This window comes from Salmo salar, chromosome 14 (assembly GCF_965601325.2).
Source record: "Salmo salar chromosome 14, fSalSal1, whole genome shotgun sequence".
Taxonomy (NCBI): Eukaryota; Metazoa; Chordata; class Actinopteri; order Salmoniformes; family Salmonidae; genus Salmo; species Salmo salar.
The window spans coordinates 39,477,611-39,549,217 of record NC_138304.1 but is presented as its reverse complement, the minus strand read 5'-3'; the positions used below and the strand labels follow the sequence as shown (position 1 = coordinate 39,549,217).

Below are 71,607 nucleotides of genomic sequence, written 5' to 3'. Positions count from 1 at the left end.
TGTCTGTGATTTATTTAGAATTCAAGGCACACTTAAGAAGCATGGCTACCACAGCATTCTGGAGTGATACGCCATCACATCTGGTTTGCGCTTAGTGGGACTTTCAACAGGACAATGACCCAACACACCTCCAGGCTGTGTAACTGCTATTTGACCATGGAGAGTGATGTAGTGCTGCATCAGATGGTTTGGGATGAGTTGAACTGCAGAGTGAAGGAAAAACAGCCAACAAGTGCTCGGGATATGTGAGAACTCCTTGAAGACTGTTAGAAAAGCATTCCAGGTGAAGCTGGTTGAGAGAATGCCAAGAGTGTGCAAAGCTGTCATCAAGGCAAAGGCTTGTTACTTTCAAGAATCTCAAATAGAAAATATATTTTGATTTGCTTAAAATAGTAAAAATAAAGAAAAAGCCTTGAATGAGTGGTACTGTATATATACTAGTACTTTGACTGGTACTGTATATATACAGTGCCTTCGGAAAGTATTCAGAACCCTTGGTTGTTTTCAACATTTTGTTAGGTTACAGCCTAATTCTAAAATGTATTAAATAGCTTTTTCCCCCTCACCATTCTAAACACAATACCCCATAATGACAAAGCAAAAACAGGGCTTTGAAATGTTTGCTGATAATATTAAAAATAAAAAACTGATATCACATTTACATAAGTGTTCAGACACTTTACTCAGTACTTTGTTAAAGCACCTTTGGCAGCAATTACAGCCTCGAGTCTTCTTGGGTATGACGCTACAAACTTGGCATACCTGTATTTGGGGAGTTTTTCCCATTCTTCTCTCCAAATCCTCTCAATCTCTGCCACGTTGGATGGGGAGCATTGCTTCACAGCTATTTTCAGGTTTCTGATGTTAGATCGGGTTCAAGTCCGGACTCTGGCTGGTCCACTCAACGACATTGAGACTTGTCTCGAAGCCACACCTGGGTTGTCTTGGCTGTGTACTTAGGGTCGTTGTCCTGTTGGAAGGTGAACCTTCGACCCAGTCTGAGGTCCTGAGCGCTCTGGAGCAAGTTTGCTCCATTCATCTTTGCCTCAATCTTGACTAGTCTCCAAGTCCCTGCCGCTGAAAAACATTCCCACAGCATGATTCTGCCACCACCATGCTTCACCGTAGGGATGGTGCCAGGTTGCCAACAGATGTGACGCTTGGCATTCAGGCCATAGAGTTCAATCTTGGTTTCATCAGACCATATAATCTTGTTTCTCATGGTCTGAGAGTCTTTAGGTGTCTTTTGGCAAACTCCAAGTGGGCTGTCATGTGTCTTTTACTGAGGAGGGGCTTCCGTCTGGCTACTCTACCATAAAGGCTAGATTGGTGTAGTGCTGCAGAGGTGGATGTCCTTCTGGAAGGTTCTCCCATCTCCACAGAGGAACTGTGGAGCTCTGTCAGAGTGACCATTGGGTTCTTGGTCACCTCCCTGACCAAGGCCCTTCTCCACCGATTGCTCAATTTGGCCTGGCGGCCAGCTCTAGGAAGAGTCTTGGTGGTTTCAAACTTCTTCCATTTTAAGAATGATGGAGGCCACTGTGTTCTTTGGGACCTTCAATGCTGCAGAAATGTTTTTGTAGCCTTCCCCAGACCTGTACCTCGACACAATCCTGTCTCGGAGCTCTACGGACAATTCCTTCGACCTCATGGCTTGGTTTTTGCTTTGTGGACCTTATATAGACAGGTGTCTTTCCTAATCATGTCCAATCAATTACATTTACCACAGTTGGAATCAAGTTTTAGAAACATCTAAAGGATGATTAATGGAAACAGGATGCACCTGAGCTACATTTCGAGTCTCATAGCAAAGGGTCTGAATGAGGTATTTCTGTTTTCTATTTTTTCTATGTGCAGCAAAAAATAAAAAATAAACTGTTTTCGCTTTGTTGTTATTATGGGGTATTGCGTGTAGATTTCTGAGGATATTTTTTTTACGTAACAAAATGTGGAAAAAGTAAATGGTTCTAAATGGTTCTGTTTCGGGTAGCCTTCCACAAGTTTCCCACAATAAGTTGGGTGAATTTTGGCCCATTCCTCCTGACAGAGCTGTGGTAACTGAGTCAGGTTTGTAGGCCTCCTTGCTCGCACGTGCTTTTTCAGTTCTGCACACACATTTTCTATAGGGTTGAGGTCAGGGCTTTGTGATGGCCACTCCAATACCTTGACTTTGTTGTTCTTAACCTCTCTGGGATTTGTGGGACGCTAGCGTCAGTGAAATTGCAGGGCGGCAAATTCAAACAACAGAAATCTCATAATTAAAATATATATATATTACACTACCGTTCAACAGTTTGGGGTCACTTAGAAATGTCCTTGTTTTTGAAAGAAAAGCACTTTTTTTTTTGTCCATTTTAAAATGACATCAAATTGATCAGAAATCCAGTGTAGACATTGTTAATGTTGTAAATGACTATTGTAGCTGGAAACGGCTGATTTAAAATAAAAATGGAATATCTACATATGGGTCATTGAACAAGCATGGGAAACAGTGTTTAAACCCTTTACAATGAAGATCTGTAAAGTTATTTTGATTTTTATGAATTATCTTTGAAAGACAGGGTCCTGAAAAAGTTTCGTTTTTTGCTGAGTTTATATATGATCTTGGACAGGAAAGACTGTAGAATCACCAGGAAATGAGCTCAAAGTGATTTTTAATTGAGGAAATCTGTTCCCAATTATTCCCATGCATAAATAGAGAAGCATACCTGTATGTGATCATATCCCAATGTAATCAGTGTTTGAAATTATTCAGTTTTAGTCAAATACTACATATTTTTTGGATTCTTACGGTCAATTTTCAGTGTACAATTTATTTATAACTATGTTCCGGCCCCCCAATCATCCGCTCAAGGAACAATCAGCCCACGGCTGAATGGAATTAGGGACCGCTGGTCTAGCAGATCTAGCTGGCTTGTGTGCTTACAGACATTGATGAAATGTTCAGAGGATTTTCGGGTGTTGTTTTAATGTTTGTTTTGCTGTTACCATCTTGCTTGCAGGTGAAGAGGGAGCTGGCGGGTGTTCTCATCTTCGAGTCTCACGCCAAAGCAGGAACCGTGTGTAAGTCCCTATCTCACCATGCTGTACAGTGTGTGTGTTTTAGGGACACACATTAAGGTGTGCTCTCTCCTTCCAGTGTTTAACCAGGGAGAAGAGGGAACATCCTGGTACATCATCCAGAAGGGCTCTGTCAATGTGGTCATCTACGGCAAGGTATGACGTGTGTGTGTTTATACATGATGTGTATAATATGGGCCTACAGTGGATGTGAAAGTAGCACAAGATGCACAAGATGACGCTAACTAAAATTATTATGACCAGCATACAACAGCTGGCTTGTATTCCCTAGGGGAACTAGTGCTACAGTTTGGGAAACTCTGGCTTCGCTCATCACAGTGAATGCCTAGCTCAAGGGTCTCAGAATACACACAACACACACACACACACACACACAGTTTGATTAGTCACAATCTTCATTCATGCTAGCACTTCTCCAGCTGTCTAATCCATGTGTTTTGACGCATGCATGCGTGTGTGTGTGTGTGTGTGCTCCTCTTCAGGGTGTGGTGTGTACCCTGCACGAGGGGGATGACTTTGGGAAGCTGGCGTTGGTGACTGACTCTCCTCGAGCTGCCTCCATCGTCCTCAGAGAAGACAACTGTCACTTCCTCCGAGTGGACAAAGAAGACTTCAACAGGATACTCAGGGTAGAGTTGTATACTGTACTGTTCTGTTACTACATTGTGCAATACTGTACCATACTGTAATTGACTTTACTTAAATGAAATGTACTTTACCTTACCTTACTTCACTGTAATGTCCTGTCATTTACTTAACTTTAATGAAATTGACTTTACCTTACCTTGCTTTAATGTAATGTCCTGTAATTTACTTGACTTTAGGACGTGGAAGCAAATACAGTGCGTTTGAAGGAACATGAGCAGGCTGTTCTGGTCTTGGAGAAGAGTCCCAGAGCCTCCAGTCTGGGAAATATCAGGTACACTGTGTTGTCTGGAACCCCTGAGAAGATCCTTGACCACTTCCTGGAGACTATGAGGATGGATACACACCACTCTGACCCAGGTGCACACACACACACACACACACACACACACACACACACACACACACACACACACACACACACACACACACACACACACACACACACACACACACACACACACACACACCACACACACACACACACACACAACCTGGTAGAGATACACTGTTAGTCCCTAGGGTTGAGGGCCTGGGACCGGTTGCATAAAACATCTTAAGTCAATTTTCCCCTTATCTTTTCCCTTAAAGTTTCCTTAACTTTAAGTAAGTTGCACAAAACATTTTGGGGCAAATTTCCCCCTTAATTTAAGTGAAAAATGTAAGGGTGCCTATGAGGTCCCTTAAGTGCTTCATTCAGTATGGATGTCAATGAAAACATAATTTGTGGCTAAATGTTGCTTTCCTTTCCCCTGGTTTCAAAAGGAAAGCATCCACCAACAAGCTAGCTAGCTACTTAGCTAAACAATGAAAGGTGCACAATCCATGTCTACAAAGCCAGCTGGCTAGCAAGCTACCTACTCTGCAAGCTACCTACTCTGCAAGCTACCTACTCTGTAAGCTACCTACTCTGTAAGCTAGCTACTCTGTAAGCTAGCTACTCTGCAAGCTACCTACACTGTAAGCTACCTACACTGTAAGCTAGCTTGAAGTACTAGAAAGTAATAGAAACAAGGTGAGAAAAAAGTAACTCAAAGAAAAGTGTTTTATTATATTCTGAATCAATTTATTTCTCTAGTCTTGAATGTAGAAGTTCTATTTTGAGATCTCAAAATAAATGTGATCTCTTTGATGAGATATTCATTCAGTGAATCAGGTCTTCTCCATGGTAACCAGAGACTCTTTCTGCCGTACATGCCTTCAAACTACCGCAAAACGCTTAAAGTATGCCCTTGAGGGGCCCTAAAATAATTTCCTTAGATAAGGGGAAATTATTCCTTAATGTAAACCCTTAAGGGAAACACCTAACATGTTTTTTACAACCGGGCCCTGCTACTGTATGGGATTGGATGATGGGTCGGTCGATATGTATGAGTATCTGTTTTCTAATATTATTCTCTTTCTTCCACTCTTTTTCTCCCTCCTCTCAGACCCTGGGGTAGATGACTTTGTCCTCATGCACTGTGTCTTCATGCCTAACAGCCAGTTCTGCCAGCTACTCATGGCACAATATCCTTTTTCTCCTTCCCACTCTGCCCTCTTGTTTTCTCCCCATCCTTCTTTCTCTCCCTTCACTTTCTCTTCTTGAAGTTCAGTATGTTACATATAGGTGACAGTTATGTTATAGTTGTGTGTTATATCTTTAACCCCGTGTGTACCTACCATGCTGTGGCTCCCCCGGGCTCGGAGCAGGAGAGGTTGGAGTACGCTGTGACCTGTAAGAGACGAGTCCTCAATCTGGCCCTGCGCTGGGCTGCAGTACACACACACCACTTACAGGAGGAGCCAGCAGCACTCATATTCCTGGAGGTACACACACACACACACACACACACACACACACACACACACACACACACACACACACACACACACACACACACACACACACACACACACACACACACACACACACACACACACACACACACACACACACGCAACACACACACACTCGTACACACCTGAGGAGTTGTCTGAGTCTGTGTGTTTCCCTCTGTAGGAGCTGTATGGGAGTGTGTCCAGTGTGTCCAATGACTCACGGATCCTCAGAGCTCTGAAAGACTTTGTACCTGACTTGGAGAAGGTCGTCAAACTACAGTATGTAAAACTGACCTCTAACCTCCACGGTGACCTTAACCCCATAATCCTGATCCTCAAACCATTATAAAGACATGCATTATTAACATACACTTGTTCTCTTGTTTCTATTCTTCAGTTCAGAAGAGGCCAAAGTGAAAAAGGTGAGTGTGGCATGGTGAATGTGTCTGTTAAGGTGTGTGTTGTTAATCATCTCTGATGTTGTGTGTGTTGTTGATCATCTCTGATGTTGTGTGGTCTGCCAAGGTGTGTGTTGTTGATCATCTCTGATGTTGTGTGGTCTGTCAAGGTGTGTGTTGATCATCTCTGATGTTGTGTGGTCTGTCAAGGTGTGTGTTGTTGATAATCTCTGATGTTGTGTGGTCTGTCAAGGTGTGTATTGATCATCTCTGATGGTGTGTGTGTTGTTGATCACCTCTGATGTTGTGTGGTCTGTCAAGGTGTGTGTTCTTGATAATCTCTGATGTTGTGTGTGTTGTTGATCATCTCTGATGTTGTGTGTGTTGTTGATCATCTCTGATGCTGTGTGGTCTGTCAAGGTGTGTGTTGTTGATAATCTCTGATGTTGTGTGGTCTGTCTCAGCAGAAGGTCCTTACACAGTTCAGCAATGGAGACGAGAAACTAGTGAAGACACAACCCATCAGGAACTGTGACGACAGTCAGTGTGTTTATGTGACGTTAAAATAATGTCTTTTCCTACACTTTTTCTTTAATCACAAGCCTCTTAAAAACGTGTGTGTGTAGTCCTGTTGAAGGTGTACTGCAGTGACCACACCTACACCACCATCCGGGTTGCCGTAGCGGCCACAGGGAGTGAGGTGACCAGCGCTGTGGCCTACAAACTTGCCTCAAACGACGACCTGCTATTGGTCCACCTCAGCTCCGCAGGCGGTGAGGAGCCAATCATATCTCACTTCATTTGCGTAGCATTTATTGTTGTCATTTTATTTTCCTCTGTGTGTGTGTGTGTGTGTGTTCTCCTGTCACAGAGAAGCAGATGCTGAAGCCCAATGATGTGTCAGTATTCTCCTCTCTGAGCATCAATGGGCGTATGTTCGCCTGTCCCCGGGACCAGCTCAATGCTCTGGTGAGAGAGAATGAGGAATAGAAATGGGTCAATAGAGTGGCCTTTGAGACAGATCAGTGAGTATGTTTACATGCACACTAATAATTCCATATTAAACAGATTATTTCAGTAGGCCGAGTATGGCAATAGTCATGTAAACACTTTACTCAGTTTATCTTAATCTTGTAAGGTCTGTTAGGATCTACAGTTGAAGTCGGAAGTTTACATACACCTTAGCCAAATACATTTAAACTCAGTTTTTCACAATTCCTGACATTTAATCCTAGTAAAAATTCCCTGTCTTAGGTCAGTTAGGATCACCACTTTATTTTAAGAATGTGAAATGTCAGAATAATAGTAGAGAGAATTATTTATTTCAGCTTTTATTTCTTTCATCACATTCCCAGTGGGTCAGAAGTTTACATACACTCAATTAGTATTTGGTAGCATTGCTTTTAAATTGTTTAACTTGGGTCAAATGTTTCGGGTAGCCTTCCACAAGCTTCCCACAATAAGTTGGGTGAATTTTGGCCCATTCCTCCTGACAGAGCTGGTGTAACTGAGTCAGGTTTGTAGGCCTCCTTGCTCGCACGTGCTTTTTCAGTTCTGCACACACATTTTCTATAGGATTGAGGTCAGGGCTTTGTGATGGCCACTCCAATACCTTGACTTTGTTGTTCTTAACCTCTCTGGGATTTGTGGGATGCTAGCGTCAGTGAAATTGCAGGGCGGCAAATTCAAACAACAGAAATCTCATAATTAAAATTCCTCAAACATACAAGTATTATACACCATTTTAAAGATAAACGTCTTGTTAATCCAACCACAGTGTCCGATTTCAAAAAGGCTTTACGGCGAAAGGACACCATGCGATTATCTGAGGACAGCACCCCATCAAACAAACACAGACAATCATATTTCATCCTGCCAGGCACGACACAAAACTCAGAAATAACGATATAATTCATGCCTTACCTCTGAAGATCTTCTTTTGTTGGCACTCCAATATGTCCCATAAACATCACAAATGGTCCTTTTGTTCGATTAATTCCGTTGTTATATCTCCAAAATGTCAATTTATTTGGCGCGTTTGATCCAGAAAAACACCGGTTCCAACTTGCGCAGCATGACTACAAAATATCTCATAAGTTACCTGTAATCTTTCTCCAAACATTTCAAACAACTTTCCTAATACACCTTTAGGTATTTTTTTTACGTAAATAATCGATCAAATTTAAGACGGGATAAACTGCGTTCAATACTGGAGGAAAACAAAATGGAGCGTGCTTTCAGGTCACACGCCTCAACCACAACAGTACACTTCACTCGACCATTGTTCTGAACAGGGCTACTTCTTCATTACACAAAGGAAAAACATCAACCAATTTCTAAAGACTGTTGACATCCAGTGGAAGCGTTAAGAACTGCAAGCAAGTGCCTTAAAAATCTAGAAACACATAGAAAAACCATTGAAAAGAGAGTGACCTCACAAAAAAAATTCCTGGTTGGTTTGTCCTCGGGGTTTCGCCTGCCAAATAAGTTATGTTATACTCACAGACATCATTCAAACAGTTTTAGAAACTTCAGAGTTTCTACTAATAATATGCATATCATAGTAGCAGGCAGTTTACTCTGGGCATGCTTTTCATCTGGACGTGAAAATACCGCCCCCTATCCCAGAGAGGTTAAGCCATTTTTACACAACTTTGGAAGTATGCTTGGGGTCAATGTCCATTTGGAAGACCCATTTGCGACCAAGCTTTAACTTCCTGACTGATGTCTTGAGATGTTGCTTCAATATAGCCACATCATTTTACCTCCCTCATGATGTCATCTATTTTGTGAAGTGCACCAGTCCCTCCTGCAGCAAAGCACCCCCACAACATGATGCTGCCACCCCCGTGCTTCACGGTTGGGATGGTGTTCTTCGGCTTGCAAGCGTCCCCTTTTTCCTCCAAACATAACGATGGTCATTATGGCCAAACAGTTATGTTTTTGTTTCAACAGACCAGAGGACATTTCTCCAAAAGTACAATCTTTGTCCCCATGTGCAGTTACAAACCTTAGTCTGGCATTATTATGGCGGTTTTTGAGCAGTGGCTTCTTCCTTGCTGAGTGGCCTTTCAGATTATGTCGATATAGGACTCGTTATAGTGTGGATGTAGATACCTTTGTATGTGTTTCCTCCAGCATCTTCACAAGGTCCTTTGCTGTTGTTCTGGGATTGATTTGCACTTTTCGCACCAACGTACGTTCATCTCTAGGAAACAGAACGCGTCTCCTTCCTGAGCGGTATGACGGTTGCGTGGTCCCATGGTGTTTAAACTTGCGTACTATTGTTTGTACAGATGAACATGGTACCTTCAGGTGTTTGGAAATTGTTCCCAAGGATGAACCACACTTGTGGAGGTCTACAACTTTTGTCTGAGGTCTTGGCTGATTTCTTTTGGATTTTCCCATGATATCAAGCAAAGAGGCACTGAGTTTGAAGGTAGGCCTTGAAATACATCCACAGGTACACCCTCAATTGACTCAAATGATGTCATTAGCATATCAGAGGCTTCTAAAGCCATAACATAATTTTCTGGAATTTTCCAAGCTGTTTAAAGGCACAGTCAACTTAGTGTATGTAAACTTCTGACCCACTGGATTTGTGATACAGTGAATTATAAGTGAAATAATCTGTCTGTAAACAATTGTTGGAAAAATTACTTGTCATGCACAAAGTACATGTCCTAAACGACTTGCCAAAACTATAGTTGTGGAGTGGTTGAAAAACAAGTTTTAATGACTCCAACCTAAGTGTATGTAAACTTCCGACTTCAACTGTGTTATTCAGAGTAAACACTGTAAGGACACTATTAAAGGTAAAACCAAGTTTATTCTTCCCAGAGGGTCAATACAGCTGCATTGGACAACGACATATTCACACAAGCACTGATATTTAACCCTTTCTCCTATGCTGAATCTCCTCCTACACATCTGAACAAACATTGTATCTTTATTGCTATGCAGGAAACTTAGTGTTATGGGCCATACATTTTTCTTTCTCCCGTAACGTGACCTGACCTCCACCCCCTTCATCACTAATCCATGGCTCTCTCCATCAATACCTGCCACATGTGATCGCTTTCCCTACACTCAGTACATTCCAAGCTTAACCATTAAGTTCTGGTGTAGCCCCTCGGCTATGACACCCCTCAGGTCTCTATTACAACTAATGATTAATAACATTTAAAGTTCAGAAATCATACGCCGATTAAAACGCCTGGTTTTCTGACCTATCTTTTAAAATTATTAGGACATGTAAACGGGTGTGTCTGGTCTGCGCATGTGCTAGCACCGGTAGCGCGAGCCTCCCTCTATTTGAGCGGGTCAACTGAGCTCGTATGCATCTTAGAAATTGTTTTCCTATGCAAACTTTATATTTCCAAACTTAGAATCAAATAGGCAAAAATAGCGCTGTGGTAGAACAATTATTTTGATTGGTGATTTTCTGCATGTTTTCATGGTAACAGGATTATTAGGGAAATCGTTTTAAACAATCTATTATATTAATACAATTATTGTGGATAGTTAGATTATTGTGTGCAGGTAACCGTAATCATAGAGATGTGTAGACATTAACCCACTGTGAGTGTGTGTGTGTGTGTGTGTTAGACCCCTCTCCCAGACCAGGAGGGGCCCTCAGCTGGGTCCATGTCCAGCTTTGAGCTGATGAGTTCTAAAGACATGGCCTATCAGATGACTCTGTACGACTGGGAACTCTTCAGCTGTGTTCACGAGGTATACACACACATACACACACACCCTGGCTAATATGACAAACACGCTGTCTATTTCTCTCAGTACACCTGAATCCTATAGTACATAAATTATGTTCTGTCTTAATTTGACCAGTTTCTCACAGCAGGAAAATAATCCTGCAGCAACAGGAAATGTTAATTATTATGTGTGTGATAATTAATGGACATTTTTGTAGGGATTGATACATTTTTATTTAGGATAAATCAAGTCTGATATTTTAAAGTGGAAATTGCTAACTTTAGAAGCCTTTTTAAACCTTGAATACACAACCATTTGAATGTCCTACTGCGCAGGGACATTCTCTGCGACAACAGAGTGATCAAATTAAGATCCTACACCTGTAGGTTTTCTTTGTCTTCCCTGTTGTAGCATGAGTTGTTGTACCACACGTTTGGCCGTCAGCGCTTCAGGAGAACCACAGCCAACCTGGACCTGTTCCTACGCAGGTCTGATTATAATCAAACATGAATAATTTCTAAATAACTTCTATGACGTTGTTCAGGTTGATGGAACATGTTACAGTATGTTATGACTGTCGTGTGTGATTGTGTGGTCAGGTTCAACCAGGTGCAGCTGTGGGTGGTGACGGAGGTGTGTCTGTGTGGTCAGCTTAGCAAACGGGTTCAGCTGCTCAAGAAGTTCATCAAAATTGCTGCTCAGTGAGTCTTGTGCACTCAAACAATAAAACACCCACTCATTCTGTAGATACTCATGCTTATAGATTATTGATGGCACTGAAATGCTTCTTCACAATCTCATTGTATTGGTGGTGTTGCTTTCTCCAGCTGTCGGGAGTTTAAGAACCTGAACTCGTTCTTTGCCATCATCATGGGTATGAGCAACCCTGCAGTCAGCCGACTCACCCAGACCTGGGAGGTGACAACTACTATACTGTTAAACTAAACTGCAGTTTTTCTGTTAATCCATCAAAAAACGGAAGCCCCTGAACCTCTCTCTCTTTCTGTTGGCAGAAACTCCCTAGCAAGTTCAAGAAGTTCTATGCTGAGTTTGAGAGCATGATGGTGAGTTGCTCTTCAAAGACCACTAAATTAACAATACAGTTGTTGACCTTTGAACTGTGATGTGTGTGTATTCCAAGGACCCGTCCAGGAACCACCGGGCATACCGGCTGACCGTCACCAAAATAGAGCCGCCAATCATCCCCTTCATGCCCCTCCTCCTCAAAGGTAAGCCCAAGCTCGGTGGCATTCAGTAGGTATGCAACAGGAAATGTTTTCAAATCAAATTGTATTAGTCACATGCGCCAAATACAACAGGTAACAACCTTACAGTGAAATGCTTACTTATGAGCCCCTAACCAACAATGCAGTTAAAAAAAATATGGATAAGAAATAAAAAGTAACAAATAATTAAAGAGCAGCAGTAAAATAACAATAGCGATACTATATACAGGGGGTACCGGTACAGAGTCAATGTGCGGGGGCACTGGTTAGTTGAAGTAATATGTACATGTAGGTAGAGCTATTAAAGTGACTATGCATAGATGATAACAACTGAGAGTAGCAGTGGTGTAAAATAGGGGGTGGGGGGCAATGCAAATAGTCTGGGTAGCCATTTGATTAGCTGTTCAGGGCTCTTATGGCTTGGGGGTTTAGAAGCCTCTTGGACCTAGACTCAGCGCTCCGGTACCGCTTGCCGTGCGGTAGCAGAGAGAACAGTCTATGACTAGGGTGGCTGTTTTCAAACTAAGATGAGGTAGTTTATAGTATGTCCTCTGTTTTAACCGGGGACGTTTGCGTCCCACCCTAGTCAACAGCCAGTGGAATCGCGTGGCGCGAAATACAAATACCTCAAAAATGCTATAACTTCAATTTCTCAAACATATGACTATTTTACACCATTTTAAAGATAAGACTCTCGTTAATTTAACCACGTTGTCTGATTTCAAAAAGGCTTTACAGCGAAAGCAAAACATTAGATTATGTCAGGAGAGTACCCTGCCAAAAATAATCACACAGCCATTTTCAAAGCAAGCATATATGTCACAAAAACCAAAACCACAGCTAAATGCAGCACTAACCTTTGATGATCTTCATCAGATGACACACAGATGACAGAAAACAGCTTTTTACATTAGCATGTGATGTTCAGAACTAGCATACCAACCGAAAACTTCCGGTGAATTTACTAAATTACTCATGATAAACGTTGACAAAATACATAACAATTATTTTAAGAATTATAGATACAGAACTCCTTTATGCAAACGCTATGTCAGATTTTAAAATAGCTTTTCGGCGAAAGCACATTTTGCAATATTCTGAGTACATAGCTCGGCCATCACAGGCTAGCTAATTTGACACCCACCAAGTTTGGGACAACCTAAACTCAGAATTACTATTAGAAAAATTGGATTACCTTTGCTGTTCTTCGTCAGAATGCACTCCCAGGACTTCTACTTCAACATGAAATGTTGTTTTGGTTCCAAATAATCCATAGTTATATCCAAATACCTCCGTTTTGTTCATGCGTTCAGGTCACTATCCAAAGGGTAACGCGCGAGCGCATTTCGTGACAAAAAAATTCAAAATATTCCATTACCGTACTTAGAAGCATGTCAAACGCTGTTTAAAATAAATTTTTATGCTATTTTTCTCGTAAAATAGCGATAATATTCCAACCGGACAACGTTGTATTCATTCAAAGACTGAAAGAAAAAAATTGAGAAGTCTCATGAACGCGCATCTCTGTCTCACTGTCCCCAGGCAGGCCACTTACAAACTCTGCTGCTGTACTTTGCCCAGAGACAGGAGACACGTCATTCCGCTTTCTGAACGCTTTAGAGAGCCAATGGAAGCCTTAGAAAGTGTCACGTAACAGCACAGATGCTGTATTTTTGATAGAGATGCAACAGAAGGACAACAAATTGTCAGACAGGGCACTTCCTGCATGGAATCTTCTCAGGTTTTGGCCTGCCATATGAGTTATGTTATACTCACAGACACCATTCAAACTGTTTTAGAAACTTTAGAGTGTTTTCTATCCAAATCTACTAATTATATGCATATTCTCGTTTCTGGGCAAAAGTAGTAACCAGTTTAAATCGGGTACGTTTTTTATCCGGCCGTGAAAATACTGCCCCCTAGCTCCAACAGGTTAAACTGCTTTTTTGATTCTGTTCCCAGATATGACGTTTAGTCACGAGGGCAACAAGACATTCATAGACAACATGGTCAACTTTGAGAAGATGGTGAGTATACACAGGTGTTCATAAGATGCTCATAAACTGTTAATGCCGCCTATATGTATGTTGTAGTATCCACAATCTTCATAGAACATTAATACAACTTCTGTATGATATGTGACACTGCTTGTTGTTGGGTTTTCCAGCGGGTGATCGCAAACACCATCCGGGCGGTGAGACACTGCAGGAGTCAGCCGTTCAGTAAGTCTCGGATTATGTCTAGTGGTCCTTTCAGCTGAACCCATAACAATAGGCATTAGCAATGTATACAGTTAGGTCCATAAATATTTGGACATTGATAAAGTTAGTATCATTTTGGCTCTGTAAGCCACTACAATAGATTTGAAAGGAAACAATCTTTCAGCTTTAATTTGAGGGTATTTTCGTCCAAATTGGGTGAACGGTGTACAGCACTTTTTATATGTGGTCCCCCCAATTGTAGGGGCTCAAAAGTAATTGGACAAACTAACATAATCATAAGTTAAATTGTGAGTTTTAATACTTGGTTGTAAATCCTTTGCAGATTAAAAAATATGAGCTGGTGCACACCCAGAATAATAGTTTGTGTGGAGGTGCTGACTAACGGCGAATAAACTATAAACTATCAAAATACAGAAAGTCGCACACTCCATGTATAAACTCCCAGCAATTTAATGGGTATTTACCAACGTTTCGGCATCACTGTACCTTCCTCAAGGTAATGTCATGAATACTTGAACCAGGTTATGTAGACAAACAGTGCAATTAGTGTAACCAACGACAATAGTGAGGGGTGTGTCACAATGATTAAGTCAGCCTAAGGATGACTTGCTTCACTGGTAGTGACAGCTCTTTGGACTTCATATTGAGGGTTAACAGTAACAGATTGCAAATGCCACACTTCAACTCTAGACCTTTTATCTGCTTACTTGTAAATGAACTAATGAGGGAATAACACACACCTGGCCATGGAACAGCTGAGCAGCCAATTGTCCAATTACTTAAAAAGGGAGGGACCACATATAAAAAGTGCTGTAATTCCTACACTGTTCACCCCATTTGGGATGTAAATACCCTCAAATAAAAGCTGAAAGTCTGTTTCCTTTCAAATCCATTATAGTGGCGTACAGAGCCAAAATAATAATAACTTGGTCAATGTCCAAATACTTATGGACCTGTTTGTCTGTCTCTGTCACACTCTCTCTCTCTGTGTGTGTGTCTCTCTCTCTCTCGCTCTGTGTGTCTCTCTCTCTCTCTCGCTCTGTGTGTGTCTCTCTCTCTCTCTCTCTCTCTCTCTCTCTCTCTCTGTGTCGCTCTCGCACTATCTCTCTCTCGCACTTTATCTCTCTCAGACCCTGAGGTGTGTCAGCCCAATAAGAACCATGCTGAGGTGAGAGGTTATGTCAGGAAGCTGTGTGTGATTGACAAACAACGGACCCTGACAACACTCTCCTATAGGCTAGAGCCCTGCAGGACCTGAGCCTGCCCATCATGCAGTTGTTACCCTCTATGACATCATACAGAACCCTCAGCCTCTGTGTAAGATCAAGTCACCTTCATTGCTATGACATCAAATGGCCTCATTGTTCCTCTGTGAAAGCATATGGAACAGTCAGATGTCTATGACATCACAATGGAATTTTTAGCCCACTAAGACATCTTACTGAACCCTTAGCCCTCTATGACATCACACAGAACCATCAGCCCTCTGTGAAATCATACAGAACACTTTGCCCTCTGTGACATCATAGTGAACCCTCAGCTCCTCTGTGACATCACATAGAAGAGAGATGATTTAGAGATAAGAGACTCTTGATTTCTCTGTTACATGTAAGGTTACTCTAAATGTAGATAGAAAAAAGTATTTAAAAAGTAACTGAAAAAAGTTACAACTAGAGGTTTTAAGTCTTATTTACAGATTATCATGTCCCTTACTTTGAGCAGATGTAAAACATATGAAAAAGTATAATGTTACAAATACCAAGATCTTTACATAAAGTATTATAGAGAAACAAAACCTCTAGCTTTGTTACGCCAGTGTTCTGAAAACTGTCCTCAAGTTCTTGTTTATTTTTGCATTAAAGCACAACTCATTTTGCGTATTGTTATTCAATTAAAATCAGTCATCTTTCTCAGTTGTGTTTTCTTCATGTAGTTTTTGTAAATGTGGGTACTGTATATTTAACTTGTCCTAGAATTTGTTTTACCTCATCATGATGTCAGTGGGTTGAGAGCGTATAGTCTGTCTGAACTGTAAATAAAAATATCTAATATAATAATCAAAACATCGGATTCTGGTGGTTATTGCTGATTTGGTCACTGTTTTTGTCCCTGATAGTGATGTCACCCGGTCTGTCCCCTGTTGATTATGTCATCACGGTCATTCCTGGATTGGTCCATATAGATAGATAGATAGAGGACTCTAGTGCTCAAAAGCCCGTGTTATCATAGGCAGCTCCATTTAGAACTTTCACCAGTCAACTGGGTGGGACCTCCTATGGGTTAAGGAAGGATCACATAATTCCATCCAGGTCATCAGGAGGGATCAGCCAATGAATTATACTTGTGAGGAAACATTCCATATCTCCAGGTGGCAGTAAATCTCCAACCTTGCTTTTTGAAGAAAATAATAATAATCTGTACTACTTAAAAATGGAGACGGTCTCAATGGCGCTGCCCGTGCTCTCACAGACACCATGATGGGACAGATACAATGTTGTTTATTCTAACTATCTCTATGGGTTTGTCATGTCACCATGGTCATTCCAGACTGGTGATGTCACCGCCTCCTTGTTCCTGGTGTGTGTGGTGAGGTTTTAGTTGCTGAGTGAGTGAGAGGCGGGGTTGAGTGTCAAACTAGAGTAGACTCATTGTCTAGCCCTGTCTCTGACCTGTGTGTGTGTGTGTGTGGGGGGGGGGGGGGGGGGGGAGTGTTTTCTATAGAAGCAACAAACCCATGCATGAATGCTCTGGATGTCAGCAGCCATATTTGAAGGGACAGGTCACATACAGAATAAACACCACATACACTGACCTGGAAAGGGGATAACAGGCAGGGAGCAGAATGTGATTAACAAACACACACACTTACACACTCCATCTCTTTCTCTCTTTCTCTCTCTGTGTTTCTTCTCTCTTTCTCTGTCTGCTCTCTTTCTTTATGTCTGCTCTCTCTATCTGCTCTCTCTCTGTCTGCTCTCTCTCTCTCTGTCTGCGCTCTCTGTCTCTGTCTGTTCTATCTCTGTGTCTGTTCTCTCTCTGTCTTTGTGTCTGTTCTCTCTCTGTCTGTTCTCTCTCTGTCTTTGTGTCTGTTCTCTTTCTCTCTCTGTCTGCTCTCTCTGTGTCTGTTCTCTCTGTGTCTGTGTCTGTTCTCTCTCTCTCTGTGTCTGTTCTCTCTCTCTGTCTGCTCTCTCTCTCTGTCGCTGTGTCTGTTCTCTCTCTGTGTCTGTTCTCTCTCTGTGTCTGTTCTCTCTCTGTGTCTGTTCTCTCTCTGTGTCTGTTCTCTCTCTGTGTCTGTTCTCTCTCTGTGTCTGTTCTCTCTCTGTGTCTGTTCTCTCTCTGTCTTTGTGTGTTCTCTTTCTCTCTGTGTCTGTTCTCTCTCTGTCTTTGTGTGTTCTCTTTCTCTCACTGTCTGCTCTCTCTCTCTGTCTGCTTTCTCTCTCTCTGTGTCTGTTCTCTCTCTGTGTCTGTTCTCTCTCTGTGTCTGTGTCTGTTCTCTTTCTCTCTCTGTCTGCTCTCTCCCTCTGTCTGCTCTCTCTCTCTCTCTCTGTCTGCTCTCTCTCTGTCTGCTCTCTCTCTCTCTCTCTCTGTGTCTGCTCTCTTTCTCTCTCTCTGTCTGCTCTCTCTCTCTCTGTCTGCTCTCTCTCTCTCTCTCTCCTCTCTCTCTCTCTCTCTCTCTCTCTCTCTCTCTCTCTCTGTGTGCTCTCTTTCTCTGTCTGCTCTCTTTCTCTCTCTGTCTGCTCTCTCTCGTTCTCTGCGTTCTCTCTCACTCTCTCTGTCTGCTCTCTTTCTCTCTCTCTGTCTGCTCTCCCTCTGCCTGCTCTCTCTCGTTCTCTTGCTCTCTCACTCTGAGTCCATTCTGCTATCGGGTGTGTGTGATTAAACTTTCTCTCCCTCTCTCAGACCCTTTCCCTCTCTCTCTCTGTTCCCTCTCTCTGTCTGTTCCCTCCCCTCTCAGATTGCTCTGTTTACTCAGAGCGGCTGTCGTCGAGTGAGTGTCAGCCATGTCGTCTCTGGGTGCCTCGTTTGTCCAGATAAAACATGAGGACCTGCGGTTCTATGAGAACTGTGGAGGGGGCAGCTTTGGGACTGTGTACCGAGCTCACTGGATATCTCAGGATAAAGAGGTCGCTGTGAAGAAACTACTCAAGATTGAGACTGAGGTAGGAGAGACACACTTCCCTCTCATGTTCCCTGTTCCCTCTCCTGTTCCCTCTCCTGTTCCTTCTCCTGTTCCCTCTCCTGTTCCCTGTTCCCTCTCCTGTTCCCTCTCCTGTTCCTTCTCCTGTTCCTTCTCCTGTTCTCTCCCCTGTTCCCTCTCATGTTCCCTGTTCCCTCTCCTGTTCCCTCTCCTGTTCCCTCTCCTGTTCCCTGTTCCCTCTCCTGTTCCCTCTCCTGTTCCCTCTCCTGTTCCCTGTTCCCTCTCCTGTTCCTTCTCCTGTTCTCTCCCCTGTTCCCTCTCCTGTTCCCTCTCCTGTTCCCTGTTCCCTCTCCTGTTCCCTCTCCTGTTCCCTCTCCTGTTCCCTCTCCTGTTCCCTCTCCTGTTCCCTCTCCTGTTTCTTCTCCTGTTCCCTCTGCTGTTCCTTCCCTGTTCCTTCTCCTGTTCCCTCTCCTGTTCCCTCTCCTGTTCCCTCTCCTGTTCCTTCTCCTGTTCCCTCTCCTGTTCCTTCTCCTGTTCCTTCTCCTGTTCCCTCTCCTGTTCCCTCTCCTGTTCCCTCTCCTGTTCCCTCTCCTGTTCCCTCTCCTGTTCCTTCTCCTGTTCCCTCTGCTGTTCCCTCTCCTGTTCCCTCTCCTGTTCCCTGTTCCCTCTCCTGTTCCCTCTCCTGTTCCTTCTCCTGTTCCCTCTCCTGTTCCCTCTCCTGTTCCTTCTCCTGTTCCCTCTCCTGTTCCCTCTCCTGTTCCCTGTTCCCTCTCCTGTTCCCTCTCCTGTTCCCTGTTCCCTCTCCTGTTCCCTCTGCTGTTTCTTCTCCTGTTCCTTCTCCTGTTCCCTCTCCTGTTCCCTCTCCTGTTCCCTGTTCCCTCTCCTGTTCCCTCTGCTGTTTCTTCTCCTGTTCCTTCTCCTGTTCCCTCTGCTGTTCCCTCTCCTGTTCCCTCTGCTGTTTCTTCTCCTGTTCCCTGTTCTCTCTCCTGTTCCTTCTCCTGTTCCCTCTCCTGTTCCTTCTCCTGTTCCCTCTGCTGTTCCCTCTCCTGTTCCCTCTCCTGTTCCTTCTCCTGTTCCCTCTGCTGTTCCCTCTCCTGTTCCCTCTCCTGTTCCTTCTCCTGTTCCCTCTCCTGTTCCCTCTGCTGTTTCTTCTCCTGTTCCCTGTTCCCTCTCCTGTTCCTTCTCCTGTTCCTTCTCCTGTTCCCTCTCCTGTTCCTTCTCCTGTTCCCTCTCCTGTTCCCTCTGCTGTTCCTTCTCCTGTTCCCTCTCCTGTTCCCTCTCCTGTTCCCTTTGCTGTTTCTTCTCCTGTTCCCTGTTCCCTCTCCTGTTCCTTCTCCTGTTCCCTCTCCTGTTCCCTCTCCTGTTCCCTCTGCTGTTTCTTCTCCTGTTCCTTCTCCTGTTCCCTCTCCTGTTCCCTCTCCTGTTCCCTCTGCTGTTTCTTCTCCTGTTCCCTGTTCCCTCTGCTGTTCCTTCTCCTGTTCCCCGTGCTGTTCCCTCTCCTGTTCCTTCTCCTGTTCCCTCTGCTGTTCCTTCTCCTGTTCCCTCTGCTGTTCCCTCTCCTGTTCCTTCTCCTGTTCCCTCTCCTGTTCCTTCTCCTGTTCCCTCTGCTGTTCCCTCTCCTGTTCCCTCTGCTGTTCCCTCTCCTGTTCCTTCTCCTGTTCCCTCTCCTGTTCCCACTCCTGTTCCCTGTTCCCTCTCCTGTTCCCTCTGCTGTTCCTTCTCCTGTTCCCTCTCATGTTCCCTCTCCTGTTCCTTCTCCTGTTCCTTCTCCTGTTCCTTCTCCTGTTCCCTCTCCTGTTCCCTCTGCTGTTCCCTCTCCTGTTCCTTCTCCTGTTCCTTCTCCTGTTCTCTCCCCTGTTCCCTCTCCTGTTCCCTCTCATGTTCCCTGTTCCCTCTCCTGTTCCCTCTCCTGTTCCCTCTCCTGTTCCCTCTCCTGTTCCCTGTTCCCTCTCCTGTTCCCTCTCCTGTTCCTTCTCCTGTTCTCTCCCCTGTTCCCTCTCCTGTTCCCTGTTCCCTCTCCTGTTCCCTCTCCTGTTCCCTCTCCTGTTCCTTCTCCTGTTCCCTCTGCTGTTCCTTCCCTGTTCCTTCTCCTGTTCCTTCTCCTGTTCCCTCTCCTGTTCCCTCTCCTGTTCCCTCTCCTGTTCCCTCTCCTGTTCCTTCTCCTGTTCCCTCTCCTGTTCCTTCTCCTGTTCCTTCTCCTGTTCCCTCTCCTGTTCCCTCTCCTGTTCCCTCTCCTGTTCCCTCTGCTGTTCCCTCTCCTGTTCCTTCTCCTGTTCCCTCTCCTGTTCCCTCTCCTGTTCCCTGTTCCCTCTCCTGTTCCCTCTCCTGTTCCTTCTCCTGTTCCCTCTCCTGTTCCCTCTCCTGTTCCCTCTCCTGTTCCCTCTGCTGTTTCTTCTCCTGTTCCTTCTCCTGTTCCCTCTGCTGTTCCCTCTCCTGTTCCCTCTCCTGTTCCCTCTGCTGTTTCTTCTCCTGTTCCCTGTTCCCTCTCCTGTTCCTTCTCCTGTTCCCTCTGCTGTTCCCTCTCCTGTTCCCTCTCCTGTTCCTTCTCCTGTTCCCTCTCCTGTTCCCTCTCCTGTTCCTTCTCCTGTTCCCTCTCCTGTTCCCTCTGCTGTTTCTTCTCCTGTTCCCTGTTCCCTCTCCTGTTCCTTCTCCTGTTCCTTCTCCTGTTCCCTCTCCTGTTCCCTCTCCTGTTCCTTCTCCTGTTCCCTCTGCTGTTCCCTCTGCTGTTCCTTCTCCTGTTCCCTCTCCTGTTCCCTCTCCTGTTCCCTCTCCTGTTCCTTCTCCTGTTCCCTCTCCTGTTCCCTCTCCTGTTCCCTCTGCTGTTTCTTCTCCTGTTCCCTGTTCCCTCTGCTGTTCCTTCTCCTGTTCCCCGTGCTGTTCCCTCTCCTGTTCCTTCTCCTGTTCCCTCTGCTGTTCCTTCTCCTGTTCCCTCTGCTGTTCCCTCTCCTGTTCCTTCTCCTGTTCCCTCTGCTGTTCCTTCTCCTGTTCCCTCTGCTGTTCCCTCTCCTGTTCCTTCTCCTGTTCCCTCTGCTGTTCCTTCTCCTGTTCCCTCTGCTGTTCCCTCTCCTGTTCCTTCTCCTGTTCCCTCTGCTGTTCCCTCTCCTGTTCCCTCTGCTGTTCCCTCTCCTGTTCCTTCTCCTGTTCCCTCTCCTGTTCCCTCTCCTGTTCCCTCTCCTGTTCCCTCTCCTGTTCCTTCTCCTGTTCCTTCTCCTGTTCCCTCTGCTGTTCCCTCTCCTGTTCCTTCTCCTGTTCCTTCTCCTGTTCCTTCTCCTGTTCCTTCTCCTGTTCCCTCTCCTGTTCCCTCTCCTGTTCCCTCTCCTGTTCCCTCTCCTGTTCCCTCTCCTGTTCCCTCTGCTGTTCCTTCTCCTGTTCCCTCTGCTGTTACCTGTACCTCTCCTCTTCCTATCATTGTGGAGTACAGCATTTGTTAATAACATAGGCTGCTTCTCCTTCTCTTCCTCCTATTCTGTGAGATATTGTATGGGCTATCTGTTTCTCTGGTGTGATACTGCTGTTCAGTGATTCCCAAACAAATTATGTGGCCCACACAATGAACAAAACACTATTTCCTGCCACAATCCAGTCTGAAATTGTTACCCAGTATAAATGAGTTCCCGACCCAGCAGAAAACCATGGGTTATGGTGACCTGGCCTGGCTGTGACACTGTCATTACACTGCCTGACTTCCTCCCTTGATGGGTGAATAACTGTTGAGACATGTACGGGCAGGGGCTGGGGCAATTCTAAACACACACACACACACACACACACACACACACACACACACACACATCCACACACACATGCACACATGCACACATGCACGTGCCCGCAAACAGACACATGCATTCACATGAATTAGTCTTTGTGGAGCTGTAGCCTTGATGTTTGGTTAGAAAACAGTGGGATTGTATTACAGTAGAGTTTTCAATGACTCTATCTAGTAAGAGGTTGATACAAAATGTCTGTGTTCTATAGTAGATATGGCCTGTTGGTGAGTTGATTGATAGCATGTTTGCCATGTTGACGTTGTGTTGCTAGGTGCTCTGACCCTAACCTTAGAGTGTGAAATAGTTCATACTGTACAGACATGCATAGCATAAAAACATTGTGTACATTCCTCAGATCGCTTATATCAGAGTGATCAATATCCTTTGCATATACAGTACACCTATAGTAAGTATATACTGTGCTCACCACAGGCGGCTGGTGGCACCTTAATTGGGGAGAACATGCTCATAATAATGTCTGGAACAGAATAAATGGAATGTTATTGAACACATCAAACACGTGGGCTTCATGTGTTTAATACCATTCCTTCCATTCCAGTCATTATTATGAGCCATAATCTCCTCCGCAGCCTCCTGTGATGCATACAGTACACACTCATGCTGTCTCCGCCCTACCCCCCCCCATCCCCCCCTCTAGGCTGAGATTCTGAGTATTCTCAGTCATAAGAACATCATTCAGTTCTATGGAGCTGTACTGGAGTCCCCCAACTATGGAATCGTCACAGGTCAGTGTGTGTGTGTGTGTGTGTGTGTGTGTGTGTGTGTGTGTGTGTGTGTGTGTGTGTGTGTGTGTGTGTGTGTGTGTGTGTGTGTGTGTGTGTGTGTATTTTCCTCATACACTCGCCAATGGATATGGAACCACAACAGGTTGAGGATCAATGTTTAGGCCACTGACTGTGTGTGTTGTATTTCCTGGCAGGACATAAGCTCTGTGACAGCACTGTCCATTATAATGACTTACAGAACACACTACCAAGTGTGTGTGTGTGTGTGTGTGTGTGTGTGTGTGTGTGTGTGTGTGTGTGTGTGTGTGTGTGTGTGTGTGTGTGTGTGTGTGTGTGTGTGTGTGTGTGTGTGAGCCTGAGGTGCTAAGCTATGTTTGACGTTTCTCAAGTCGTTATGAGTTCAGGTTGTGAGTGACAGTAGGAAGACTGTTGGACGATCTCAACCTCTGTTCTCTCTGTGTGTGTGAATGTATTCGATTGTGTCTGTGTGTTTATTCTACACTACACTGTACTGTACGGTTCTTACAAAGTGTCTTGAGTTGCAGAAATACACTACCGTTCAAAAGTTTGGGGTCACTTGGAAATGTCCTTGTTTTTGAAAGAAAAGCAAAACGTTTGTCCATTTAAAATAACATCAAATTGATCAGAAATAGAGTGTAGACATTGTTAATGTTGTAAATGACTATTGTAGCTGGAAACGGCTGATTTTTAATGGAATGTCTACATAGGCGTACAGAGGCCCATTATCAGCAACCATCACTCCTGTGTTCCAATGGCACGTTGTGTTAGCTAATCCAAGTTTATCATTTTAAAAGGCTAATTGATCATTAGAAAACCCTTTTGCAATTATGTTAGCACAGCTGAAAACTGTTGTTCTGATTAAAGAAGCAATAAAACTGGCCTTCTTTAGACTAGTTGAGTATCTGGAGCATCAGCATTTGTGGGTTCGATTACAGGCTCAAAATGGACAGAAACAAAGAACTTTGTTCTGAAACTCGTCAGTCTATGCTTGTTCTGATAAATGAAGGCTATTCCATGCGAGAAATTGCCAAGAAACTGAAGATCTCGTACAACGCTGTGTACTACTCCTTCAAAGAACAGCGCAAACTGGCTCTGACCAGAATAGAAAGAGGAGTGGGAGGCCCTGGTGCACAACTGAGCAAAAGGACAAGTACAGCAGACTGTCTAGTTTGAGAAACAGACGCCTCACAAGTCCTCAACTGGCAGCTTCATTAAATAGTACCCGCAAAACACCAGTCTCAATGTCAACAGTGAAGAGGCGACTTGGATTACCTAACACAACCTGCCATTGGAACACAGGAGTGATGTTTGCTGATAATGGGCCTCTGTACGCCTATGTAGTTATTCCATAAAAAATCTGCCATTTACAGCTACAATAGTCATTTACAACATTAACAATATCTACACAGTATTTCTGATAAATTTTATGTTATTTTAAATGGACAAAAAATGTGCTTTTCTTTCAAAAACAAGGACATTTCTAAGTGACCCCAAACCTTTGAATGGAGGTGTACATTATTTTAATAAAACCCATAATTGTATTTCCTCTCCAGAGTATGCAGGCGGAGGTTCTCTGTATGAGTACCTGTCCAGTGAGCAGAGTAAGGAGATGGACATGGAACAGATCATGACCTGGGCCGTGGAGATAGCCAAAGGTAAAGACAGACATAGTTTTAACCTCTTACATCTAGACGTTCCGCTAGCGGAACACCTGCTCGAATATCCAATGATGGGCGTGGCGCGAAATACAAACTCCTCTAAAATCCGAAAACTTCCATTTTTCAAACATATGACTATTTCACAGCATTTTAAAGACAAGACTCTCGTTAATCTAACCACACTGTCCGATTTCAAAAAGGCTTTACAGCGAAAGCAAAACATTAGATTATGTCAGCAGAGTACCCAGCCAGAAATAATCAGACACCCATTTTTCAAGCTAGCATATAATGTCACAAAAAACAAAACCACAGCTAAATGCAGCACTAACCTTTGATGATCTTCATCAGATGACAACCCTAGGACATTATGTTATACAATGCATGCATGTTTTGTTCAATCAAGTTCATATTTATATCAAAAAACAGCTTTTTTACATTAGCATGTGACGTTGAGAACTAGCACACCCCCCGCAAACATCCGGTGAATTTACTAAATTACTCACGATAAACGTTCACAAAAAACATAACAATTATTTTAAGAATTCTAGATACATAACTCCTCTATGCACTCGATATGTCCGATTTTAAAATAGCTTTTCGGTGAAAGCACATTTTGCAATATTCTCAGTAGATAGCCCAGCCATCACGGCTAGCCATTTAGACACCGACCAAGTTTAGCCCTGACCAAACTCCGATTTACTATTACAAAAGTTTGATTACCTTTGCTGTCTTCGTCAGAATGCACTCCCAGGACTGCTACTTCAATAACAAATGTTGGTTTGGTCCAAAATAATCCATCGTTATATCCAAATAGCGGCGTTTTGTTCGTGCGTTCAAGACACTATCCGAAGTGTAAATAAGGGTCACGAGCATGGCGCAATTCGTGACAAAAGATTTCTAAATATTCCATTACCGTACTTCGAAGCATGTCAACCGCTGTTTAAAATCCATTTTTATGCCATTTTTCTCGTAAAAAAGCGATAATATTCCGACCAGGAATCTGCGTTTAGGTAAACAGACGAAAGAAAACAAAGCATTCTGTCGACGCAGGCACGAGCCTGAGTCTCACAGTACTGTAACCAGCCACTACCCAAACGCGCTACTTTGTTTCAACCAGAGCCTGCAAAGCCACGATTCAGCTTTTTGCCGCCTTCTGAGAGCCCATGGGAGCCGTAGGAAGTGTCACGTAACAGCAGAGATCCTCTGTAATGGATAGAGATAATGAAGAAGGGCAAGAAATTGTCAGACAGGCCACTTCCTGCATGGAATCTTCTCAGGTTTTGGCCTGCCAAATGAGTTCTGTTATACTCACAGACACCATTCAAACAGTTTTTGAAACTTTGGAGTGTTTTCTATCCAAAGCTAATAATTATTTGCATATTCTAGTTTCTGGGCAGGAGTAATAATCAGATTAAATCGGGTACGTTTTTTATCCGGCTGTGAAAATACTGCCCCCTATCCATAACAGGTTAAACACGTTTCCCTGCTCCTAGAACAGTGGTTCCATGGATTTGATCCATTCCAGAGCTAGCACACCAGATTCAACTGGTCAACTAATCATCAAGCCCTTGAATAGGGGAATGAGGATAGCTAGTTCAGAGCTACAACAAAGTTGTGAAATGTCTGGAGAGGTTTGAGAACCACTGTCCGAGGGTACGCTTAGTATGCTAGTTCCACCAAGTCTCGACTGTAGAGCACCCTTAGCTAAAGAAACTGTCTGGTTGAGTTCTGTCTTCCTGAGGGCTATACTACAAAGCGGGATCAATGAGTTAGCCAGCTAGCTTGCCTGTATATTCTGAAATAACTTTACATTTTTTAGAAAGATAAGCTTGAAACGTGCATAGTCTAATTGCCTCAACAACCAAAAACACATAGCCTATACACTGAGTGTACAACACATCAGGAACTGCTCTTTCCAGTACATATCCTGACCAGGTGAATCCAGGTGAAAGCTATGATCCCTTATTGATGTCACTTGTTAAATCCACTTCGATCTGTGTAGATGAAGGGGAGGAGACAGACAGGTTAAATAATGATTTTTAAGCCTTGAAACAATGAATTGTGTATGTGTGCAATTCAGAGTGTGAATGGACAAGACAAAAGTTTTAGATGCCTTTGAACGGGGTATGGTAGTAGGTGCTAGGTGCACTGGTTTAATAGGGATAGCCCCCTTTTTTTCAATTTTTTTCCCAAATTTTCGCCTAAATGACATACCCAAATCTAACTGCCTGGAGCTCATTCCCTGAAGCAAGGATATGCATATTCTTGGTACCATTTGAAAGGAAACACTTTGAAGTTTGTGGAAATGTGAATTGAATGTAGGACAGTATAACACAATAGATCTGGTAGAAGAAAATACAATGAAAAAAACAACCAGGGTTTTTTTACCACCATCTTTGAAATGCAAGAGAAAGGTCACTGTTATAGCATTACTCTGGTTGTAGTTCCGATAGTGTCCACAAGATGGCAGCAGTGTATGTGCAGAGTTTCAGATGGATAACTTGGATGATGACTGATCATTAAGACTTTTAGTGTGAAGTCACCAGATACATTTGGGCAAATCGTGAAGGAGACATTCGCATTCATATTCAATTTTTCTGCAAGAATATCATCAAATCTGTATACTTGGACTTTGATTTAGCTTTCCAAGTATTAGTAGCCATATTATAAGTTCAACATTTGCAAGACAAGAAGTTTTCATAACTTCATATCCTTATAATTTTTGTTCAAAATGAAAAGGCATGCTGTCGTACAAGATTTAAAGCTACATTTGACGACATATACATTGTTTCCTGATACTTCCGTAAAGCCCAGCTCATTGGCTATCTAGCTAGTTTTGTTTGACCCCGATTGGTGCTTATTTGACAAAGATACAGTCGTTCAAGTGATGGCCACCCGCGTCATCAGCGTGCCATGAAGGCATCGCTCTCTGACCAAATATGGTGTCCTATAGGATATACTACACCCCTAATGAAATAGTGAAGTCTTGTTACCATCTAGGATCTCTGAGGAATAGATACGAACATGATTTGACTCGTTGAAACAACGTTTAAGGTGAGATTTTCACAGATTCCTTTCTTTGCAAATTGAACAGTGGAAATACAAAATTGATCGTGCATGCTATTTGGACCTTTTTAGGATATGAAAAATAATTCTATCTAACAAAATGACACTTCATGTTATCTCTGGGACCCTTTGGATGATAATTCAGAGCAAGATTTCAGAATGTAAGTACACATTTCACCTTCAGAGGTGAATTTATCAAACCTATTGCGGTGAAACAAACTGTTTTGTTGTTAGGAGCTCTCCTCAAACAATAGCATGGCATTTTTTTTCTCGCAGTAATAGCTACTGTAAATTGGACAGTGCAGTTATATTAACAAGAATTTAAGCTTTCAGCCGATATAAGACACTTCTATGTATCGACATTTGTTGTTTCTCTAAAATCTGTGATCTTGACATAACGCGCTGAATGATTTTACAACTGTCCCGTTGACGGAACGCCTATCCTTAATGGTTTTTTAAGTCAAGAACTGCAACGCTGATAGCTTTTTCACACTCAACAGTTTCCTTGTGTATCAAGAATGGTCCACCACCCAAATAACATCCAGCCCACTTCACACAACTGTGGGAAGCATTGGAGTCAGCATGGGCCAGCATCCCAGTGGAATGCTTTCGACACCTTGCAGAGTCCCTGCCCTGACAAATTGAGCCTGTACTGAGGGCAAAAGGGGGTGCAACTCAATTTTAGGAAGGTGTTCCTAATGTTTTGTACACTCAGTGTATATGTTTAGCTTTCTTAATGAATCAGAAAGTCAACAGTTATTTCTGGTTATTTATCAAAGTTAGCTGGCTGAGTGCAACAGGAGCGCATTCTTCTATGGTGTGAGGATCAGTGACTTGTTTGGAGACTGGTAGCCATTGTTTAGCAGAGTTGTTTACATTTTGTTGGTCCGTCATTGGTCCGTGGCTCAGGATGTTTAATGTTTCTGTCCAATAGGAATGCACTATCTTCATTCGGAAGCCCCAGTCAAAGTCATTCACAGAGACCTCAAGTCACGAAACGGTAACAAACTACACACACAAATTCACACACAATCTGCAACCAAACGTATATATCTACCCACCTGGAAATCCAACATTTCCCTCACTGCTACTGCTAAATAATAACTTTCCATTGTAAACCAATCATGATGAATGAATTATAGTTTGATAGTGAGGAATGCCATAATCATGAGAAATGGATCCTCCTCTTGTGGACTGACCTTTATCTCTGTTCCTACTACAGTGGTACTGACAGCAGACAAAGTGCTCAAGGTACATACAGTAGGTTGTCTAACAGTTATTGTGTGTTTTCACTTATACATCCTTTATTACTGTACATAGCCCATCCAACTACCTCATCACCATATTGTTATTTATTTTGCTCCTTTGCACCCCAGTACCGCTACTTGCACACTCATCTTCTGCACATCTATCACCCCAGTGTTTAATTTGCCATACTGTAATAATTTTGCGACTATGGCCTATTTAATGCCTCACCCCCCTTATCCTACCTCATTTGCACACACTGTATATAGACTTTCTTTATTGTATTATTGACTCTATGTTTGTTTATTCCATGTGTAACTATGTGTTGTTGTTTGTGTCAAACTGCTTTGCTTATCTTGGCCAGGTCGCAGTTGTAAATGAGAACTTGTTTTCAACTAGCCTACCTGGTTAAATAAAGGTGAAATAAAAAAATGATGTTGTAGCTAAGTGTCCCAATGCTCTCTCGCTCTCTCTCTGGTCTGTTGTCAGATCTGTGATTTTGGAGCGTCTAAGTTCCAGTCCCACACCACCCACATGACAGTGGTGGGCACCTTCCCCTGGATGGCCCCAGAAGTCATACAGAGCCTACCTGTATCAGAGACCTGTGATACCTACTCCTACGGAGTGGTGAGTGTGTCTGTGTGGGAGGGGAGGCATCTGATATGTTCTACCTCAAGTGGTTTTCAGCAAAATCTTCACTGCAAAAACATCTGGCATATCATCTTGTATGTGTGTCTGTGCGCTGTGTGTGTGTGTGTGTGTGTGTGTGCGCTCGTGTGTGTGTGTGCGCTCTTGTGTGTGTGCGCTTGTGTGTGTGCGCTTGTGTGTGTGTGTGCTCGTGTGTGTGTGTGTGTGTGTGTGCGCTCGTGTGTGTGTGTGTGCACTCATGTGTGTGTGCTCGTGTGTGTGTGCTCATGTGTGTGTGCGCTCGTGTGTGTGCGCTCATGTGTGTGTGCTCGTGTGTGTGTGTGTGCTCGTGTGTGTACGCGCTCGTGTGTGTGTTACCAGGTGCTATGGGAAATGCTGACACGGGAGGTTCCCTTTAAAGGCTTCGAGGGGCTGCAGGTGGCTTGGCTGGTGGTGGAGAAACAAGAGGTACACACACAAAGACACATTGTTCTGATTTACGATTAGTTAAGAGCTTCAAGGGGCTCAGATTCACTTGCAAATACAAGACAGTCATACACAGAATCAAACATAAAACCAGTGGTGGAAAAAGTACCCAATTGTCATACTTGAGTAGAAGTAAAGATACCTTAATAGAAAATGACTCTAGTAAAAGTGAAAAATATGAATGAGTATTGAAAGAAAAAGTATAAATCATTTCAAATTCCTTATATTAAACAAACCAGACGGCACCATTTTCTTTTCTTTTTTTTCCATTTACGGATAGCCAGGGGCACACTCCAACACTCAGACATCATTTATTTTTACTTACGTAATTTAACCACTGCATAAAACACATGCACACACTGAACAAGCTACACACACAGAGCCGGAGTGACAATGTGATGCTCTCATGCTTTCCGCTGTGAGGAGGATAAGGAGTATTTCTAGAGCTGACCTCAGCTCTCTGCTCTTGTAAGGCATGTATACTCTGCTGTGGAGATAGGCCATGTGCTGTAGGGGGCTTTATACTGTGTGTGTGTGTGTGTGTGTGTGTGTGTGTGTGTGTGTGTGTGTGTGTGTGTGTGTGTGTGTGTGTGTGTAGGGGGGTTTATGCTGTGTGTGTATTGGAGCCCATTCAAGAGCATACTGGGATACTCAGGAATGATCTCTATACAGTGCATCACACTATTACTGGAACATACATATAGTTTCACATCAAATCACATCTTATTGGTCACATACACATGGTTAGCAGATGTTATTGGTCACATACACATGGTTAGCAGATGTTAATGGTCACATACACATGGTTAGCAGATGTTAATGGTCACATACACATGGTTAGCAGATGTTATTGGTCACATACACATGGTTAGCAGATGTTATTGGTCACATACACATGGTTAGCAGATGTTAATGGTCACATACACATGGTTAACAGATGTTATTGGTCACATACACATGGTTAGCAGATGTTATTGGTCACATACACATGGTTAGCAGATGTTAATGGTCACATACACATGGTTAGCAGATGTTAATGGTCACATACACATGGTTAGCAGATGTTAATGGTCACATACACATGGTTAGCAGATGTTAATGGTCACATACACATGGTTAGCAGATGTTATTGGTCACATACACATGGTTAGCAGATGTTATTGGTCACATACACATGGTTAGCAGATGTTATTGGTCACATACATGGTTAGCAGATGTTAATGGTCACATACACATGGTTAACAGATGTTAATGGTCACATACACATGGTTAGCAGATGTTATTGGTCACATACACATGGTTAGCAGATGTTAATGGTCACATACACATGGTTAACAGATGTTATTGGTCACATACACATGGTTAGCAGATGTTATTGGTCACATACACATGGTTAGCAGATGTTAATGGTCACATACACATGGTTAGCAGATGTTAATGGTCACATACACATGGTTAGCAGATGTTAATGGTCACATACACATGGTTAGCAGATGTTAATGGTCACATACACATGGTTAGCAGATGTTAATGGTCACATACACATGGTTAGCAGGCAGATGTTAATGGTCACATACACATGGTTAACAGATGTTATTGGTCACATACACATGGTTAGCAGATGTTATTGGTCACATACACATGGTTCGCAGATGTTATTGGTCACATACACATGGTTAGCAGATGTTATTGGTCACATACACATGGTTAGCAGATGTTAATGGTCACATACACATGGTTAACAGATGTTATTGGTCACGTACACATGGTTAGCAGATGTTATTGGTCACGTACACATGGTTAGCAGATGTTATTGGTCACGTACACATGGTTAGCAGATGTTAATGGTCACATACACATGGTTAGCAGATGTTAATGGTCACATACACATGGTTAACAGATGTTATTGGTCACGTACACATGGTTAGCAGATGTTATTGGTCACGTACACATGGTTAGCAGATGTTATTGGTCACGTACACATGGTTAACAGATGTTATTGGTCACATACACATGGTTAGCAGATGTTATTGGTCACATACACATGGTTAGCAGATGTTAATGGTCACATACACATGGTTAGCAGATGTTAATGGTCACATACACATGGTTAGCAGATGTTAATGCGAGTGTAGCGAAATGCTTGTGCTTCTAGTTCCAACAGTGCAGTAATATCTAACAAGTAATCTAACAAATTCACAAGGACTACCTTATACACACAAGTGTAAAGGTATGAATAAGAATATGTACATATAAATATATGGATGAGCGATGGCCGTGCGGCATAGGCAAGATGCAGTAGATAGTATAGAATACAGTATACACATATGAAAAGAGTAATGTAGGATATGTAGACATTATTAAAGTGCCGTTATTTAAGTGAGTAGTGATACCTTTATTAAATCAATTTATTAAATGTATTAAAGAGTCTATGTTGGCAGCAGCCACTCAATGTTAGTGATGGCTGTTTAACAGTCTGATGGCCTTGAGATATAAGCTGTTTTTCAGTCTCTCGGTCCCAGCTTTGATGCACCTGTACTGACCTCACCTTCTGGATGATAGTGGGGTGAACAGGCAGTGGCTCGGGAGGTTGTTGTCCTTGATGATCTTTTTGGCCTTCCTGTGCTGTAGGTGTCCTGGAGGGCAGGTAGTTTGCCCCTGGTGATGCGTTGTGCAGACCGAACCACACTCTGGAGAGCCTTGCGGTTCTGGGCTGAGCAGTTGCTGTACCAGGCGGTGATACAGCCCGACAGGATGCCCTCGATTGTGCATCTGTTAAAGTTTGTGAGTGTTTTAGGTGACAAGCCAAATTTCTTCAGCCTCCTGAGGTTGAAGAGGTGCTGTTACACCTTCTTCACCATGCTGTCGGTGTGGGTGGACCATTTCAGTTTGTCTGTGATGTGTACGCCGAGGAACTTAAAACTTTCCACCTTCTCCACTACTGTCCCGTCGATGTGGATGGGGGGATGCTCCCTCTGCTGTTTCCTGAAGTACACGATCATCTCATTTGTTTTGTTGACGTTGAGTGAGAGGTTATTTTCCTAACACCACCCTCCAAGGGCCCTCACCTCCTCCATGTAGGCCGTCTGGTCATTGTTTGTAATCAAGCCTACCACTGTAGTGTCGTCTGCAAACTTGATGATTGAGTTGGAGGTGTGCATGGCCATGCAGTCATGGGTGAACAGGGAGTACAGGAGAGGGCTGAGAACGCACCTTTGTGGGGCCCCAGTGTTGAGAATCTGCGGGGTGAAGATGTTGTTTCCTACCCTAACCACCTGGGGGCGGCCGTCAGAAAGTCCAGGACTCAGTTGCACAGGGCGGGGTTGAGACCCAGGGTCTCCAGCTTAATGACGAGTTTGGAGGGTACTTTGGTGTTAAATGTTGAGCTATAGTCAATGAACAACATTCTTACATAGGTATTCCTCTTGTCCAGATGTGATAGGGCTGTGTGCAGTGTGATAATTTGAATCAGCTGTGTAGTGTTAGGGCAAAAAACAAAAAGTTGGGTTCCCGAGAACCGAGTTTGGGAAACTCTGGTGTAGGGGGTTATATGCGTGTGTGTGTGAAAGGGGGTTTAAACTGTGTGTATATTCAGTAATAGTGTGCTGCACTGTATAGAGATCTGAGAACATAATTGCTGAGTATCCCAGTATGCTCTTGGATGGGGTCCAATAGTGGTGAGAGAGAGAGATGTATTTATTTCAGTTTAAATCCCTCCAGAGAAAACTGCTTCCATATTATCCCCTTGCCACTTACAGTGGATGTATCCTATTGCCTGTTGTTGCTTTGTACTGGAGCCTGAGCATTGGGTTTTCTTTCATTGTAACATTGCCTTGGTTTCCTACTTCATAATGTAGATGTGTTCATATGAGTGTACGTGCCTTGCAAAGTATTCATTCCCCTTGGCGTTTTTCCTATTTTTTGCATTACAACCTGTAATTTAAATATATTTTTATTGGGATTTCATGTAATGGACATACACAAAATAGTCCAAATTGGTCAAGTGAAATGAAAAAAATAACTTGTTTCAAAAAAATCAAAAAAACGTTAAAGTGGTGCGTGCATAAGTATTCACCCCCTTTGATATGAAGCCCCTAAATAAGATCTGGTGCAACCAATTACCTTCAGAAGTCACATAATTAGTTAAATAAAGTCCACCTGTGTGCAATCTAAGTGTCAGATGATCTGTCACATGATCTCAGTATATATACACCTGTTCTGAAAGGCCCCAGAGTCTGCAACACCATTAAGCAAGGCCACCAACAAGCAAGTGGCACCATGAAGACCAAGGAGCTCTCCAAACAGGTCAGGGACAAAGTTGTGGAGAAGTACAGATCAAGGTTGGGCTATAAAAAATATCCGTAACTTTGAACATCCCACGGAGCACCATTAAATCCATTATTCAAAAATGGAAAGAATATGGCACCACAACCTGCCAAGAGAGGGCCGCCCACCAAAACTCACGGACCAGGCAAGGAGTGCGTTAATCAGGGAGGCAACATAGAGACCAAAGATAACCCTGAAGGAGCTGCAAAGCGCCACAGTGGAGATTGGAGTATCTGTCCATAGGACCACTTTAAGCCATACACTCCACAGAGCTGGGCTTTATGGAAGAGTGGCCAGAAAAAAGCCATTGCTTAAAGAAAAAAATAAGCAAACATGTTTGGTGTTCGTCTGGCGCAAACCCAACACCTCTCATCACCCCGAGAACAACATCCCCACAGTGAAGCATGGTGGTGGCAGCATCATGCTGTGGGGATGTTTTTCATCGGCACTGGTACTGGAAAATTGGTCAGAATTGATGGAAGGATGGATGGCACTAAATACAGGGAAATTCTTGAGGGAAACCTGTTTCAGAGTTTTGAGACTGGGACGAAGGTTCACCTTCCAGCACGACAATGGCCCTAAGCATACTGCTATAGCAACACTTGAGTGGTTTAAGGGGAAACATTTAAATGTCTTGGAATGGCCTTATCAAAGCCCAGACCTCAATCCAATTGAGAATCTGTGGTATGACTTAAAATTGCTGTACATCAGCGGAACCCATCCAACTTGAAGGAGCTGGAGCAGTTTTGCCTTGAAGAATGGGCAAAAATCCCAGCTTATAGAGACATACCCCAAGAGACTTGCAGCTGTATTTGCTGCAAAAGGTGGCTCTACAAAGTATTGACTTTGGAGGGTGAATAGTTATGCATGTTCAAGTTTTCAGTTTTTTTGTCTTATTTCTGGTTTGTTTCACAATAAAAAATATTTTGCATCTTCAAAGTGGTAGGCATGTTGTGTAAATCAAATGATACAAACCCCCAAAAAGTATATTTTAATTCCAGGTTGTAAGGCAAACAAATATGAAAAATGCCAAGAGGGGTGAATACTTTCGCAAGCCACTGTATATGGTTCCTGTGTGTGTCTGTTACAGAGGCTGACCATCCCCACCAGTTGTCCGCCAAGCTTCGCTGACCTGATGAAGAGATGCTGGCAGGCTGAACCAAAGGTGAGAGGGCAAAGGTCAGGGCTACCACTCTGATTGCCATATCTGGCCCTGGAAACTCAAAATCCTGCGCACCCTATAATTCTCCAGGGTCAGAGTTGGACAACGCAGCAGCTGGTACTGAACTTAGTAACCTGGGCTCTGAAGTCTGGCATACTATGAACTGTTACAGAAGCATGAGCTATTGATACAGTCCTAATGTGCATAAATACATTAGTAAATACTACAGTAATGTCCCCCAAAACACTACAGTAAACACTACAGTAAATACTGCAGTAAAGTCAGCAAAAACATTACAGTAAATATTACAGTAAACACTACAGTAAATATTGCAGTAAACACTACAGTAAAGTCTGCAAAAACACTACAGTAAATATTACAATAAACACTACAGTAAATACTACAGTAAAGTCTGAAAAAACACTACAGTAAATATTACAATAAACACTACAGTAAATACTACAGTAAAGTCTGAAAAAACACTACAGCAAATATTACAGTAAACACTACAGTAAATGTTACAGTAAACACTACAGAAAATACTACAGTAAAGTCTGCAAAAACAGTACAGTAAATATTGCAGTAAACACTACAGTGAATATTACAGTAAACACTACAGTAAATACTACAGTAAAGTCTGCAAAAACACTACAGTATATATTACAGTAAACTCTACAATAAGTATTGCAGTAAACACTACAGTAAATATTACAGTAAACACTACAGTAAATACTACAGTAAAGTCTGCAAAAACACTACAGTAAATATTAGAGTAAACTCTACAATAAGTATTACAGTAAACACTACAGTAAATATTGCAGTGAACATTACAGTAAATACTACAGCAAAGTCTGCAAAAACACTACAGTAAATATTACAGTAAACGCTACAGTAAATATTACAGTAAAGTCTGTAAAAACATGACAGTGAATACTATAGTATTCCTACCACAGTACACTATAGTATTTTCTTCATGTGCACACTAGATTTTTTTAGGCTTAGCTGAAAAATCTAAAAAGCTGCAGTTGCAGTGTTGACTTGATATTGTGTGTGTTTTTTTTTTTTTCTAGGAGCGTCCGGTGTTTAAGCAGGTGTTGGGGACTCTGGAGACCATGTCTAATGACAGCAGACTACCAGACCAGTGTAACTCATTCCTACACAACAAGGACCAGTGGAGGTACGCAGTGTGTGTGTATGTGTGTGTGGTACAGTAAGCACAGTCTGGATTGTTTAAAACCTCTTACAGCTCCTTAAGGATAGGGGGCAGTATTGACAATTTCGGAAAAAATATGTGCCCATATTAAACTGCCTCCTACTCTAACTCAGAAGCTAGGATATGCATATTATTAGATTTGATTAGAAAACACTCTGAAGTTTCTAAAACCATTTGAATGGTGTCTGTGAGTATAACAGAACTCATATGGCAAGCAAAAACCTGAGAGAAATCCTACCAGGAAGTGGAAATCTGGATGCATGGGCTCTCTTCAAGTCGTTTCCTATTGAATACACAGTGACGTAGTAATACTTGTGCACTTCCTACGGCTTCCACTAGATGTCGACAGTCTTTACAAAGTTGTTTGAAGCGTCTACGATGAACAGAGACCGAATGAGAAGGAGGGAAGTTGTTGAGGCAGGGGATGACATCACTTCTTGGCGCGCGTTCATGAGAGTGGATCCTCCGTTCCAAAACCTTTTTCAAGACACAGGAACCGTCCGGTTGAAATATTACTGAATCTTCACGTTCTGAAGGCCCTAAAGATTGGATGTCTTACAACGTTTGACATGTCGTCGCAAAATCGTCCGCGCGCTTCCTACACTTGGTGTAGCTTACTGAACGCGCGAACAACAAGGAGTTATTTGGACATAAATTATGGACTTTATCGAACAAAACAACATTTGTTGTGGACCTGGGATTCCTGGAAGTGCCTTCTGATGAAGATCATCAAAGGTAAGGGAATATTTCTAATGCAATGTATGATTTTAGATGACTCCAAGATGGCGGCTATCTGTATAGCCTAGTGTATTTTTCTGAGCTCAGTACTCAGATTATTGCAGAGTGCTTTCCTCGTGAAGCTTTTTGAAATCTTTCATAACGTTTGCATAAAGGAGATGTTCATCTATAATTCTTTGAATGACAGTTTAATTTTGTATCAATGTTTATGACAAGTATTTTTGTAAATTGTGGCGCTGATTCACCGGCAGTATTGGAGGGAAAATATTTTCTGAACGTCACGCGCCGATGTAAAATGCTGTTTTTATGTATAAATATGAACTTTATCGAACAAAAAATGCATGTATTGTGTAACATGATGTCCTAGGAGTGTCATCTGATGAAGATGGTCAAAGGTTAGTGCTGCATTTAGCTGTGTTTTGGGTATTTGTGATGCATGCTAGTTGCTTGGAAAATGGCTGTGTGGTTATTTTTGTCGATGTACTCTCCTAACATAATCTAATGTTTTGCTTTCGCTGTAAAGCCTTTTTGAAATCGGACAACGTGGTTCGATTCAGGAGAAGTGTATCTATAAAATAGTGTAAAATAGTCCTATGTTTGAGAAATAGAAATTATTAGATTTGGTTTTGAATATGGCGCTCTGATTTTTTTCACTGGCTGTTGGTCCCGCTAACGGGATCGGAGCGGCAAGAGGTTTTAACCTGTTGGGGCTAGGGGGCAGTATTTTCACGGCTGGATAAAAAAACGTACCCGATTTAATCTGGTTACTAATCCTACCCAGTAACTAGAATATGCATATACTTATTATATATGGATAGAAAACACCCTAAAGTTTCTAAAACTGTTTGAATGGTGTCTGTGAGTATAACAGAACTCATTTGGCAGGCAAAACCCTGAGACATTTTCTGACAGGAAGTGGATACCTGATGTGTTGAATTACCTTTAAGCCTATGCCATTGAAACACACAGGGGCTGATTAATGTTTTGGCACTTCCTATTGCTTCCACTAGATGTCACCAGCCTTTACAAAGTGTTTTGAATCTTCTACTATGAGATCTGACCGAACAAGAGCCTTGGAACGGTGATGGCCGATTAGACTCTGGCGCGCGAGGTCATGTTGGGTACCCTCGTTCCAAAACGTTTTAAAAGAGAATGCATTCGTCCACCTTGAATATTATTCATGTTCTGGTTAAAAAAAGGCCCTAATGATTTATGCTATACAACGTTTGACATGTTTGAACGAACGTAAATATATTTTTTCCCCTCGTTCATGACGAGAAGTCCGGCTGGCTTAGATCATGTGCTAACAACACGGATCTTTTTGGATATAAATGATGAGCTTTTTTGAACAAAACTACATTCGTTATGGACCTGGGACTCCGGGAAGTGACATCTGATGAAGAGAATCAAAGGTAATGGATTATTTACATAGTATTTTCGATTTTAGATCTCTCCAACATGGCCGTTTGTCTGTATAGCAAAGCATATTTTTCTGGGCGCAGTGCTCAGATTATTGCAAAGTGTGATTTCCCAGTAAGGTTATTTTTAAATCTGGCAAGTTGATTGCGTTCAAGAGATGTAAATCTATAATTCTTTAAATGACAATATAATATTTTACCAATGTTTTCTAATTTTAATTATTTAATTTGTGGTGCTGACTTGACTGCCGGTTATTGGAGGGAAACGATTTCCTCAACATCAATGCCATAGTAAAACGCTGTTTTTGGATATAAATATGAACTTGATAGAACTAAAAATGCATGCATTGTCTAACATAATGTCCTAGGAGTGTCATCTGATGGAGATTGTAAAAGGTTAGTGCATCATTTTAGCTGGTTTTATGGTTTTGGTGACCCTGTCTTTGAATTGACAAAACATTACACACAGCTATTGTCAATGTACTCTCCTAACATAATCTAACTTTATGCTTTCGCCGTAAAAACCTTTTTGAAATCGGACAACGTGGTTAGATTAAGGAGATGTTTATCTTTCAAAGGGTGTAAGATAGTTGTATGTTTGAAAAATTTGAATTTTGACATTTATTTGGTTTCAAATTTGCCGCTCTTGAAATGCACCTGCTGTTGATAGGGTGCACCACGGGTGGCACGCTAGCGTCCCACATAGCCCCAAGAAGTTAAACTGGCAGATGTTCTGAAAGAGCTGCAAAACCTGGACCCGTATAAATCAGTTGGGCTAGACTCTCTGGACCATCTCTTTCTAAAATTATCCACCGCCATTGTTGCAACCCCTATTACCAGTCTGTTCAACCTTTCTTTTGTCCGAGATCCCTAAAGATTGGAATGCTGCCACGGTCATCCCTCCTCTTCAAAGGGGGTGATACTCTAGACCCAAACTGTTATAGACCTATGTCCATCCTGCCATGCCTTTCTAAAGTCTTCGAAAGCCAAGTTAATAAACAGATCACTGACCATTTCAAATCCCACCGTACCTTCTCCGCTGTGCAATCCGGTTTCCGAGCTGGTCATGGGTACACCTCAGCCACGCTCAAGGTCCTAAACGATATCATAACCGCCATCGATAAAAGACAGTACTGTCCAGCCGTCTTCATCGACCTGGCCAAGGCTTTCAACTCTGTCAATCACCATATTCTTATCGGCAGACTCAATTGCCTTGGTTTCTCAAATGACTGCCTCGCCTGGTTCACCAACTACACTGCTCAAAAAAATAAAGGGAACACTTAAACAACACAATGTAACTCCAAGTCAATCACACTTCTGTGCAATCAAACTGTCCACTTAGGAAGCAACACTGATTGACAATAAATTTCACATGCTGTTGTGCAAATGGAATAGACAACAGGTGGAAATTATAGGCAATTAGCAAGACACCCTCAATAAAGGAGTGGTTCAGCAGGTGGGGACCACAGACCACTTCTCAGTTCCTATGCTTCCTGGCTGATGTTTTGGTCACTTTTGAATGCTGGCGGTGCTTTCACTCTAGTGGTAGCATGAGACAGAGTCTACAACCCACACAAGTGGCTCAGGTAGTGCAGCTCATCCAGGATGGCACATCAATGCGAGCTGTGGCAAAAAGGTTTGCTGTGTCTGTCAGCTTAGTGTCCAGAGCTTGGAGGTGCTACCAGGAGACAGGCCAGTACATCAGGAGACGTGGAGGAGGCCGTAGGAGGGCAACAACCCAGCAGCAGGACCGCTACCTCCGCCTTTGTGCAAGGAGGAGCAGGAGAAGCACTGCCAGAGCCTTGCAAAATGACTTCCAGCAGGCCACAAATGTGCATGTGTCTGCTCAAACGGTCAGAAACAGACTCCATGAGGGTGGTATGAGGGCCCGACGTCCACAGGTGGGGGTTGTGCTTACAGCCCAACACCGTGCAGGACGTTTGGCATTTGCCAGAGAACACCAAGATTGGCAAATTCGCCACTGGCGCCCTGTGCTCTTCACAGATGAAAGCAGGTTCACACTGAGCACGTGACAGACGTGACAGAGTCTGGAGATGCCGTGGAGAACGTTCTGCTGCCTGCAACATCCTCCAGCATGACCGGTTTGGCGGTGGGTCAGTCATGGTGTGGGGTGGCATTTCTTTGGGGGGCTGCACAGCCCTCCATGTGCTCGCCAGAGGTAGCCTGACTGCCATTAGGTACCGAGATGAGATCCTCAGACCCCTTGTGAGACCATATGCTGGTGCGGTTGGCCCTGGGTTCCTCCTAATGCAAGACAATGCTAGACCTCATGTGGCTGGAGTGTGTCAGCAGTTCCTGCAAGAGGAAGGAATTGATGCTATGGACTGGCCCGCCCATTCCCCAGACCTGAATCCAATTGAGCACATCTGGGACATCATGTCTCGCTCCATCCACCAACACCACGTTGCACCACAGACTGTCCAGGAGTTGGCGGATGCTTTAGTCCAGGTCTGGGAGGAGATCCCTCAGGAGACCATCCGCCACCTCATCAGGAGCATGCCCAGGCGTTGTAGGGAGGTCATACAGGCACGTGGAGGCCACACACACTACTGAGCCTCATTTTGACTTGTTTTAAGGACATTACATCAAAGTTGGATTAGCCTGTAGTGTGGTTTTCCACTTTAATCTTGAGTGTGACTCCAAATCCAGACCTCCATGGGTTGATAAAATGGATTTCCATTGATTATTTTTGTGTGATTTTGTTGTCAGCATATTCAACTATGTAAAGAAAAAAGTATTTAATAAGATTATTTCTTTCATTCGGATCTAGGATGTGTTGTTTAAGTGTTCCCTTTATTTTTTTGAGCAGTATACTTCGCAGACAGATTTCATTGTGTCAAATCGGAGGGCCTGTTGTCCAGACCTCTGGCAGTCTCGATTAGTACCACAGGGTTCAGTTCTCGGGCCGACTCTTTTCTCTCTATATATCAACGGTGTCGCTCTTGCTGCGGGTGATTCCCTGATCCACCTCTACGCAGACGACACCATTCTGTATACATCTGGCTCTTCTTTGGACACTGGGTTAACTAACCTCCAAACGAGCTTCAATGCCATACAACACTCCTTCCGTGGCCTCCAACTGCTCTTAAATGCTAGTAAAACCAAATGCATGCTTTTCAACCGTTTGCTGCCCGCACCCGCCCGCCCGACTAGCATCACTACTCTGGACGGTTCTGACCTAAAATACGTGGACAACTACAAATACCTAGGTGTCTGGCTAGACTGTAAACTCTCCTTCCAGACTCATATCTTGTTTGGCGCTGGCGTGCCGCTAGCGACCCACCTCGACAACATCCGGTGAAATTACAGAGCGCCAAATTCAAATGACAGAAATAGTAATAATAAACATTCATGAAAATACAAGTGTTATACATCGGTTAAAAGATGAACTTCTTGTTAACCTCTCTTGGGTAGGGGGCAGTATTTTCACCTCCGGATGAAAAGCGTGCCCAAAGTAAACTGCTTGTTACTCAGGCCCAGAAGCTAGGATATGCATATAATTGGTAGATAATGTTTGTGAGTATAACAGAACTGATATGGCATTCGAAACCCCGAGGACAAACCATCCAGGGGAAAAAATGTTTGAGGTCATAGGATTTTCCATTTGTTTTCTATGGGATACCCTTATTATTATTTATTATTTAAATAAATAATTATTATTTATTATTACTACGTTTTAGGGTACCTGAGGTTGGATTAGGAACGTTGTTTGAATCTCCACCCGGCACAGCCAGAAGAGGACTGGCCACCCCTCATAGCCTGGTTCTTCTCTAGGTTTCTTCCTAGGTTTTGGCCTTTCTCTGGAGTTTTTCCTAGCCACCATGCCTCTACACCTGCATTGCTTGCTGTTTGGGCTTTTAGGCTGGGTTTCTGTATAGCACTTTGAAATATCAGCTGATGTAAGAAGGGCTACATAAATACATTTGGTTTGATTTGATTATTAAGAACCTGGTTGCAGTTCCTATGGCTCCCACTAGATGTCAACAGCCTTTTTGAAATCTGACACAGAGGCTGGATTAACAAGGAGTTAAGCTTTATTTTGATGTATAACACATATATTTTCAAGAATGTTAAATATTTGAATTTGGTATTTTTGAATTTCGCGCTCTGCAATTTCACCAGATGTTGGCCAGGTGGGACGCTACCATCCCACCTGCCCATAAGAAGTTAAGCCAGCCACTTTGTCAGATTTCAAAAAGGCTTTATGGCGAAAGCATAACATGTGATTATCTGAGGAAAGCGCCCCGCACACAAAAGCATTCAAACATTTTCCAACCAAGCAGAGGAGTCATGAAAGTCAGAAATAGCAATAAAATAAATCACTTACCTTTGAAGATCTTCATCTGGTTGCAATCACAAGGGTCCCAGGAACACAATAAATGGTTGTTTTGTTCGATAAAGTCCTTCTTTATATCCCAAAAACTCTGTTTTGTTGGCGCGTTTTGTTCAGTAATCCACTGGCTCAAAGGTGGTCAAAACATGCAGACGAATACATCCTAATAGTACCGGTAAAGTTTGTCGAAACATGTCAAACAATGTTTATCACTAATCCTCAGGGTGTCAATTATCTAAATAATCGCTAATATTTCAACCGGACAATAGCGTATTCAATAGAAAGGAAAAAGGACGAAGGGTGAGCACACAGTCAAGTGCGCAAACCAGTACTGCATGCTTCCCCAGTCCCCTAACCAAAAGGTATTTTTCTTCGTCATTTTTCAGAAAACAATCCTGAAACCATGTCTAAAGACTGTTGACATCTAGTGGAAGCCATAGGAACTGCAATCTGGGCCCTAACCAATTACATAGTCAATAGGCATTAAATGGTAAACCACTCGCATCAAAAATATCCCACTTCCTGGATGATTTTCCTCGGGTTTTCACCTGCCATATCAGTTCTGTTATACTCACAGACATTATTTTAACAGTTTTAGGAACCTCAGAGTGCTATCTATCCAATGCTACCAAGTATATGCATATCCTAGCTTCTGGGCCTGAGTAACAGGCAGTTTACCTTGGGCATGTCATTCATCCGAATTTCCGAATACTGCCCCCTGTCACTAAAAAGATATCAAACATCTCCAATCCAAAATCAAATCTAGAATCGGCTTTCTATTTTGCAAAAAGCCTCCTTCACTCACGCCGCCAAACTTACCCTAGTAAAACTGACTATCCTACTGATCCTCGACTTCGGCGATGTCATCTACAAAATGTCTTCCAATACTCTACTCAGCAAACTGGATGCAGTCTATCACAGTACCAAAGCCCCTTATACCACCCACCACTGCGACCTGTATGCTCTAGTCGGCTGGCTCTCGCTACATATTCGTCGCCAGACCCACTGGCTCCATAAGTCTATGCTAGGTAAAGCTCCGCCTTATATCAGCTCACTGGTCACGATAACAACACCCATCCGTAGCACGCGCTCCAGCAGGTATATCTCACTGGTCATCCCCAAAGCCAACACCTCCTTTGGCCACCTTTCCTTCCAGTTCTCTGCTGCCAGTGACTGGAACGAATTGCAAAAATCGCTGAAGCTGGAGACTTACATTTCCCTCACTAACTTTAAACATCAGCTATCTGAGCAGCTAACCGATCGCTGCAGCTGTACATAGTCCATCTGTAAATAGCCAATCTACCTACCTCATCCCCATATTGTTTTTATTTACTTTTCAGCTCTTTTGCACACCAGTTTCACTACTTGCACATCCTCATCTGCTCATCTATCACTCCAGTGTTAATCTATTAAATTGTAATTACTTTGCTACTATGGCCTATTTATTGCCTTACCTCCTCACGCCATTTGCACACACTGTATATAGACTTTCCTTTTTTCTATTGTGTCATTGACTGTACGCTTGTTTATTCCATGTGTAACTCTGTGCTGTTGTTTGTGTCACACTGCTTTGCTTTATCTTGGCCAGGTCGCAGTTGTAAATGAGAATTTGTTCTTAACTGGCCTACCTGGTTAAATAAAGGTGAAAAAAATAATCATTTTTTGAAGCCAGACACAGGACAGAGAGCAGGGCTCACTGTATACACTCACAACCTAACAAGAGGCCCCAGTGTGTGTGTGTGTGTGTGTGTGTGTGTGTGTGTGTGTGTGTGTGTGTGTGTGTGTGCGTGTGTCTCAGGAGAGAAGCTGAATGCATGACCCTGCTGGCTCGTTGGCTTTAGTCTATAATAAGACTCTGGAAACTATCCATGTAGGAGATTCCTCTACTTAGCCTGTCGGGGGGGGGGGGGGGGGGGGGGGAGCGACAGGAAGAAGAAAGAGTTCACATAAGAAGCATATAGGGGGCATCTAGAAGTCAAGTATGGGAAAAGATGGAAGGGGGCACTATTTAGAGAGGACACCAAATGTAGAGGGTGAAAAATAAAACACTGATGAAGAGAGAATAGAGACAAGAGGGAGGAGAGAAAGGAGGAGGGGGAAGAGGGTGACAGATTCTGTTCGTGTTTGACATGAGTGTGGCAAGATCATCAATTATGAGAGAAGAATAGAGAATGAGTGGAAAGATCTGGGTGAGAGAGGGGGAGGGAGAGGGTGGAGGAGGGAGAGAGTGGGGGGAGAGAGTTGGGGAGAGAGAAGTGGAGGGAGAGATTAAGGGGGAGAGAGAGTGCAGGAGAGAGTTGGGGGGAGGAGGGAGATAGTGGGGGAGGGAAAGGGGGAGGGTGTGAGTTGGGGAGAGAGTTGGGAGGAGAGAGGGGGAGAGAGAGAGTGTGGGAGAGAGAGGGGGAGGTAGAGGGTGGGGGAGAGCGAGGGTGGGGGAGAGCGAGGGAGAGAGAGAGGAGGGTGAGAGCGAGGGAGAGAGAGGGGGAGGTAGAGAGCGGGGGAAGGGACAGAGTGGGGGAGACAAATGGGAAGGGAGGTATTTTATAAAAAAATTATAACATTACAATACATTCACAGATTTCACAACACACTTTGTGCCCTTAGGCCCCTACTCCACCACTATCACATATCTGTAGTACTAACTCCATGTGTATGCGTGTGTATAGTGCGTATGTTATCGTGTGTGTATGCATGTGTCTGTGCCTATGTTTGTATTGCTTCAAAGTCCCCGGTGTTTTTTTTATCCGTTTGTTTTTTTTTTAAATCTAATTTTACTGCTTACATCAGTTACCTGATGTGGAATAGAGTTATATGTAGTCATGGCTCTATGTAGTACTGTGCGCCTCCCATAGTCTGTTATGGACTTGGGGACTGTGAAGAGACCTCTTGTGGCATTTGGTATTTTGGTATTTTATTAGGATCCCCATTAGCTGTTGAAAAAGCAGCAGCTACTCTTCCTGGAGTCCACACAAAACATGAAACATAATACAGAATGACATAATACAGAACATCATTAGACAAGAACAGCTCAAGGACAGAACTACACACGTTTATGGCATGTCTTGTGGGGTATGCATGGGTGTCTGAGCTGTGTGCCAATAGTATAGACAGACAGCTCGGTGCATTCAACATGTCATACCTCTCATAAATATTAGTAGTGATGAAGTCAATCTCTCCTCCACTTTGAGCCAGGAGAGATTGACATGCATATAATTCATATTAGCTCTCTGTGTACATCCAAGGGCCAGCCGTGCTGCCCTGTTCTGAGCCATTGCAATTTTCCTAAGTCCTTTTTTGTGGCACCTGACCATACGACTGAACAGTGGGAAGGGAGGGAGTGGGGAAGAGAGAGGGGGAAGAGAGAGTGAGAGGGCGAGGTAGGGAGTGGGGGTAGGGGGAGGGAGAGAGTGGAGGAGACAAATGGGAAGGGAGGGAGAGAGTGGGGAAGAGAGTGGAGGTGAGAGGGAGAGTGGGGAGAGAGAGGGGGAAAGAGGAGGAGGGAGAGAGTGGGAGGGAGAGATGGTGGGAGAGATGAGAGAGAGTGGGGTTACAGAGAGGGAGAGAGTGGGGGGAGAGGGAGGGAGACAAATGGGAAGGGAGGGAGAGAGTGGGGAAGAGAGAGGGGGGGAAGGAGAGAGAGATTGTGAGAGGGAGGGAGGGAGAGAGAGAGTGGTAGGAGGAAAGTGGGGGGAGGGAGAGGGGAGGGAGAGAGAGTTGGGGAGAGACAGGGGGAGGGAGGGAGAGAGGAAGAGAGGGAGAAGAGTTGGAGACAGTGGGAGGGAGAGATAGTAGGGGTTGTCATTGGAGGAAGGTTTACAGAGGGGAAACGTTGTGAGGAGGGCTTTAAGAGGCGGAGAGAAGTAGGAATAGGAGATGAGCAGTGTGATTGGGGTTCGGAGAGAGGGAGAAGTTTGAAGAGAGGGAGAAGTTTGAAGAAAGGGAGAAGTTTGAAGAGAGGGAGAAGTTTGAAGAGAGGGAGAAGTTTGAAGAGAGGGAGATTTTGAAGAGAGGGAGAAGTTTGAAGAGAGGGAGAAGTTTGAAGAGAGGGAGAAGTTTGAAGAGAGGGAGAAGTTTGAAGAGTTTAGGGAGAGGGCGAGGGAGATATGTCCATGTGTCAGATGTCTGTATATTTAGGTGTTGTGTGTCTGTGTTCCATTATATCATTTCATATCACAGACTAAACAGTGCCCCATAGTGGAATAAACTGTCAGCACTAGATAGATAGTGACCTAATGCCAGAACCGGACAAGAACCTGACACCCTCAGCACACCTGCTTGGACAAACACCTGCCTGGAGGTGACAGCATTCCCTCTCCCACATGCCCCTCTAGGCACAACATAACCAACAAAAACGGGTCACAACTCCTGCAGCTCTGTCGCACGCTAGGTATGTACATAGTCAAAGGTAGGCTTAAAGGGGACTCCTATGGTAGGTACACCTATAGCTCATCTCTTGGCAGTAGTACTGTAGACTACTTTATCACTGACCTCAACCCAGAGTCCCTGAGCGCTCACAGTCAGCCCACTGACACCCCTATCAGATCCCAGCAAAATCACAGTCTACTTGAACAGAACAATACTCAACCATGAGGCATCAAAGCCAAAGGAACTGAGTAATATAAACAAATGCTATAGATGGAAAGAATGCAGTGTGGAAACCTACCAAAAAACAATTAGGCAACAACAAATTCAATCACTTTTAGACAACTTCCTGGACAAAACATTCCACTGTAATAGTGAAGGTGTAAACGTGGAAGTAGAAAATCTGAACAGTATATATCTGACCTCTCAGCTTCCCTATCAATTCAAAAAAATTCAAACAGGAAACCTGAAGAAAAGTAACAACAATGACAAATGGTTTGATGAAGAATGCAAAAACCCGAGAAGGAAATTGAGAAACCTGTCCAACCAAAAACATAGAGACCCAGAAAACCTGAGTCTGTGCCTTCAGTATGGTGAATCACTAAAACAATACAGAAATACAATACGGGAAAAAGAAGGAACAGCACGTCAGAAATCAGCTCAATGTAATTGAAGAATCCATAGAATCTAACCACTTCTGGGAAAATTGGAACACACTAAACAAACAACAACACGTAGAGTTATCTATACAAAATGGAGATGTATGGGTAAGCCACTTCTCCAATCTTTTTGTCTCTATACCGAAGACAAACAGCAAAAACATATACATGATCAAATACAAATCTTAGAATCAACTAGTAAAGACTAACAGAACACACTGGATTCTCTAATTACCTTGAATGAACTACAGGACAAAATAAAAACCATCCTCAGCTCTGGCATCTTCCCCAATACTTGGAACCAAGAACTGATCACCCCAATCCACAAAAGTGGAGACACATTTGACCCCAATAACTACCGTGGGATATGCGTCAACATCAACCTTGGGAAAATCCTCTGTGTTATCATTAACAGCAGACTTGTACATTTCCTCAGTGAAAACAATGTACTGCGCAAATGTCAAATTGGCTTTTTACCAAATTATCGTACAACAGACCACATACTCACCCTGCACACCCTAATTGACAAACAAACCAAAACAAAGGCAAAGTCTTCTCATGTTTTGTTGATTTAAAAAAAGCCTTTGACTCAATTTGGCATGAGGGTCTGCTATACAAATTGATGGAAAGTGGTGTTGGTGGAAAAACATACAACATTATAAAATTCATGTACACAAACAACAAGTCTGCGGTTAAAATTGGCAAAAAACACACACAGTTCTTTCCACGGGGCCTTGGGGTGAAAAAGGGATAAAGTCCCACCCTCTTCAACATCTATATCAACAAATTGGCGAGGGCACTAGAACAGTCTGCAGAACCCGGCCTCACCCTACTAGAATCTGAAGTCAAATGTCTACTGTTTGCTGATGATCTCATGCTTCTGTCACCTACCAAGGAGGGTCTACAGCAGCACCTAGATCTTCTGCACAGATTCTGCAAGACCCGGGCCCTGACAGTAAATCTCAGTAAGACCAAAATAATGGTGTTCCAAAAAAGGTCCAGTCGCCACAAATACAAATTCCTTCTAGATACCGTTGCCCTAGAGCACACAAACAATTATACATACCTTGGCTTAAACATCAGCACCACAGGTAACTTCCACAAAGCTGTGAATGATCTGAGAGACACGACAAGAAGGGCATTCTATGCCATCAAAAGGAGCATCAAATTCCACATACCGATTAGGTACTTGAATCAGATATAGAACCCATTTCCCTTTATGGTTGTGAGGTTTGTGGTCCGCTCACCAACCATGAATTTACAAAATGTGACAAACACCAAATTGAGACTCTGCATGCAGAATTCTTCAAAAATATGCTCTGTGTACAACGTAGAACACCAAATAATGCATTCAGAGCAGAATTAGGCCGATACCCACTAAGAGCTGTTAAATTCTACAACCACCTAAAAGGAAGCGATTCCCAAACCTTCCATAACAAAGCCATCACCTACCGGAGAAGAGTCCCCTAAGCAATCTGTTCCTGGAACTCTGTTCACAAACAGACCCCACAGAGCTCCAGGACAGAAACATAATTAGACCCAACCAAATCATGAGAAAACAAAAACATAATTACTTGACACATTGGAAAGAATTCACAAAAAAACTGAGCAAACTAGAATGCTATTTGGCCCTAAACAGAGAGTACACAGTGGCAGCATACCTGATCACTGTGACTGACCCAAATTTAAGGAAAGCTTTGACTATGTACAGACTCAGTGAGCGTAGCCTTGCTATTGAAAAAGGCAGCCGTAGGCAGACCTGGCTCTCAAGAGAAGACAAGATATGTGCATACTGCCCACAAAATGAGGTGGAAACTGAGCTGCACTTCCTAACCTTCTGCCCAATGTATGACCATATTAGAGGTACATATTTCCCTCAGATTACACAGACCCTCAAAGAATTCAAAAACAATCCCAATTTTGATAAACTCCCATATCCGCTGGGTGAAATACCACAGTGTGCCATCATATCAGCAAGATTTGTGACCTGTTGCCACAAGAAAAGGGCAACCAGTGCAGAACAAACACCATTGTAAATACAATCCATATTTATGTTTATTTATTTTTCCTTTTGTACCCTAACCATTTGCACATCGTTACAACACTGTATATATACGGTTGAAGTCGGAAGCTTACATACACCTTAGCCAAATACATTTAAACTCAGTTTATCACAATTCATGACATTTAATCCTAGTAAAAATCACCACTTTATTTTAAGAATGTGAAATATCAGAATAATAGTAGAGAGAATGATTTATTTCAGCTTTTATTTCTTCCATCACATTCCCAGTGGGTCAGAAGTTTACATACACTCAATTAGTATTTGGTAGCATTGCCTTTAAATTGTTTAACTTGGGTCAAACATTTCGGGTAGCCTTCCACAAGCTTCCCACAATAAGTTGGGTGAATTTTGGCCATTTTTCCTGACAGAGCTGGTGTAACTGAGTCAGGTTTGTAGGCCTCCTTGCTCGCACGTGCTTTTTCAGTTCTGCCCACACATTTTCTATAGGATTGAGGTCAGGGCCTTGTGATGGCCACTCCAATACCTTGACTTTGTTGTCCTTAAGCCATTTTGCCTTGCTTGGGGTCATTGTCCATTTGGAAGACCCATTTGCGACCAAGCTTTAACTTCCTGACTGATGTCTTGAGATGTTGCTTCAATATATCCACATAATTGTTCTCCCTCAAGATGCCATCTATTTTGTGAAGTGCACCAGTCCCTCCTGCAGCAAATCACCCCCACAACATGATGCTGCCACCACCGTGCGTCACGATTGGGATGGTGTTTTTCGGCTTGCAAGCCTCCTCCTTTTTCCTCCAAACATAACGATGATCATTATGGCCGAACAGTTCTATTTTTGTTTCATCAGACCAGAGGACATTTCTTCAAAAAGTAGGATCTTTGTCCCCATGTGCAGTTGCAAACCGTAGTCTGGCTTTTTTATGGTATTTTTTGAGCAGTGGCATCTTCCTTGCTGAGCGATCTATATAAGACTTGTTATATGTCGATATAGGACTTGTTTTACTGTGGATATGGACACCTTTGTACCTGTTTCCTCCAGCATCTTCACAAGGTAATTTGCTGTTGTTCTGGGATTATACACTGCTCAAAAAAATAAAGGGAACACTTAAAACCTCTTGGGGCTATGTGGGACGCTAGCGTGCCACCCGTGGTGCATCCTATCAACAGCAGGTGTATTTCAAGAGCGGCAAATTTTAAACCAAATAAATGTCAAAATTAAAATTTTTCAAACATACAACTATCTTACACCCTTTGAAAGATAAACATCTCCTTAATCTAACCACGTTGTCCGATTTCAAAAAGGTTTTACGGCGAAAGCATAAAGTTAGATTATGTTAGGAGAGTACATTGACAATAGCTGTGTGTAATGTTTTGTCAATTCAAAGACAGGCGTCACCAAAACCATAAAACCAGCTAAAATGATGCACTAACCTTTAACAATCTCCATCAGATGACACTCCTAGGACATTATGTTAGACAATAAATGCATTTTTAGTTCTATCAAGTTCATATTTATATCCAAAAACAGCGGTTTACTATGGCGTTGATGTTCAGGAAATCGTTTCCCTCCAATAACCGGCAGTCAAGTCAGCACCACAAATTAAATAATTAAAATGAGAAAACATTGGTAAAATATTATATTGTCATTTAAAGAATTATAGATTTACATCTCTTGAACGCAATCAACTTGCCAGATTTAAAAATAACCTTACTGGGAAATCACACTTTGCAATAATCTGAGCACTGCGCCCAGAAAAATATGCTTTGCTATACAGACAAACGGCCATGTTGGAGAGATCTAAAATCGAAAATACTATGTAAATAATCCATTACCTTTGATTCTCTTCATCAGATTTCACTTCCAGGAATCCCAGGTCCATAACGAATGTAGTTTTGTTCAAAAAAGCTCATAATTTATGTCCAAAAAGCTCCGTGTTCTTAGCACATGATCTAAGCCAGCCGGACTTCTCGTCATGAACGAGGGGAAAAAATATATTTACGTTCGTTCAAACATGTCAAACGTTGTATAGCATAAATCATTAGTGCCTTTTTTAACCAGAACATGAATAATATTCAAGGTGGACGAATGCATTCTCTTTTATAACGTATTGGAACGAGGGTACCCAACATGAACTCGCGCGCCTGAGTCTAATCGGCCATCACCGTTCCAAAGCTCTTGTTCGGTCAGATCTCACAGTAAAAGACTCAAAACACTTTGTAAAGGCTGGTGACATCTAGTGGAAGCAATAGGAAGTGCCAAAACATTAATCAACCCCTGTGTGTTTCAATGGCATAGGCTTAAAGGTAATTCAACACATCAGGTATCCACTTCCTGTCAGAAAATGTCTCAGGGTTTTGCCTGCCAAATGAGTTCTGTTATACTCACAGACACCATTCAAACAGTTTTAGAAACTTTAGGGTGTTTTCTATCCATATATAATAAGTATATGCATATTCTAGTTACTGGGTAGGATTAGTAACCAGATTAAATCGGGTATGTTTTTTTATCCAGCCGTGAAAATACTGCCCCCTAGCCCCAACAGGTTAAACAACACAATGTAACTCCAAGTCAATCACACTTCTGTGAAATCAAACTGTCCACTTAGGAAGCAACACTGATTGACAATAAATTTCACATGCTGTTGTGCAAATGGAATAGACAACAGGTGGAAATTATAGGCAATTAGCAAGACACCCCCAATAAAGGAGTGGTTCTGCAGGTGGGGACCACAGACCACTTCTCAGTTCCTATGCTTCCTGGCTGATGTTTTGGTCACTTTTGAATGCTGGCGGTGCTTTCACTCTAGTGGTAGCATGAGACGGAGTCTACAACCCACACAAGTGGCTCAGGTAGTGCAGCTCATCCAGGATGGCACATCAATGCGAGCTGTGGCAAGAAGGTTTGCTGTGTCTATCAGCGTAGTGTCCAGAGCATGGAGGCGCTACCAGGAGACAGGCCAGTACATCAGGAGACATGGAGGAGGCCGTAGGAGGGCAACAACCCAGCAGCAGGATCGCTACCTCCGCCTTTGTGCTAGGAGGAGCAGGAGAAGCACTGCCAGAGCCCTGCAAAATGACCTCCAGCAGGCCACAAATGTGCATGTGTCTGCTCAAACGGTCAGAAACAGACTCCATGAGGGTGGTATGAGGGCCCGACGTCCACAGGTGGGGGTTGTGCTTACAGCCCAACACCGTGCAGGATGTTTGGCATTTGCCAGAGAACACCAAGATTGGCAAATTCGCCACTGGCGCCCTGTGCTCTTCACAGATGAAAGCAGGTTCACACTGAGCACGTGACAGACGTGACAGAGTCTGGAGACGCCGTGGAGAACGTTCTGCTGCCTGCAACATCCTCCAGCTTGACCGGTTTGGCGGTGGGTCAGTCATGGTGTAGGGTGGCATTTCTTTGGGGGGCCGCACAGCCCTCCATGTGCTCGCCAGAGGTAGCCTGACTGCCATTAGGTACTGAGATGAGATCCTCAGACCCCTTGTGAGACCATATGCTGGTGCGGTTGGCCCTGGGTTCCTCCTAATGCAAGACAATGCTAGACCTCCTGTGGCTGGAGTGTGTCAGCAGTTCCTGCAAGAGGAAGGCATTGATGCTATGGACTGGCCCGCCCGTTCCCCAGACCTGAATCCAATTGAGCACATCTGGGACATCATGTCTCGCTCCATCCACCAACGACACGTTGCACCACAGACTGTCCAGGAGTTGGCGGATGCTTTAGTCCAGGTCTGGGAGGAGATCCCTCAGGAGACCATCCGCCACCTCATCAGGAGCATGCCCAGGCATTGTAGGGAGGTCATACAGGCACGTGGAGGACACACACACTACTGAGCCTCATTTTGACTTGTTTTAAGGACATTACATCAAAGTTGGATCAGCCTGTAGTGTGGTTTTCCACTTTAATTTTGAGTGTGACTCCAAATCCAGACCTCCATGGGTTGAAAAATTGGATTTCCATTGATTATTTTTGTGTGATTTTGTTGTCAGCATATTCAACTATGTAAAGAAAAAAGTATTTAATAAGATTATTTCTTTCATTCAGATCTAGGATGTGTTGTTTAAGTGTTCCCTTTATTTTTTTGAGCAGGATATTTCACTTCGCACCAAAGTACGTTCATCTCTAGGAGACAGAACGCGTCTCCTTCCTGAGCGGTATGACGGCTGCATGGTCCCATGGTGTTTATACTTGCGTACTATTGTTTGTACAGATGAACGTGGTACCTTCAGGCTTTTGGAAATTGCTCCCAAGGATGAACCAGACTTGTGGAGGTCTACAATTTTGTTTCTGACGTCTTGTCAAGCAAAGAGGCACTGAGTTTGAAGGTAGGGCCTTGAAATACATCCACAGGTATACCTCCAATTGACTCAAATGATGTCAATTAGCCTATCAGAAGCTTCTAAAGCCATGACATAATTTTCTGGAACGTTCCAAGCTGTTTAAAGGCACAGTCAACTTAGTGTATGTCTGACCCACTGGAATTGTGATACAGTGAATTTTATGTGAAATAGTCCGTCTGTAAACAATTGTTAGAAAAATGAGTTGTTTCATGCACAAAGTAGATGTCCTAACCAACTTGCCAAAACTATAGTTTAACAAGAAATTTGTGGAGTGGTTGAAAAACGAGTTTTAATGATTCCAACCTAAGTGTATGTAAACTTCCGATTTCAACTGTATGTTTCCCATGCCAATAAAGCCCTTTGAATTGACTTGAATTGAGAGCTCTAGACAACGTAAGGGAATGGACAATGGGCATAATATAACAGTAGCTCTCCTCTCTGTAGGTGTGAGATAGATGCTACGTTGGAGAGGTTGCGGAGGCTGGAGAGAGACCTGGGCACTAAAGAGAAGGAGCTGGAGGAGAGAGAGCAAAGACTGAAACTGTGGGAGGAGAGACTGATGGAGAGGTCCAATGTGACACCTGTGAGTAGCCTACATGTTTGGCCGGGTTTCAAAGACCACAATGCTTCATTCATGTACGTGTTCTATTTGTTTTACAACCTTATTTGAGATTAAATATTAGAAAGAGTCATGTTGTAGAGTATCAAGCCCCTCAACCCCCCGTCTCCATCCCCCCATCCCCATTTTTCTTTCTCTCTTTCAGTTCTTCTCCCCTATAGCATCAGGCATCAGTTCGGAGTTGTTCTTCCACTCTCAGTCTCAGGAGTCCAACAACGCCAAGACATCCTGCCTCATCCGAACCCTCAGCAATGGAGAGAAGGACAGGGGGATGGAGGGAGGGATGGACAGGGGGATAGGGGGGTTCCAGTCCATGCTTAGAGGCTTATCAAGCAGTCTTGGGGAGGCAGCTGGGGATGGAGGGTTGGAGGTAACCTGGGGAGAGAGAGAGAAGGAGAGGGGGACTGAGGGAGGGATAGTTGGGGGGTGTCTGGCGCTAGGGGAGGAGGGGCGTTTACAGATAATGCTAAAGGGGTTCCAGGGTGGGATTGGAGAGGTAGAGGGGGAGACTGTGGAGGGGGGGAGTATGGAGGGAGGGAGGCTACAGTCCATGTTTAGGGAGCTGAGTAGGGGCAGTTTGTTCAGGGACATGCTATCTTTAGCTGATATTGAGGGGGTAGAGGGGGTAGGTGACATGGACATGAACATGGGGGAGATAGGTGACCTGGGGGTGGTAGTGGTCAGGGGGGATACGGCTGGGGTCATAAGTCATAAGGTCAGGAGTGAGTTAGGGGTCAGAGGTCAGGGGGTGAGGTCGGGAGTACAGATGAGCATGTGGACAACGTCCAATCAGAACTCTTCTAAGACTTGCAGCATGCGACAGGGAACCAAAATCAATATGGCCGCCACCGCTGAGGCGTTAGACATGAACGTGATGGAGCTGAGCTGGTCTGACCACGACAGTGACTAGGAGAACACACAAACACACAGGGATACTGGGAAGGTACACACACACACCACACACACAATTTTGTTTTTGTTACGTCATTATTTTATTTTTTAATTGAAGCCAAAGTTATCCACCCCCTGTTGTGAGGACTTTAGGGGATAATAGTGAAGAATTGTCAGCAGTGTGGATTTCCTCCTGCTAACTGTCATGTTATTCTGGTGTATTGAAGCCTTTAAAGTGGTATGCAACTGATGTGCCATATTAACAAGTGTTACATAGACCAGAGAGCAGTTTGTGGAAGCTAGGACTCCAGTCCAGGGTACCATCCAATGTTCTATGCTTTTAGACCATTGATCCAGTTCATTCGTTCAAAACTAAACTTTGAATTCAATTCAATTCTTACTGTGATCAAATGGATTCTTACTGTGATCAAATGGATCCTTACCGTGATCAAATGGATTCTTACCGTGATCAAATGATCCTTACTGTGATCAAATGTGTAAAACTATTTTGCAGCTCCCTTCTCTTTATATATTGTATTGTTTTTCAATAAATTCAGAAAAGTACTGATATTTTCATTTAAGTCATATGACAAACATTTTTGTTTCAACATTTTTGTTCCATACAAATGTCTTTATACTGTATTTCAAAAGCAGCATAAAACCTGGTTTGAGAGATTATGTAGTAGAGGAAAAGACACAGCCTATGAACAACTAATGAAATAACTACCTCACTCCGTTCCTACCCCCCCCAAAATCCCTTAAACCAACAGAGGAGCAGGCCCCTCATCCTTCTTCACCTCATTTCTCCTGCCTACCCTGACAGCTGACTCACACAGTGAGCAGCATTGCTACCCCAGCTAGTACCAACTTGGCTCGTCTCTCTGCTGATCTCCCTCCCTCCTCACCCCCTAACCTCTATCCCCTACCTCTTCACACTGACCAGCAGCGCCACCCCGGCCAGTACCAATTTAGCTGGTCTCTCTCTGGTCTTGAGGCTGAAGGTCCAGCCATAAGTGGTTCCTCTCAGCTTGGTCTTGTACAGAGGAAACTCATAGATATTATGCATTGTCTGTTGTTTGGTACAGCTTGTACTGAGATTACTGGCATGGAGGGGGTTAACTCCTTCAGACAGGCCTCAGTGATCACCCCACCCTGAGTGTGCAATCTCTCACCTGGGGGAGAAAGAGGGGAGAGAAAGGAGGGTGAAGTTAATGAAGATAAATGAACTAGGAAGTATGTGTTCATGAGAAGGGGAGAGAATGGAGTGTATACTGTACCTTCCATGTATGGTCTGTATTTATGCTCCCTCTCTGGCAGGCTGTTTGAACTCCTTCTTAAACTTCTTAGTCACATTCACACTCAAGCTCATCTTATCCAACGGCCCACACGTTCTTTCGAGCCAGAGACTGCGTTAGCCCTGGAGGGAGAGGGGGTAGTTGAAGAGATCATTCCACTGAACAGAGAATACCAAGAGACAGTTACAACATAAGTTGGTGATGTAATTAGAAGTGGATTGTCATGTTGTTTATAAGTGTGTGTGTTACCTGTGAGGACAGCCAGACCACACTGAGCAGAGCCAGGTCCTGAATCTAGCTGTCTAGCTCTCTACAGCCCAGCAACACAGAATTACACACACAGCGCATAGCAACACTGATAAACTGTTACACATGTCTCACAGACGGCACAACAGGATATCACTATACCTGGTAAACACACACACAGAGCATAGCAACAGAGCCTCAAACATTTTAAGGCCCAGTGCAGTCAAAAACATGATTTTCATGGGTTTTATATACACTGAACAAAAATATAAATACAACATGTAAAGTGTTGGTCCCATGTTTCATGAGCTGAAATCCCAGAAATGTTCCATATGCACAAAAAGCTTATTTGTCTTAAATTTTGTACACAAATTTGTTTACATCCCTGTTAGTGAGCATTTCCCCTTTGCCAAGATAATCCATCCCCTTGACAGCTGTGGCATATCAAGAAGATGATTAAACATCATGATCATTACACAGGTGAACCTTGTGCTGGGGAAGGTAAAAGTCCACAGATGTCTGACATTGTCAGGGAGAGTGCAATAATTATTGGCATGTTGCCTGCTGGAATAGAATTGAATAGAATTGTCTCCCGAGGGGCACAGCGGTCTAATGCACTGCATCGTAGTGATAGAGGCGTCACTACAGACCCAAGCAGTATCACAACCGGCCGTGATCGGGAGTCCCATTAGGTGGCGCACAATTGGCCCAGCGTCGTCCAGGTTAGGGGAGGATTTGGCCGGGAGGACTTTACTTGGCTCAACGCGCTCTAGCGACTCCTTGTGGCGGGCCGGGCTCCTGCCGGCTGACCTCGGTTGTCAGGTGAACGGTGTTTCCTCCAACATATTGGTGCGGCTGGCTTTTGGGTTAAGAGGGCGGGTGTTAACCTCTATGGGACCGGCTGGACGAATTCGTCCCACCTACGTAACAGCCAGTTGAATCTGTGGCGCGATTTTCAAAACCTTTGAAATGCTATTACTTCAATTTCTCAAACATATGACTATTTTACAGCTATTTAAAGACAAGACTCTCGTTAATCTAACCACACTGTCCGATTTCAAAAAGGCTTTACAACGAAAGCAAAACATTAGATTATGTCAGCAGAGTACACAGCCAGAAATAATCAGACACCCATTTTTCAAGCTAGCATATAATGTCACAAAAACCCAGAAGACAGCTAAATGCAGCACTAACCTTTGATGATCTTCATCAGATGACACACCTAGGACATTATGTTATACAAAACATACATTTTTTGTTCAATCAAGTTCATATTTATATCAAAAACCAGCTTTTTACATTAGCATGTGACGTTCAGAACTAGCATACCCCCCCGCAAACTTCCGGGGAATTTACTAACAATTTACTAAATTACTCACGATAAACGTTCACAAAAAGCATAACAATTATTTTAAGAATTATAGATACCTTACTCCTCTATGCACTCGATATGTCCGATTTTAAAATAGCTTTTCGGATGAAGCACATTTTGCAATATTCTGAGTAGATAGCCCGGCATCACAGGGCTAGCTATTTAGACACCCGGCAAGTTTAGCCTTCACCAAAATCCCATTTACTATAACAAAAATGGTCTTACCTTTCCTGTTCTTCGTCAGAATGCACTCCCAGGACTGCTACTTCAATAACAAATGTTGGTTTGGTCCAAAATAATCCATCGTTATATCCGAATAGCGGCGTTTTGTTCGTGCGTCCCAGACACTATCTGAAATGGTAAATAACGGTGGCGCGCATGGCGCATTTCGTGACAAAAAAATTCTAAATATTCCATTACCGTACTTCGAAGCATGTCAACCGCTGTTTAAAATCAATTTTTATGCCATTATTCTCGTAAAAAAGCGATAATATTCCGACCGGGAATCTGCAATTAGCTAAACAGCCGAAGGAAAATACTGCACGGGGTCGAATCGGGCACGCGCCTAATTCCATTGTCCTCTGATGGGCCACTTGGAAAAGGCGATAATGTGTTTCAGCCTGAGGCTCCCTCGTCATCGTTCAGGTTTTTCCCGGGCTCTGAGAGCCTATTGGAGCCCTAGGAAATGTCACGTTACAGCTAAGATCCTGACTCTTCAATACACAGAAGCAAGAACAACAACACCTTGTCAGACAGGCCACTTCCTGCATGAAACCTTCTCAGGTTTTTGCCTGCCATAGGAGCTCTGTTATACTCACAGACACCATTCAAACAGTTTTAGAAACTTTAGGGTGTTTTCTATCCAAAGCCAATAATTATATGCATATTCTAGTTACTGGGCAGGAGTCGTAACCAGATTAAATCGGGTACGTTTTTTATCCGGATGTGAAAATACTGCCCCCTAGCCCAAAGAAGTTAAGAAGCACGGTTTGGCGTGTCATTGACTCGACCTTCGCCTCCCGAGCCCGTTGTGGAGTTGCAGCAATGAGACAAGATCGAAAAAGGCGGTAAAATATAAATGTTATAGAATTACCATATTATTGAATGTTAATTACCTCTACCATAAGCTGCCTCCAACATCATTTTGGAGGAATTAGTAATATGTCCAACCGGCCTTACAACCGCAGGCATTGTGTGGGTGAGCGGTTTGCTTATGTCAACATTGTGAATAGAGTGCCCCATGGTGGGGCTATTATTTATGTAACCTTTATTTAACCAGGCAAGTCAGTTAAGAACAAATTCTTATTTACAATGACGGCCTACCGGGGAACAGTTGGTTAACTGCCTTGATCAGGGGCAGAACAACAGATTTTTACCTTGTCAGCTCAGTGATTCAATCCAACAACCTTTCAGTTACTGGCCCAAAGCTCTAACCACTAGGCTACCTGCCGCCCCAGGGTTATGGTATGGGCAGGCATAAGCTACGAACAGAATTGCATTTTATTGATGGCAATTTGAATGCACAGAGATACCATTACGTAATCCTGAGGTCCATTGTCGTGCCATTCATCAGACGTGATGCATATCTGGATTCCCAGTCATAAGAGCCTTATGATTTTTTTTCAACTGACTGATTTCCTTACATGAACTGTACCTCAGCAAAATCTTTGAAATTTTCGCATGTTGCGTTTATATTTTTGTTCATTATAGATTTCCACACTGAGGTTGGAGTAATACTGTGAAATTTGATAATGATCATGCCCTTTTAGAGCTGTAAGAGCTGTTGCCTTCTTTGGCCTACCTAGTGACATCGCCAGTATGGTAAATGAGTTAATAGACCATTAAGAAGGAAAGTTCCAAACCTCTCTGCCAATCACAGCTGGTTTTCCCTTCCACACTCAGACAACTCCCAGACAGACCTAGAAAAATTATTGCTTGAGAAATTGCTAAGCTATTTTTGTAAAAAAAATATATCTACCAATTCAATTGTAAACTATCACAGTAAGGTACTTGATTGTTACCCAGAAATGATTTGATATTGCGAAAAAAAAACGTCCGCCTTGGACCTATAAGCTCTACTTGGTTGAGAGCAAAGTACATGGCAGTGTTTTGTACCTACGAAGCTGAACGGTAAGGCGAAGGTAAATAAAACCTTCAAGACAAGACCTAGCTGAGTTCCACCATTTGGGAAACACAGCTATAGAGATGCACAATAGGAACCTCTCAAAGATAAATATATACTGTTTTTGTCTATGTCGACCTAGAATGCTGCAGTCGATATAAGGACAGGTGAGGAGGACAGGTGGGGAGGTGAGCTGATACCACACCTAGAGACAGTTACCTGACACCATGGCAACGGAAGGGGACAGATCTCAAAACATTGTCCACCTGTCACAGCCAGGTCATGTGGAAGATGAGCCTTCAGGTCCTGATAGTGACACCTACAACCACTAACAGATCCCCTCTCTCACCACATGAGGGCAGTGTGGGATAACATTTGGTAGAATGGACTTCAGCTCTAATCCAAAGTGATCCGAACCATGACATCCTATTAGACATGATACAGCATTTATGTATAAACATGGACAAATTTGACATTTTTATAACTGTGTTACTTAAAATACCACATTTCTGATTAACCTTTTAAAGAATCCCCATTTTGCCTCTAATTGTAATGCATAGTTGTAATAATGCCATATGGGATGGGAGGACTGGGGATGATGATGCTTTCAGTGATCATTGGCATTTTAGTCAAAATTGACCCTCTTCTTCTTATAAACTACAGATAAATGTAGCTCATTGGTCCCAACGCAATGCTACACCAAATGACCAAAAGTATGCTCGTCAAACATCTCATTCCAAAACTATGGGCATTAATATGTAGTTGGTCCCCCTTTTGTTGCTATAACTCCACTCTTATGGGAAGGCTTTCCACTAGATGTTGGAACATTGCTGCTTGGACTTGCTTCCATTCAGCACTGATGTTGGGTGATTATGCCTGGCTCGCAGTCGGCGTTACAATTCATCCCAAAGGGGTTCGATGGGGTTGAGGTCAGGGCTCTGTGCAGGCCAGTCAAGTTCTTCCACACCAATCTCTACAAACTATATCTGTATGGACCTGGCTTTGTGCATGGGGGCATTGACATGCTGAAACAGGAAAGGGCCTTCCCAAACTGTTGTCACAAAGTTTGAAACACATAATTGGCTGTAGCGTTAAGATTTCCCTTCACTGGAACTAAGGGGCATAACCCAAACTATGAAAAACAGTCCCAGACCATTATTCCTCCACCTAATTTTACGGTTGGCCCTATGCATTGGGGCAGGTACCCTTCTCCTGGCATCTGCCAAACCCATATTTGTCTGTCGGACTGCAGGATATGAAGTGTGATTCATCACTCCTGGGGCGGCAGGGTAGCCTAGACCGTTGGACTAGTAACCAAAAGGTTGCAAGTTCAAATCCCCAAGCTGACATGGTACAAATCTGTCATTCTGCCCCTGAACAGGCAGTTCACCCACTGTTCCTAGGCTGTCATTGAAAATAAGAATTTGTTCTTAACTGACTTGCCTATTCAAATAAATAAACTCCAATGAATGAGTTTCCAGAGTCCAATGGTGGTGAGCTTTATGACGCTTGGCATTGCTTGGCACAATCTTAGGCTTGTGTTGCTGCTCGGCCATGGAAATCCATTTCAGGATGCTCCTGACTAACAGTTATTGTACTGATGTACAGTTTGGAACTCTGTAGTGAGTGTTGCAACCGAGGACAACATTTTTTTTTTATGCCCTACGTGTTTCAACACTCGCCGGTCCCGTTTTGTGAGCTTGTGTGGCCTACCACTTTGCGGCTGAGCCGTCTTTGCTCCTAGACGTTTCCAATTCACAATAACAGCACTTACAGTTGACCGGGGCAGCTCTAGCAGGGCAGAAATTTGATGAACTGACTTGGTGGCATCCTATGACGGTGCCATGTTGAAAGTGAGCTCTTCGGTAAGGCCATTCTACTGCCAATGTTTGTCTATGGAAATTGGATGCGCGATTTTATACACCTGTCAGCAACGGGTGTAGCTGAAATAGTGTCCAGATAAACTATACAGTATATACAAGTATGTTTTGAGCCTCTTCCGGTTCTCCTCAGAAACACAGTATTTCTGGGTAAATGGGAAATAGAAGTGGAGGACTAATTTCTTTGGTGCACCTTGTTTGAACTCCCCTTCTAATGTGGAATGACCATGTTCTACTGGACCAGCTTAGTACCTCAGTAATTCAGGTTAGGATAAACAAACAGCATTTTGTGGTGGCCATATTTGATAAACCGTTTGAAATGTCCATTCATTGACGCTTTCGACACCAGAACCATGCACTTTTCTCTGGTAGCTGTGCTTAGTGCATTAACGTTTGTTCCATTGTTGGTGTGCTAACCCAAAATCCTGGACTGAAAGACTTTGTGTGTTAAATTAAAATGATCTGCGTGTCTGTCTGTCTGCCAGTGTCTGTCCCCTGAGCTGTACTGTAGCTAAAGCCATTTCACAGTGCTGAGAGGCAGACCACTGCTGCCCATCTCTCTGACCTCACACCCAATGTCACAGCCTGTCCACCGGGACTACTACTGAAGAGAGAGGGGGGGGGGGGCTTTCTAGTTAGCTTTCTCTCAGCATACAGATGAGACAGGGTCCAGAGAGATGAGAGCAGAGAGAGATGGAGTGAGAGAGCAGAGAGAGATGGAGGAGAGAGAGGGGGAGCAGAGATGTCAACAGAGGGAGGAGAGAGATGGAGAGATAGAGCAGAGAGATGGTGAGACGGGGAGAGAGAGGAGCAGAGAGATGGAGAGAGAGGAGCAGAGAGATGGAGAGACAGGGAGAGAGAGGAGCAGAGAGATGGAAAGAGAGGGAGCAGAGGGAGAGAGAGGGAGCAGAGAGAGAGTGAGAGATGGAGAGAGAGAGAGTCGAGAAAAACTACAGAGGAGGGAAATGAAGGAACATAGGACTAGACATAACTTTTTCTCTCAACAATTGTGACCATTGGTGTCAATATAGGAACTGATAGCCCCATACATTACAAGTCCCTCAATGAATCATCATCATCATCGTCAGCACCTCAAACACTCACAATATAGCACCATAATAGCCCTACTAACTCCTACTAAACCAGGCCAGTGAGGCTGATGTTGACAGACCAAAATCAGTAGTTAGCTACTTTGATCTCAGTCTGAGTAGGTCAGACTAGTGGAGCCAAGCAGGACATCATTTCTATGCAGATGTTAGTGTTAGTCTGTAACCTCTTTCTCTCTTCTCTTCTCTCCACTCCTCTCCAAGCTTTCTCTCCTCTCTCCTCTTCTCTCCACTCCTCCAAGCTTTCTCTCTTCTCTTCTCTCCACCCCTCTCCAAGCTTTCTCTCCTCTCTCCTCTTCTCTCCACTCCTCCAAGCTTTCTCTCTTCTCTTCTCTCCACCCCTCTCCAAGCTTTCTCTCCTCTCTCCTCTTCTCTCCACTCCTCTCCAAGCTTTCTCTCTTCTCTCCACCCCTCTCCAAGCTTTCTCTCCTCTCCTCTCCTCTCTCCTCTTCTCTCCACTCCTCTCCAAGCTTTCTCTCTTCTCTCCACCCCTCTCCAAGCTTTCTCTCTCCTCTCCTTCCCTCCTCTCCTCCTTAAGGAAGAAATTATATGGAGATTGAGTTTTGGAATTCCCCCCCCCTCTCTCTCTGTCTTTCTAACACAAACTTTGTCTCTTGCTCTTTTATATTCTTACTGTCTCTGTCCTTCACTCTGTTCCCTCACTCTGTTCCCTCGCTCTGTCCCCTCGCTCTGTCCCCTCGCTCTGTCCCCTCGCTCTGTCCCCTCGCTCTGTCCCCTCGCTCTGTCCCCTCGCTCTGTCCCCTCGCTCTGTCCCCTCGCTCTGTCCCTTCGCTCTGTCCCCTCGCTCTGTCCCCTCGCTCTGTTCCTTCACTCTGTCCTTCACTCTGTCCTTCACTCTGTCCTTCACTACAGGGCCATATTTATCGTGGGTCCTTGGCACTCCAGGAAAATTGTAACATTGGAGTTGGACTAGGGAGAAAGCTACTCCGCTAGCAAGCACCTATCCTAAAAAGGTGTTCTACTCCGCTAGCCAGCACCTCTCCTAAACAGGTGTTCTACTCCGCTAGCCAGCACCTCTCCTAAACAGGTGTTCTACTCAGCCAGCACCTCTCCTAACAGGTGTTCTACTCTGCTAGCAAGCACCTCTCCTAAACAGTTGTTCTGCTCCGCTAGCCAGCACCTCTCCTAACCAGGTGTTCTACTCCGTTAGCCAGCACCTCTCCTAAACAGGTGTTCTACTCCGCTAGCCAGCACCTCTCCTAAACAGGTGTTCTACTCCGCTAGCAAGCACCTATCCTAAAAAGGTGTTCTACTCCGCTAGCCAGCACCTCGCCTAAACAGGTGTTCTACTCCTCTAGCCAGCACCTCTCCTAAACAGGTGTTCTACTCCGTTAGCCAGCACCTCGCCTAAACAGGTGTTCTACTCCGCTAGCCAGCACCTCGCCTAAACAGGTGTTCTACTCCTCTAGCCAGCACCTCTCCTAAACAGGTGTTCTACTCCTCTAGCCAGCACATCTCCTAAACAGGTGTTCTACTCCGTTAGCCAGCACCTCTCCTAAACAGGTGTTCTACTCCGCTAGCCAGCACCTTGCCTAAACAGGTGTTCTACTCCTCTAGCCAGCACCTCTCCTAAACAGGTGTTCTACTCCGCTAGCCAGCACCTCTCCTAAACAGGTATTCTACTCTGCTAGCCAGCACCTCTCCTAAACAGGTGTTCTACTCCGCTAGCCAGCACCTCTCCTAAACAGGTGTTCTACTCCGCTAGCCAGCACCTCTCCTAAACAGGTGTTCTACTCCGCTAGTCAGCACCTCTCCTAAACAGGTGTTCTACTCCGCTAGCTAGCACCTCTCCTAAACAGGTGTTCTACTCCGCTAGCCAGCACCTCGCCTAAACAGGTGTTCTACTCCGCTAGCCAGCACCTCTCCTAAACAGGTGTTCTACTCCTCTAGCCAGCACATCTCCTAAACAAGTGTTCTACTCCGCTAGCCAGCACCTCTCCTAAACAGGTGTGCTTTCCTCTTGGGTTGCCATGGTTTGGCTGGCCAGTTGGACATCGCTATCTGCAGATGGCTGGTTTGGAAAGTGTGCGTGCGTGTGTGTGTGTGAGAGTGAGAGTTTGTGTGTGTGTGTTCGTCAAGATGGCGCTGACCAGCTGTCTCTCACTGAATGAACAGAGTAACCAGCGCGATTACAGTTATAACCGACACACACATCTGTCCCCATGCCACCTCATCATGCTTTTATGCATTCACACCCCAGTGCAATGTCCTCAGCTTCGCTACAGCCAACCCCTCCATACTGGCATCGACAGGCCGGAGCCGTTTACTGGCACTCCATTGTCCTTACACCACAGGGATGGTGCGCAGTGTTAATGTACATCCACATCGTCTATGCATATTTACATTTATCACTTATAGTGCTGAATTAATGGTGTTAGCGTTAATATGTATTCTGTCATCTGTCATCTTGATACGATTCTTCCTGAGTCACTTCCAGTGATAGACTTCCAGTTTAGTCATTGCAGGTTCAATCAGTTTAGGAAGCTGTCGGCAGCATTCTCTCTCTCTGTCTCTGTCTCTTTGTGCCTGTCTGTCTCTCCACTTTGCTGTCTCATCCACTTTCTCTTTCTTCCCTTCCTTCTTTCCATCTCTCCACCTCCTTATCAAACCAGTGCTTTGTGCCTGAAAAGATCTCTCTCCTGTATGGAGTCAGTGATATTTGAGAGGCCTGCCTAACTACACAGGAAGATGTTAGAGAGCAGGGGCGATTGAACGGTACGTGTGTGTGTGCGTCCGTGAGTGTGTGAGTGAGAGACCCGCCAGGATTGTGTCGAGATTCGCTCCCCCGAATTGCTGAGTTCCTGCTGACAACTTCCTGGATTTAGTTGTGTAAGGCAACACGATCACGCTGCACCTTTTCCACTGACAAAGGTGCCATTAAACCAAATACTGCAGGTACAGGGGTTTCCTCTTAAATAAAAAGTGACAGCATTGTTCTTTGCTGTGAATGCATAGGTTTTCCCTTCCCACCTCCCCCTAGGCTTGTTCATTCAGGGGTTGTGAAGCCTGTGAGAGCAGACTTGTAATAGAAAGGGAACTGAGTGTATTATTGAGTGTATTTCAGGGGGCCTTTGTTATACGGAGCAGAGCTGCAGTTACACTATTCACCAGACGGTGGAGCTCATTCTCTATCCGACTGTCATCACCGTACCCCAATCCCAAACTGACCCCCAGCCCCTGGGAACTTCGTCTAGATGTGAAAGGATGGTAACAGCTCCAGCTTGCCCTCTGGAATGCTTACACCTTTCAAATCCTTTCAGATGTACGCAGCTGCTTATGGGCTGCAGGCTAGAGGTTGACTTGGAATTGGACTCAACACCACTTTGTCTGGTGGTGCTGGGAATAAAATACCACCACATCTTAGACATTGATTATAACAATGACTCCTGCACAATGGTCTACCCATTAGACAAAGAGTTTTCTGTATCAGTGGTGTAATGTAAACGCTAGAGTCATCTGTATCAGTGATGTATTTGAAGAACCTGCAGTGATATTAAAGCAATAAAGCACCATAGGCTGTGCTAGGGGAATAGAGCGTTGTGAGGAGTTTAATAAATACACAGCTAGGGGCGAGGTGCCTGTGCTGGAAGTGACAGGTTGTGCTGACTCTATCACACTCTCACTTTTCTCACCTGCAATGCTGATCCTAGGAGTCTTCAGCAGACTCAAGACCACACAGTCAAACAAAAGGTTGACATTTCATTTATTACACCAGTGTTCCCCAACTCCAGTCCTCCAGTACCCCCAACAGTACACATTTTAGTTGTAGCCCTGGACAAACACCTGATTCAACTCATTGAGGGCTTGATGATTAGTTGATAAGTTGAATCAGGTGTTTGTCCAGGGTTACAACATGTGTACTGTTGGGGGTACTGGAGGACCAGGGTTGGGAAACTATATTATGTGATAAGTAACTACTCTGAACCCTGTAGTCTCTATGTTTCCTCATCTAAGTCTCTAAAGATGACCTCTCGTAGCTGTGGGAAGTAGAGGTGCTGAGGCTGCTGCAGCACCTGCTGATAAATCACAATAAAAATAATAATAAGAAATATGGGAAAGGCCTGGACTGAAAGGCCTTTATTACTCCTGTATGAGTGGAGAGACATACTCCTCAGCAGAGCCATGTGACTTTAATAAATGGAAGACAAGTCACTTTAATAATGTTGACATATTTTGCATTACTCATCTCATATCTATATACTGTATTCTATTCTACTGTATCTTAGTCTATGCTGCTCTGACATTGCTCGTCCAAATATTTATCTATTCTTAATTCCATCCCTTTACTTACGTTTGTGTGTATTGTGTGTATTTTTGTGAAATTGTTAGATATTACTTGTTAGATATCACTGCGCTGTTGAAGCTAGAAACACAAGCATTTTGCAACACCCACAATAACATCTGCTAAGGACGTGTATGTTACCAACATGATTTGATTTGATTAGATTAGGTGTTGCCCAGCCACAGGGGTCAGGCCTAATGACAAGCACACAACCACCCAAACAACAAACCCAGATGAAATATAGATTTTTCTCATGCCTTTGTCTCTAGTCTACCCTAGACTGATTGGTGTGTGTGTGTGTGTCTGTGTGTGTGTGTGTGTGTGTGTGTGTGTGTGGGGGGGGGGGGTTCAGATGTTGTAATCTCGTTCTGTGTGATTGGTTGGTAAACAGTAAGAATGGGGGAATGAAAGAGGGAGATTGGATGGCTGGTTACTCTGCTTACTGTTAGACACATTCTCCCTGGAGGAATGTGTGTGTGTGAAGGTTGTAAATGCAGAGAAGACATCTAATCACTTCTCTATTCAGCTCCATAATGGGCTGTTTTGTTACATCCCCTCTACAATGTCTCAATTTCCCCCTTGTGTGTGTGTGTGTGTGTGTGTGTGTGTGTGTGTGTGTGTGTGTGTGTGTGTGTGTGTGTGTGTGTGTGTTTGTGTTTGAGCGTCTGGAGGTAGGTGGCTGTCTGGTTTTGGCATCGCTGATTGCCGTTTTTTGGGGGGGGGGGGGGGCACATACACATATATAATTTTTCTGTGCTAATGAAAGACATCAGGTTTCCTAACTGGCTATTAAAGGCGGATGATGGATGGATTGATGGATGGATGGATGGATGGATGGATGGATGGATGGATGGATGGATGGATGGATGGATGGATGGATGGATGGATGGAGAGGGGGAGGATAAAGGGAGGAGAGAGGTGTCAATAAGCACATAAGCCTGAACACTTTCAGACTGCAGGGTGAGCTTCTGGTAATTCAACCACACACACACACACACACACACACATGAATCTTCTGTTGGAGCATAAAGCAACCCTAAGGAGCCAGTACTCGGGGAGACAGATTGCAGGAGATGTCTCCACCTTGACCATTGCTTTGATGAAGTGTTTTTGTGTGTGAACTTGCACAGGGGCATTTTGTGTGGGAGAGTATGTGTGTGTTTGTGTGTGTGTGTCAGTGGAGGCTGCTGAGGGGAGAACGGCTCATAATAATGGCCAGAATTTGATACCATTCCACTGATTGCACTACAGTCATTACCATGAGCCCGTCCTCCCCAATTAAGGTGCCACCAACCTCCTGTGTGTGTGTGTGTGTGTGTGTGTGTGTGTGTGTGTGTGTGTGTGTGTGTGTGTGTGTGTGTGTGTGTGTGTGTGTGTGTGTGTGTGTGTGTGTGTGTGTGTGTGTGTGTGTGTGTGTGTGTGTGTGTGTGTGAGAGAGAGACAGTATACAGTATCATGAAAAGGTATGTAAAAATATTTTAATTGGCATTTTGGTTAGCCAGGTCACCCATGATACGAGTCAGTATTCGACGTCCATCCATGTCTGGCCACTAAGGGCAACAGTGAGCGCTGTTACGTTCAAGTAGGTTTCAGCTTCATTAGGGCATGGTGGATGGTGGATGGGTGTAAGCATCTGCCTTTGGTATAAAAAGTTACATGTTTGAATCCAGTGATAGAAAGTGTTTTTTTGCGACTTTTGTTTTAACCCTTACCTTTACCATTCAGAGTTAATGTCTAATCTTAAAAATGTGGAGTTAATGCCAAAGCTTAACCTTAAACTCTTTGAAATTTGACATTTGAGAAACATGGATGAACGTCTAATTCTGACGTGAGACTGTGAGAGCTAGTTGAATTTTGTAAATGCCAGAAAGAGTTGTACTGTATATAGTTTTACGTTTTACGTTCAAAGGTATGACAGGTATGTCAACCCTCTATACTTAGGGTTGAGGCTCGATAGTCTACACTACATTTTCTCTCTCTCTCTCTCTATCTCCCTCTCTTTCTCTCCCTCTCTCTTTCTCTTTCTCTCTCTTTCTATCTTTCTCCCTATCTCTTTCTCTCCCTCTCCTTACCTCTCTCTTCCCCTCTATCTCCTTCTATGTCAGTCAGTCTGAAACTCTTCTAGTTCACAGGGCTCAAACTCGGCAGAGTCATTAGAAGATAATAATTTGTTTCCCATTTACATTTCTGTAATTAGTGAGGAAGGTAAACCATTAGAATATTATCCATAATTCATTGTTGACTCTCGTTCATTAGTTAGAGATGCTGCTTGATGAATGTTTCATAAGTTTCTACTGGGGCGTGTGTGTGTGTGTGTGTGTGTGTGTGTGTGTGTGTGTGTGTGTGTGTGTGTGTGTGTGTGTGTGTGTGTGTGTGTGTGTGTGTGTGTGTGTGTGTGTGTGTGTGTGTGTGTGTGTGTGTGTAATTGATTGGGGCCGGACAGAAGGCAGGCAGGCGTGTGGTCCGGCCCAGGGGAGATGGGGTAGTGTTGAGAGAGCAATACTTCAGTGTGTGTGTGTTTTATCTGGGACTTGGAGGGGAGTCAGGCTCCGATGGTTCGTTTGGGAATAATGAAACTCCCCAGCAGGATGTTTGTGGGGAAATTAGTAATGCAACTAGTCAACCTGAAAAGTATCTCTGTGTGTGTGTGTTTGTGTGTGTGTGTGTGAAATTGGTTTACCACAACATGATTGGTTTATATTATTTAATCAGTGTGTACGTGTTTGCTTCTGCATGAATGCCCCCTTATGTATGTGTGAATGTGTGTGCCAGTCCTTGTGTGTGTGTGTCCGAGTGTGTATATGGGACTGTGTGTGTGAGTGTGTATATGGGACTGTGTGAGTGTGTGTGTGTATATATATATATTATAAATTGTACCAATTTTTGAGCAGCAGCAGCTGAAAAATGAGCTCCTACAAATATTGAAATTTACATGGTTTTTAGAGTGAAGTACATCGGAAAAAAGCAAAAGAAAACTGCAAGACTGAATAGGAGAAAAAACAAGCAACAAACAAAGAAGATAGGCTTTTGAAAAAATAACTATTTTTCATAAAATTGTAGTTATCTTAGCTAGCTGAATTGTTTACCAGTTGCTAAGCAGTTGCTAGGGACTCTTTTTTGGAAGAAGCTAGCTAGCTAACGAAGAACAACAAAGAATATCTAGTTAACAGAAGAAAAGAAAGAGAAAATCAGGACAGAAGAAAAAGGATATCAAAGTGAAACAGTTCTCTAAAGACACAAGAGACAATAATACAAGAAACAACACTTCTGTAGCTTGTCAACTATGTGTCTGTCTATCCCTGTTCTC

At 43.6% G+C, this 71,607-nt stretch overlaps 2 protein-coding genes across 3 annotated transcripts in view; both read left to right on the top strand.

Moving 5' to 3' along the window:
- LOC106569502 (rap guanine nucleotide exchange factor 4) overlaps positions 1-16,159 on the top strand; it is a 39,141-nt gene extending 22,982 nt beyond the window's left edge. Inside the window, exons 11-30 of the mRNA XM_082960965.1 lie at positions 3,003-3,063; positions 3,140-3,216; positions 3,564-3,710; positions 3,906-4,086; positions 5,157-5,235; positions 5,385-5,535; positions 5,729-5,826; positions 5,945-5,969; positions 6,410-6,485; positions 6,572-6,718; positions 6,817-6,914; positions 10,554-10,679; positions 11,070-11,146; positions 11,258-11,359; positions 11,486-11,576; positions 11,672-11,722; positions 11,800-11,887; positions 13,847-13,911; positions 14,052-14,106; positions 15,237-16,159. Of these exons, the coding sequence (XP_082817091.1) occupies positions 3,003-3,063; positions 3,140-3,216; positions 3,564-3,710; positions 3,906-4,086; positions 5,157-5,235; positions 5,385-5,535; positions 5,729-5,826; positions 5,945-5,969; positions 6,410-6,485; positions 6,572-6,718; positions 6,817-6,914; positions 10,554-10,679; positions 11,070-11,146; positions 11,258-11,359; positions 11,486-11,576; positions 11,672-11,722; positions 11,800-11,887; positions 13,847-13,911; positions 14,052-14,106; positions 15,237-15,364 (1,923 nt within the window). The 3' untranslated portion in view covers positions 15,365-16,159. The remainder of the gene's footprint in view (positions 1-3,002; positions 3,064-3,139; positions 3,217-3,563; positions 3,711-3,905; positions 4,087-5,156; positions 5,236-5,384; positions 5,536-5,728; positions 5,827-5,944; positions 5,970-6,409; positions 6,486-6,571; positions 6,719-6,816; positions 6,915-10,553; positions 10,680-11,069; positions 11,147-11,257; positions 11,360-11,485; positions 11,577-11,671; positions 11,723-11,799; positions 11,888-13,846; positions 13,912-14,051; positions 14,107-15,236) is intronic.
- A 1,758-nt stretch (positions 16,160-17,917) lies between these two features.
- On the top strand, positions 17,918-56,557 carry map3k20 (mitogen-activated protein kinase kinase kinase 20). 2 transcript variants are annotated; one of them, XM_045694305.2, is made up of 11 exons: positions 17,918-18,266; positions 22,673-22,760; positions 24,335-24,436; positions 28,440-28,505; positions 28,728-28,765; positions 29,240-29,377; positions 29,759-29,845; positions 35,280-35,354; positions 36,422-36,528; positions 54,911-55,049; positions 55,231-56,557. In XM_045694305.2, exons 1-11 carry the CDS (start codon positions 18,108-18,110, stop codon positions 55,993-55,995), a joined length of 1,764 nt encoding a protein of 587 aa, XP_045550261.1. In that variant the 5' UTR covers positions 17,918-18,107; the 3' UTR covers positions 55,996-56,557. The 2 variants fall into 2 exon arrangements, with proteins under 2 accessions (XP_045550261.1, XP_045550262.1); XM_045694306.2 differs by having other exon boundaries at positions 17,927-18,266; positions 28,728-28,756.
- Positions 56,558-71,607: the final 15,050 nt, after the last annotated feature.

What these genes read in the sequence shown, in the direction of transcription:
- map3k20 (XM_045694305.2), top strand. Translation starts at nt 18,108, where the DNA reads ATGTCGTCTCTGGGTGCCTCGTTTGTCCAGATAAAACATGAGGACCTG. An exon ending in ATACCTACTCCTACGGAGTG is followed by an intron (nt 29,378 to 29,758) that starts GTGAGTGTGTCT and finishes GTGTGTTACCAG; the next exon opens with GTGCTATGGGAAATGCTGAC. An exon ending in TGGTGGTGGAGAAACAAGAG is followed by an intron (nt 29,846 to 35,279) that starts GTACACACACAA and finishes TGTCTGTTACAG; the next exon opens with AGGCTGACCATCCCCACCAG.